Here is a 67,556-nt window from a genome sequence, read left to right as displayed (position 1 = left end):
ACTTTTTGAGCCCCCTAGCAGATAGAATGAAGCCAGGCCAACTAATTTCCAGGAACTTAGCTGACCACAAAGTGGCAGAACCAGTACTACAAGTCAGCTGGGTCATTCCAGGAACTGGCTGACCACAAAATATATAGTTGAACAAGGTTAAATTCTTGGAAAAATATGGAAAGGATGTTTCCCATACCCCCGCCCTGGATAATGGGTTGGGACTTTCCACTTTTTTATGGTATGGGCTGGAACTTTTGGCTATTTTTATGATATTCTTCCTTGGTTTCCCACTCACCCCCCCCCCCACCTACCCCCACCCCTTGTTTGTGTTTTTTTCCCTTTAAATACCCTGTACTCCCCTGCCTCGGGGTCGACACCCCTTGGAGTCTCGGCCTCAGCATGCTGATTCTGATCCCGAAATAAACCTCTTTCAATTGCATCGAGTTTGGTGTCTTGTGAGTTATTGGGTGGCCATGATATCCAAGACTTGAGTGAGGGTCTCCCCTCTTTGGGGTCTTTCAGAAGCAGTAAGAAGCCACCAGAAAACTACCACTTTTTTGGTGCATTTCTTTCTATGAAATCATGACAAACGATGTCCAGTAAGGAATGCAAGGCACACGAATACCATGTTGTGCCTTGTTCAGGAGCTTCAAAATACCACTCAGGAGCTGGCTCCGATGCAATTATACTAGGGTCTGTCTCTTTATTACAAACTCAAGCTTGGGCTTACTCACCACTGGCCTGACACAGCAGGACGGTTTGGTGAAGCAGCCCCAACCATCATCGGGACAAGGTTGTATAGGAAATGGAGGCAAGAGAGGAGCTGTCCAGCCTGGCATGCATCTAATTGAATCACTACTGTAAGCCGACAAGTGGGTGCTCTGAAGCAAAACCAGGAACAATCACAAACAGTCTGAAAGCAGATCTAAAACAATCAGGCTTATCTTGATTGGTTATTTGTAGGAAGCAGCTAGGGAGTAACTCCTGGGGTATGAGCCAAGGACAAGCCATGGGTCCTTCCTGGTACTTGGGTACAGCTTGGGTTCAGCTGTGGGTCACATTCTCAGGCTTTTTTTTTTTTTTTTTCTTTTTCTAAGATGGGGTCTAGTCCTAAGATGGAGTAGGTTTGGCCTCTCACTATCCAGCATCATCTACGGGCTGTTGGGTTATTTTTATATTCCTTCTTGACATCATGCGTCCTTTCACATGTCTGCTTTAGCAAAATATCCTTTCACCTGTGTGCCCCAGTAAAACACCATTTGACACAACTGATTTTCTAAGGAAACCAGAAATTTCCACTTCACCATTACTCCTAGAACAAATCCCCAAGAGACAAAGTAGATGGAAGAAGACAGGGAGGATCTCTTTCCGGGTCTTCCCCCTCATTGTTTCCACTTCCTTCTTTAGGGATAACACTTGCTCTAGCCTATTCTTTCTACTTATCTTCTGTGCATTTATTCAGATGCAAATTTGTTTGGCCAAATTTCAAATTAATACCATCCTGTGGTGGTTTGAATAAGAATGGCCCCATGGACTTATAGTTAAAGTTTTGGTCATCAGAGAGTGATGCTACTTGACAAGAATTAAGACATGTGGCCTTGTTGGAAGATATGTGGCATTTCTGGAGGAAATGTGTCACTTGGAGTGGGCTTTGGGATTTTGAAAGCTCAAGCCAGGCCCACTGGCTTTCTCTCTTCCTTTGTCCTGTGGAGTAGGATATAGAACTCTCAACCACCTTTCTAGCACTGTGTCTTCCTGCACGATGCCATCCTCCCTGCTGTGATGATAGTGGATGAAACATCTGAGACTTTAAGCAAGCCCCAGTTGAATGCTTTCTTGTACAGGAGTTGCCATGGTCATTGTGTCTCTTCACAGCAATAGATCACTGACTAAGACAGAAGTCAGCATCAGGGAGTATGGTATTGCTGTGACAGGCCTGATCAGGCTGCTTGTTGTCAGAATGTTGACTTTGAGATATTAATTAGGATAGCGTTGAAGACTTTAAGTGGGACCTAATGGGCCATACTAGTAGGAACATGGAAGACAGTGGTGCAGAGATCAATGTAGGTTACGATGGCCCTACTCAAGAGGTTTCAGAGGATAATATTACAAATATAAATATTATAAATGGCCTAGAGACTGTTCTTGTGAAATTTTGGTAAAGAGTGTGGCTTTTTTTTTTTTTTTTTTTGGCCAAATCCAAAAAAATCTGCCTGAGGCTAAATTAAAGAGTTTTTGGATTAACAGCATTGGCAAAGACTTTAAGACAGCCTAATATTGACTGTATTGTTTGATTTTTAGTGGCCATGCTTATGCAAATCTGTAATGAAAAGGAGCAGGGTGAGGAACAATAGTGACCAAATATGCAGTCTGAGGAAAAAGGAAGCACCAGAAGTGTGAGGAGGCTAAACCCAGTGTTTAAGGAGATAAAAAGTTTAAAGAAAAACCTGATCCCCAGAGGAAATAAAGGGAGTGATGACCTCAGGGCAAGACACCACCCAGTTAAGTTTCCAATATGCTAAAAGAAATGAAAGCTTAGGTTCGGGTGTGGTGGTACACACCTCTAATCCCAGCATTTGGAAGGCAGAGGCAGGTGAATCTCTGAGTTCAAGGCCAGCCTGGTCTACAGAGTGAGTTCCAGGACAGCCAGGCTTAGGCACTAAAGGAAACCATTGAAAACAGAAAGTTGGTAGAAAATGTATTTGAACAGGGGGAACTTGTTCCAGCCCCAGCAAGCACATGAACTTGGCAACCATGATCTTTAGAGTCAAGGATACAAGAAAGGGATTGTGGAATCTCCCTCTGTGGTTAAGGAATGCTGCTGAGGCCAGGTGTGTGTGTGTCAGAGGTGTCCCTCCATCGAGGCCCAGAGAGGCCATTGCATGAAGCTGTGAATGTGAAGGCTGGATTGTCTTGCAGACCCCAAGATGTTAGAGATGCCAGAGCTTTGGGATACCTGCCAAGGAAAGTTGCTAACAGGGTGTGGCACCAACCCAAGAGAAAGAAACGTGTTGCAATCGACAAAGCTGAAGAGAGTTGGAGGTCTGAAGAGCACTTTGACATCAGACTTGGAGATACAGAGTTTGGAGTTTGCCCGGCTGGTTTGGGTGTTGCTTTTGTCCAGTATTTCCTCACTATGTTCCCATTACTCTCCCTTTGGAATGGTAATGTATATCCTGTGCCGTTGTATGTTGGAAGTACTCACTCTGCCTTTTTAATTTTGGTTTTACATCGAGTTACAATTGAGATATTGCCTTGAGTCTCAGAAAAGACTTTGAACTTTAGACTTTTAAATAGTGTTGAGGCTATTACAGACTATGGGGGACTGGGTACATTGTTGTATTGTGGTATGGCTACAACCCTATGGGAGCCACAGAGTAGAATGGGTGGTTTGACTAGGAATGGCCTCCATAGACTAACATTTGAATGTTTGGTCATTTGGTGCTATTGGCAGAGATTAGGAGGTGTGGCCTGCTGGAGTAGGTATAGTACTGGCTGAGGAAGTGTGTCACTAGGGGTGGGCATTGGGGCTTCAAGTCCAAATCAGGCCCACTAGCTCTCTGTCTTCCTACTGTGGATCCAGAAGGTAGAACTCTCAGCTACCTCTCCAGTACCATTTCTGTCTGTATGCTGTCATGCTTCCCACCATGATGATAACGAACATCCAAAACTGTAAGCAAGCCCTAATTAAATGCTTCTTTTTACTAGAGTTGCTGTGGTTATGGTATCTTTTTATATCAGTAGAACAATCACTAAGGCATATCTTTATATACAGTTGCCCAATCTTTTTTTTTTGTCTCAGTATGTTTTGGAGAGCTCTTTTTCATGAAGAGCTACAACTGAATTTTAGTCTTTTTAAATATTATCCAGCAGGGTGTTCAAAGATAGCAATCGTGCTAACGGGAATTGAGTGTCTGGCATGTGTCAGATGTTCTGGCCCTTAATGGAGAGTGACTTGTGTAACTTTCATAATAGCTCTATAAACAATGGCATTTCACTATCGTTTCACATTTAAGCAAAGCTGAATCACAAGATATGTAGATAATTTGGGCAAGTTTAAATTGTTAGTAAGCAGTGCACTGTAGTTCTGATGGCTTTGTTTCAAACACTCTAGTTTGTTTCTAGAATAAGCATAAGTGTACTACACTCTTGTTCTCGTTTTATTTTATTTTGGTCTGTGTGTCTGTGTGCACATGTGTCAGTGTGTCCAATACACATCAAATTGTGACCATTTAAATAGGAGGATGCTTATTGCATTGGTCGGTTATGTGACTTCCTCCATTCAGAACACTCTATGACTGGCTGAGCTGTGGAACTCAAAAGCTGTTGAAGCCCTCAGCCTGGGTGCTCCTTTCATACCTTGATCTCAGCCTCTGTTTCACATTCTTCCTTGGTCTTTTACAAGGAGCAGTTGGTTAGGCCACAAGTAGTTCTAGCCCTAATTACTATCTATGACATTTGCATGTTACCTATGTTATAGGGATGTGGCCAGCATATGCACAAGGTTCAGTGGATTATGAGTGGGGACAGGAGTGCCATCTCCTGATACACCTAGGTCCTCTGGATCATTCAGACTCTCAGTAGAGCTCCTTGTTCTGCTTGTTCTTGTGATCAGAGGAACCTAGGTTGATCTCTGCCTTGTTATAATACTGTGACGGCATCGTCAGCCTAAGTTCTCTTTTTTGTAAAAATATTAACTCACTTTTACTTTGATAAGTCTTGCTGCCTTTCTCTCCTACACTATACACAGTCAATTTTAAATGATGCTCAATACAAATAGCATTTGTTCAAGGTCATGCATGCCTATGTTAAGCATTTCATTTAGATGGGTGCCATAACTGAACACAGAAATTGAAAGTTTCTGAGCAGTCAAATACTTCTGGCTTGATTTACTGAAAATACAAGCAGGGATTCATCTTTGAGTGCCCGAGGCATGGAGTGAACAGGGACTGTGTTACAAGAATATGAAATCATACTTAATATGAACCCTTCTTTTCCTTTGGAGTTACATGAGAGATCTTCATTTGGATATGCAAATGAAAGCATTTTTTGTGAGGATCTGATTCTATAATAATTTTCAGAAAAGACAGAATTTAAGCTTCTAGCCTGTGATTGTTGGAGAATTAAATTCTGCTTTCCTGGAAAATATTATACTCTAATATAATCTATTCTCCGCTGAGTCATTAATAAATATTTTATACTTTATTTTGTTCTTTGTCCCTTAGGTAAACTGGTAGTAAAAAGTTTAAATTGGGTGTGTTAGGGAGAGGTTGTTAGAAGTCTCCAATCCATATCATATCATATACATATCATATACATATATGTGTCTATACACATAAATACATACATAAACACCATGTAACTTCCTCAGTTAAATACAGTTTTTCTTCATTTTAACTCTCTATTACATGTTTAAGTAATGATCTTTCTCGCCTTATATGAAGAGAGAAATTAATTCAAGTCTTATCACTGGGTTGAAGTCAATTTCTTAAAGGTAATGTTGACCTCCTTGCAGATCTGTCAATTCTCTCCCTCAAACTTCTTCCTGTGTGTGTGAGACAGAGCAACCCTGAGAACAGGCCCTCCCACTTGGAGAGAGGAAGTGAGTTGCAGTGGACTTGAGTGAGAAGGAGCCAATAGAACAGAGGCTTTCCTGAAAACATCCTCTTCTGTCTGTTATCACTAAGTCTGCCATGACACAGAAGCCATGAAGGCCTTTCAAGTGCTGGAGGATTCCATATGTTTGTTTCCTCTTTGGTGGCCTCCTTTTTGGTAGAAGAATGCTCCAAGTTAAGTAAACAAAACACACAAGCAGGCTGCCTGTGGATGGTAAACTAGAGAGTGAGAAGTGAGAGTTTGTGCATGGACAGATTAGACTGAGATGTAATCTGTTCCCTATTAAAATATGTCTTAGAAACAAGAGCATGTTTGGGGAAAACAACTCAAGACAAAATGTGATTGACTAACTTTCCACTTGAACTGCAATATCTATCTCACCCCGTCTTGACCAGGCAGTCATTGCTAGGTCATATTAATAAAAACAAAGTAGAAAGTTGTATACCGTGACATGACACTTATATTTCTATTGCATACATCATCTGGTTCAGTGAATTTAAAACATGGCACACACCTTTAATCCCAGCTCTTGGGAGGCAGAGGCAAGGGGATCTCTGAGTTCAAAGCCAGCCTGGTCTACAAAACAAGTTCCAGGACAACCAGGGCTGTTATCCAGAGAGACCCTGTCTCAAAAACAAACAAACAAACAAACAAACAAGAATCTGAACATTGAAAATTGTCCCAGCCCGAGCTGCCCCATGCTTGGGGGCCAAAATGTCCCGGACTTCTCTGCTGCTCTGGTCCTCAGGTCAGGGTCTAGCAAGAGAGAGAGTGGGGGAAAGAAGGGAAAGAGACTCGAAGAATAGAGGCAAGCCAGAGGGTCTGTAGTCATGTCTCGTTTACAGTCTCCCATTGACTCTCTTGCAAGAAAATCCTGGGTATTTATAAGCACAAGCAGGGAACACAGCTGAAGACACTTTACCACGTGCACCTTGCAGGCATGGATATCACATGTGCCTTGCAGCTGGGGGCATTAAACAACAAAACAAGATATGTGGGATAAACAAGATGTTTGTCAGAGTGTGCTCAGCTGTTGTAGGCTGCTGAAAAACAAGTCTCTTATCAGGGTATATGGCTCGAGATGGCTGCAAAGTTGATGGCTGCTTTCTGCTAAAAGTTGGCTCCCAACAGAAAATTATTCCTTTGATTCCTGAAAGTTCCCATTATCCCTAGAAATAAGCTAATGCTGTGCTAGGAGGTGAGTTCACCACCCACATTCTACATCGTCATTGACAAGAGCATTTTAACATTGTAAGCATGTGTGGATTTTATAGCTCTCCCTTGCAGTTTCCACATGTCCTAAAACATACATGGAAATTTCCACGGGGGAGGCTAATCCCAGCTATCACTTTGATGTACCAGGCAAGCAGACTTTGTGGAAACTGTTTTGTTGCAGATGCCATAGAAGATCAACTCCCACTGCCTTGTGTGATTTGCTTGTATAGAAGGAAGCGGGAACAAGTCTCTTCTCACATCTTGACGATGGGGCCTACTTTCACCACACCACTCCTCACTATTATCATCTGCTCCTTGATTGAGCTGAGTCAAAGAGATGCCTCAACAATTCCAACTGTAGCGATCTCGATAGTTCCTTTGCAGGCATTGCTCTGGATTTATGAATAAACGCACTTTTGCTGACTGGCTTCTGGAAAACATTATTAAATGGGGGAGGGGCTTGTCTGGGAACTCCTTCATGCCTGCAAACACACTCAAATCACAGAATTCTGAATTAGCGTTTTTCGATCTAAGATCTATCTAAACAAAGTTGCAAAGATTTCTTCATGGACGTAAGTATGAGACGTTCAAGAATTATTGGTTTGGTTCTTGTAGTTGAGAGAAGAGAATGGGGAGATTTGAAACACACATGGAATTGGCTATTTAATGATTTTATTTTGAGACTGTGTCTATAATAGGTTGGAACTGACTCCCCAGTCTACCTGGGATAATCACCTTCAGCTTTCTGAAGTGTGTTGTTGAATGCAGGACCATCCCGAAGCTGAGGCAGTTTAGTACTGGCTGATATTCCCCTGCTCTCAAGTTCCCTTGCCTTAGCTGCTGTCTGGGAATCTTCGTAGAGTAGCTAGCTGGCTCCCCTGGGACTATACGCAAAGACTCACTTAACTCGACGTGTTGTTCTACAGGTTCTCTTCTCAGGTGAGCACTCATATTACTTCAAACCTGTGTCTAGGCAGATTTTTCCCACACTCTCTTGAGCCATAAATAATTGAACTTCTGGTGATGAGAGCCAGATCGAGAGCTGGCTACTTCTTTACTAGCCCTGTGGATCTCACTTCCCTTCTGCATCTGCACTGGGGGTGTAGTTGTGAGCGTACTTACCCTCCATTCTCCCTCTGTGCCCTCCAGCTCCTGCCTTTAGCAGACATCTCCAGAATGAGGAGAGGCTTTTGTTTAAAAGAGAGAAACAGACCCATGAACTGGAATCCGAGGTCTCCCACAACCAGGCAGCACGGCTTTGATAATTTCCCAAAGTAAGTCTGATGATTTAATGTTCTGGGTTTCCTATATTATGTTCCTCTCTATTTACATTAACGATTGAGAGGGGATTAGATTTCTATATGTATTGCAGATGTGACTAAGTTATGTCTTGTTGCTGGGGTTGTGGTCAGGGTCAGGTGTTGCAAAGTTTGGGGCTTCTTATTTAAGGAGTTCAAATAAAAAGCCCACACACATTGCAAATGTGTCTAGAAAATTTGATTCAAAGCAAAGCTACAGAATGGTCTGAATATCTTGCAAGAGGGCAATGGGCCATGAGAGTAAAGACACTCAGGGACTCCAGTTATTATTTGGAGCTTCGTTTTCAGGACTTCAGAAATGGAAAGAGGAGCCTGGGTACTAAGGGACATGGAGAAGGTGGTTCTCTGTTTTTATTGACAAGGTAGGTATAAAATCTTTTCCTGACATACACATTTCTACCAGTGGTGCATCTGATTTTAATCATATGTATGCCCAACTCTTCAGAGGCATAAGATGGTAACTAGAAGATTCTGCCTAAAAAATTCACTTTAGGGCAGTTTTGTCTTGTTGTGCATATACCACAAACCAGTTCAGACTGGGTTTTACCCCAGATTCTTGTACTTGGACATAACTGAGAATATGTTTAAGTAGGATCTATCCACATTGGATGATAGTAGGGTAGGGGAAACTTAATTCCATTCCATTAATGTGCAGGTGAGGACCCGAGGTCACTAGGTGCGTGGATGAAGGAACGGTTTGGTGCATAGTATGTGCAGGTGACAATGTTAGACTGTCAGCTGCATTAGTAGAACAAAGCTGGGAAGTGTAAGGGTTTGCCTATAACCCAAATGAAGTAGCCTCTGAGGTTACCAAACTGTTCTCTACGCTGGCTTGCCTCAGCAGACCACCGGATGTCACTCTTAAGCTACGCAAGCATAGCTCTAACTACAAGAAGAGTTTCCAGCAGTACATTTGAAGTTAGGAGACACAGCAAGGGATGGAAATCCCTAAAACGGCTTGACTGGTGCATTTGCAGTATCTATGAACCACAACAAAGTTTACTCTAGGTTCCTGCACATGTCCTCTAACCTTGTTCTCAGTATCCATCAAGAGGGCTAATAACCAGAGAACACCCCACCAGTATCAAAAGACACGTCTGCATGCCTGTAATCCCAGCACTTGGGAGGCAGAGGCAGGCGGATTTTTGAGTTCGAGGCCAGCCTGGTCTACAGAGTGAGTTCCAGGACAGCCAAGGCTATATAGAGAAACCCTGTCTCGAAAAACCAAAAACAAAAAACAACAAACAAACAAACAAACAAACAAAAGACACGTCTGTCATTCATCATTAGCTGTATGCTCCAAGCAGGGCATTAGGAAAACGAGCAATAAAACTGACAGACAAGAAGAGACGAGTTTGCGCCATGCGCACATTTAACTATTTAGAATCTAACTATGGCAGAAGAGTGTGAAGGGAATAATGTAAATCGGGTAGTACTGTGGCTTGAATACACCTTCCAGGCTGGTGTTGGAACTGAGTTGTCTTTGAGTTGTGTTAGTGGTGACTCGGTCACGAGAGCCATGTTGTCCTGGATGCATTAAAGGCATTATTGGTGGGGGTTGTGTTCCTTCTTGCAGATTGGCTTCTTCATAAAGCAAGTTCTTTTCTGTGTGTTCTCTTTCCATTTGATGCTTTCTACCAATGCTACAACTTCACACGTAGACCCTTCAAACATCAAGGCCAACATCTTTGCCTTCTCCGCCTCTAGAACTGTAAGAAGTTTCTTCAGTGCACAAATTGCCTGGTCTGTGACTGTTCAGTAATGAGTCAGAAACTTCATCTGTCCGTTGGACTTGGTGACTTTGTGCCTCAGAATAATCGAGCCCAACTTTTACATTCTGCTTTTGGAGCAGGAGTTTGCAAACTCGGTTCCACAGACTTTGTTGCCAGGGAACTTCTGGCTAGATTATGCCAACTTGAAGCTGTGGCAGAAAATTGGAAGAGGTAAGAGGCAGCAGGTGCTCTCTGTGTGTTCCAGCTCTACTCGGCTTCCTTCCACCGGACTCAGAGTTGACTCAGCACTTCTTCACCTTTCTATAATGCAACCCTTTGTCTTAGAATCCAGTGGCAATCATGCGATGTTCTTCACAGAAGCTCTGAACCATCTTACCATGATACCTTAGTGATCTGAGCACTGTGTGAGAACCCCACCTCTACCCCAAGTGTCTGGCTTTAGGAAATATATCTTTTCCTTCAGTTTCCGCCCTGCCCCCTCGCCCCAGTATCTATAAACACTTCTCAAGTTTCCTATGACAAGGCCACCTTAGCAGTCCTGTTACTGGTGATGGGGTTGGAATCTGGTCTTGCCAAGTTCTTGGAATTGAAACCAAATACGACACAGGTTTGCAAAGTGGCAAGGAGATTATGTAACACTGCAGCAGCAGAGAAGACCTGAATGTCCTGCAAGGCAGCAGCAGGTCACATGAATGAAGACAGTCAAAAGCCCTGATTGTTGTCTGAGGCTTCAAGAGTTTTATGTGGTTCAAGAGTAAGACAATTGAGCCTACTAAGGAGTGGAGTGAGGGTGGTTTTCTGTTCTGTCAGATAAAGTCATATAATTATTTTCTGCTGCACATATCATTTCTCATGGTTTTAATAATAGGCACCTTCAATGATGCATACACAAGAGATGAGGAACAGAGTTTTATCCTTAAAGTTTGAGAACAGTTTTGCCTTGTGCTCCAAACCACTTGAGCCTTTCTACCTCCGAACATTGGGAATGCATCTGAATAGGAATCATCCACATTTGATTCTTGTTAGCGGAGGAGAAACGTATCCCATTGTTCTGAGGGTTATCTACCTGTAGCTCAGTGCAGATGTGAGTCCACTGTTACTGTGGCATATGGACATAGCATGTGCAGGTAAAGAAGATAGGCTGCCCAGCACATTTCTTGAAGATAGGAGGTGTGCATGACCCAAAATAAGTAGAGATCCAGGTTGCTAAACTATTCCCTGGGTTTGCCTGGTCCCTGTCTTTTGTACTCCTTTGGCCTTCCAATAAATGTTTAACTTATTCTCTGTATTAAATCACCTCTCTTTCAAAATTCCTAGCCTGGATTCATTTTCATGTTAGGGCTCTGACTATTGTCACTTAGCCATAAGAGATATACATATTTTTATTCCTTATTCAGAATCAGATTCTCATAGCTGAGAAACACATTGAATGAGAATCTAATGTTTATAATATAGACCTAACCATAGGCCAACTTATGGCCAGCTAAAAATGATAGAATATAAATCTTTATACAAACAAATGATCTACTGATACATCTGTTCTGGCATTAGAGGAAACCCATGTTGACTTAAGTGAGTGATGGTCCCCACATTGTCCCTTTCTTAGAGATTTCCAAAAGTAATTTAACCATAGAAGATTTTAGCCTTCAGTTTTTGGTGGGGTTTTGAGGTAGAGTCTTGTTACCTGACATTCATTCTGTAGACCAGGGTGGCACCAAACTTACAGGGATCCTCCCAAGTGCTGGAATTACAGACACACATCACCACATTCAACTTCCTTTGCATTTTGACTAAATCTTCCGCAACACTGTCTCCATAGTATGACCATGCTACAGAGAGTCAGCAATGCTGGCCTTCAGAAGCTGTCAAGCCAGCAGAAGAAACATGGCATGTGCAAACAGTAAGAGGAGACACCAAGGCTTGCTGGGAGCAGCACACACAAGGACAGGCCATTTGTCACCTGTTGCTGAAATGCTTTGGAAGAGAGAGAGAAAGCAGGGGTGTGGTACCACCTTCTGCTACATCTCCCAACCCCTTGTTTACAGCACGGGGGTGGGGGGGTGGGGGGTGGGTGGTGGTGGTCAGGATTAACACAAGCTGAGTCTACCTCCTCTGAAATCTGTAGGACCAGAAAATCTGAAAATCTGAAGTAGGAAGCGCTCCAACCACACCTTGTTTATACTCAACAAGTTTCACATTTTGGGTGATTTCACACTTTAGCCTCTTTGGTGAGGGACATCTAACCTGTATTTTGATTAATTTTTTAAAGCTATATTTTATGTATTTTATGTGTGCACACCCATGTATATTGTACATTGGGGTTGCTTACATTCCACAGCATGCGCATGAAGGTCAGAGAACAACTTGCAAAAAAAAGTAGCTTCTCTCCTTCTACCACATAGGTATTGAGGATTGAACTCAGGTCTTCAGAATGGAAGCAAAGGCCGTTACCCACTGAGCCATCTAGCCAGCCCTTGTATTTAAATTTTGAAGACCCATTTGAGAAAATAAGGACACTTTCCTAGAGAGAGCTTTTACTTAGTGCAGAATCTCTCCTAACATGTCAATGATATTTTATTTCATTTTTTTCAGTAACCATGGAGAACACATAATTTCTGAAGGTCTCTCAATAATACATGCTTGAAATTTTAAATTATTTACTGTTATTAATTGTACAGAATAAGTTTCTTCTCTATCATTTGCATGAATGTATTTATCTTGCTTTGAGAATCCACATTCTCTCATGCCCTCCCCCTGATTATGTCATCCCTGTTTCTTTTCTATTGATCACTCTTCTATTTTCAGACTTTTTTTTTAAAGATTCTACAAATAAGAGGAGTGTGTGATCCTTGTTTTTGTGTGCTTGCCTTATTTTGATTATCTTTAGTTTCATTGATTTTCCTACAAATGACATGACTTTATTCCCCTTCATGACCAAATTGTACTCCATTGTGTGTTTACAGCATGCTTTGTTTGTCCATTCCTCTGAGGACAAACATCTAGGTTGACTTCATAGCTTGGCTACTATGACTGTAAGTAGTAAATACACTCTTGAGTTTCATTATAGAGCAAGGTTCGTCAATTCTTTTTTTAAAAATACATTTCTTTATTGGATATTTTCTTTATTCACATTTCAATTGTTTCCCCCTTTACAGGTCTCCCCTTCAGAAACCTCCTATTCAGTCTCGTCCCCCCCCTGTCTCTATGAGGGTTCTCCTCCACTCATCCACTGACTACCATCTTCCTACCCTGGCATTCCCCTACAATGGGGCATCGAACACCCTCAGGCCCAAGGGCTGCTCCTCCCACTAATGTCCAACAAGGCCATCCTCTGCCACTTATGCCGGCCAGAGCCGTGGGTCCTTCAATTTGTACTCTTTGGTTGGTGGTCCAGTCCCCAGGGAGTTCCCGGGGAGGTTCCCAGGAGGGTCTGGCCAGTTGACACTGTTGTTCCCCTGTGGGGCTGCAAACCCCCTCAGCTTCTTCAGTCCCTTCTCCAACTCCTCCATTGGGGACCCCACACTTAGTCCAATGGTTGGCTGCGAACATCCTCAGCTTGGCTCCTAACAAGCCTCACACTGAGAAGTCTGTCCTGAACCAGAATCCAAGCCTCTGTACATCTCTTGAATTTACCATTTTGTTCTGTACAGTGAGTTTCTATTTCTGTGTTTGTTTATCTGTTTTATTTTCCCCTAAGAAACATGTGATTATATGTCCTGGCTCCAATTTTTCTCGGTCCTGACTCTTCATTTCTCACCTCTGGAGTCAATGAAATAATCATTGTCCTTTCTGTACAGAGCATCAGAAGTGGAAAGGAAAGAGAAAGATACCTCCTGGCTACAGTGTAGAGCCATCAGTCCACAGGAGTGTTTGAACCTCAGTGTGTTTCATCCTCTTACCAGGTCATTCGTCTTTGAAGGTAGTGACACACCAGGGTGAGAGATGACCTAGTGACGAGGAACGAGGGACATCTTCGCAAGCTATCGTTTGAAGAAGTGGCTTTTGAAGACTAAGAGGGAGGTGTGGGAGGGGGAATTGCAATCTCCTCTCCTCTTCAGCTATTAAACCTTTTGAGTGCTTTTTCAAAATATATTTGCCTAAAATTCTTCAGGGACTCACTTAAAAGAGAGAAGCCAGAGGCAAGAGGAAGAGGGTCTGAAACCAAAGATTTGCTGCCCGCTTCGACCACGCATGCATGACTTGAGCTTATAGGAATAGTTTCTCTCCTGCTCAATGACCTGGCTTAAGGAATTCTGTCCCCTAGTTTTGGACAGCAGTAGAGGTTATGGAAAAAAAATTCCCTGAACGTGCCTTCCCCCATTACTTTGTTCTGTATCAAAGCGTGCTCCATACATAATTCTGGGCATTTAGTGTTTTTTTTCCATGGCAACTCATTCCAGATGGATGTGACAACTTGATACGTACTAATACAATAGGAGTAACACACGCATTTAATACCGGTTTTACTTTCCCCTAAACCAAAATATCTCTGTAACTATGGCTTGCTGGGTAAACTGCAAAGCTTTTTACAAATGGAAGGGCTGATGAGATGCTGATATGTTTTGAATGTGGGTCCAAGAGATGGCTGGAAGAACTTGGCTGTTTGACAGCATTCCATTACAGATCAACTTCAGTGCAGAGTAACACACAGTTCACACACACCTTAATGGGAACCTTGTGGCTCTGACTCACAGCAAGAAGTGAAGCCAAGGACTTGAGTCTGAGGCCTTTTCTTAAGTTCCTTGATTGAAATCTGGCCTTATATTTACTTTGTGTTTACCTTCTGAAGTCAATGAGATCATGGTGACCAGGATTCGAAGTGTAGTTGGGGGCAGTCTCAGAGGGAAGTGTTGTCAGAGAGCTTCCAAAGGTCAGTCTAGAGAGCCTTCATTCTTCAAAAGACAGGATCGGAGCAAGAGCAGAGGGGCATCAGCTGCAACGTCTCTTGGCCCTCACTTCATAACTGGGCAAGCCACTCTGTTAACAGTCTCTTAGAGAACTGCATCGGAGAGAAAGGCGAGACGGGAACTGAGCTTTATGTAGGAGTTATTATCACGCCAGGGTGTGTGAAAAGGGGAAATGCTAGGTTCAACATAAGCAAAGCAAAAGCCCCCTTAAAAAGGAGAAATAACTTATAAGATTAGATTCTTAACCTCTAACTCCACTAGATCATAAGATCAAAAGTATTCCTAAGCTCTCAATCAATTAAATAACCCCCCTAAAACTAGCTGTTGCCATTGGGCCAGACAACTGTCTGATAGACACTGGTCTTAAAGGGTGGGAACACGGGCAAGGTTTAATCTTTGCCATAGCTCGGTAATGCAATTGAGTTATTTGGAGATAATGAAATTACTGTCTTTTTCTTTCCTAACTATTGGTTGTGTGAAAGGTAATTTGATCCACAGTGATAAAACAAAATTCTGTCTTTGAGAAGAGCCTGGTTGGTCCAGCGATGGCTATTTTGGTTGTGAAAACTGAGCCGCAGTCTCCATGATCTTGTGACATGGCTGTTGGGGCTGTTCTCCAAGGAAATACTGACTTTTCTGGAGATTACCTGGGTTGTTTGACGAGTGCTTTGCTTGAAGCAGTTCAGTAACATTTCCAGTGTTCAATCTTGCTGTTGCCAGAGAGGCACAGCCTACAGGAGGATCTAGACACAAAATATACATGACAGATATAAGAAATTTTTTTTTAATGAGGCTTAAGTAGGCTTTGTCTTATCTGGTAGGTTCTGTCTTACCTAAAAGTAGGGAAAATATTGTTGATCTAGGTGTTTGCTATGCTGGAAGTTCCATGGGGGGTAGGGTGGGGGTAAAGAACAGTGGTCCAGGGCATCACTGAGGTGAGAACAGTAATACCACAACATTGGCTTGGCAAGCTGACTTGCTGATTCAGGATCTACCTTCCATTCTAATGTTTTTTTGGGGTTTTTTTTTTTTTTGTTTTGTTTTGTTTTGTTTTGTTTTGCTGATAATTCCATCTAATGTTCAGGATTGCATTAACTTGCAGAAAACTCACTTTTCTAAAGTGGAACATTTATATGACCTCAAAAGAACCTTCAAACTTAAATGCCAGGAAAAGATGGCTGAATTAAATGATTGGATGAGAAAGTAAGGAGCAGGGGTCAGGAGATTATGACAAATTGAGTCTTTCATGACCCATCAAAAGACGACATTCTTTGTTCATCTTTGGCCAGTACCACATGCAGCAGATATTACCACAGGACTGCCAGGTCTTCCGTTTCCCATTACAAGTCAGCAATATAGGTATTTTGAATAAAACGTTCCAATGTTTAGTTGTTGGCAACCTCTTGGAGTTTTCGGGAGCTAATTAATGACACCTCTCTCTTCTCCTACTGCATTCATTACCAGTTGAGAAATGACACAGGAGTGGGACAGATGGGAATGAACATGTCATCATTATTAGTGACAAAGCTGATTGTGGGAGAGGGCTGGAACCTGCAGCCAAGTGTATTTTCTAATTCCCACTTTCAGAAGAAAGCATGGGTGTTCACAACTGCCTCGTAAGAGAAGGAAGGGTGCGAAAGAGAGGCAGCATGATGCTCTGAGACTATTAAGAGAATAACTTACCCAATTATGAAGTGAGGACCAGTGGACATCAGAACTAACCTCCCTTCCCATTAGGGGGCGAGCAGAGCAGCCTCAGAACGGGAATCATCTGCCCCATCAACTCTGCCCCAATAGCAAGAAATTCCCTTTAAAGAACTCAGTGCACACTTAAACTTAAAAGACCACACTTAGACTCAGCCCAGAGTTACTGCTTTGCACCCTCTGCCTTTATGGCACAGGGCACTCTGTTTTAAAGTGTTTTGCTTGTCTTTGAGTCAGTTACCCTTTTTAGTCTTGTACTTTTCAGAATTTAAAAAAAAAAAAAAAAACAAGACCTCACAGTACTATTGTTATAAGCAGAAATGTTGTTAGACGTGATTTTTTTCTTTTTCAGTTTTATAGAAATTCAGCTGATCTCTTTGAGTGTTCCTTGATGGTTTGGTAGGAACTAAATAACTGTATTTTACATTGCAGAACCCTGTCAGCTGTCCTGACAGTGTTGGAAAGTGCATTACAATTGCTACCAGCTCACTACATCTAATTTACCTGTTCAGGTAAGTAAATCCAAGAGGCATTTTGAGCTCCGGTTCTCACACGCTCAGGCTTTTGTTCCTATCTGTTGTCTTCCAATTTCTTTTCTTGTCTTACCTTTCTATTTGAACATCTGCAGTCATTTTCCTGATTCTTCCATGTTTCTGCTCCCTCCTCCCTTGTCCCTCTTCCCTCAGCTCCTTCCCTCCTCCCTCGGCTTCCTCTTCTTTTACTTTCCTCTGGCCATCCTCCCTTGAGATGCACAGAGTAAACACTTGACCAAGTACAATAGCAGAGATGGTCTGACATTGCGATTCTCCCATCTGGCTCACTCCAGACACTTAAACAGGAAATGACATTCATAGTTTTTCTGTTCTCTGTGGTTTTAGAAATGCTTATGATTAAGTACAGTTTGCCATGAAGGTTCCATGGCCTGAAACAATATTTGTTATAACAAAGTAGGTTGTTCTCAAGGCTTGGTAATGTAAATGGGTGTTGCATTTAACACAGACAGTACACAAAGCCACTTTAAGTTTTCATTATTGTGACTGAATCCCAAGAAATATGAAGTCTAGTGTACCTTAAACTAATCCACTCCTACAATCTATTTCTAAAAGGCTTATTTTATTTTATTTGTGTGACCGTTTGTTTGTATATATGAAAGCATGTGTGTACCTCATGCCATGCCTAGTGCCTGCGGAGGCCAGAAAGAGCATCAGAGTCCCTGGAACTGGAGTGACAGGTGAGCCTCCCAATATGGATGCTGGGATCTGAACTCTGGTCCTCTGCAAAATCAACAAGTGCTCTTTACTGTTGAGCTATCTTTCCAGCCCTGACCCCTAGAATCTTTGTTGACTAAAAACATCTTTTGAGTTTCACTGTAGTGATGGTCTGTGTTGTTTCTGATGCACTGCTTAAATTTATTTTTCTTTGGTCTGCTTTTGACTACTCAAAATCAATTATTTTTGTTTGGTTGGTTTTTGTTTTTGTTTGTTTGTTTTTGTAAACAATGCTTAATATCAATTAAGCATTGTAAACAATGCTTAATATCAATATGATAACCCTTTTTTTTCCATACCATCCCTGGTACTTCCTCATCTGGAGTTTCTCCCACCAGTTAACAAGGTGGGAGAACAACAACAGAAAAAAACCAAACCAAAAGAAAACAAAGCCTTGGTGGGTCAGGGGCCATTAAACAGGATGCTGGAATTTATGGCTCTCAATGTCCCTTTTTTGTCCAAAAATGACCCCATGAGTAGATTTTGCAGGATGGGGGAGCAATGGAGTAGACTGTCTCATCACAGACTACCTCAGCTGTGTGCCTTGAACAGCTGCCCGGCCAGCGCAGCCCACTAGGGAAGTTCATATCCAACAGGACAGGTAGAAGGCCAAGCGCTAGGCTGTAGCACTCAGGTGTACGCAGTGATGGAGGCACGGAGCTTTAGGCCAGGACTCCCAGGCATGCACCACCCCTCTAAACTTCCACTTATTGGGTCCTTTCCTCATTTACAGAACTGCTAAATATATCTCATATATTAGCACTTTTAATTTAATGATTGTTATATCCATGACAAAGGGAGCCTCCTAGTGAGGAATCTCATGCAGAATCATTAAAGCCATTCCAGTAGCAGGGCGGTGGTGGCACACGTCTTTAATCCCAGCACTTGGGAGGCAGAGGCAGGTGGATTTCTGAGTTCGAGGCCAGCCTGGTCTACAGAGTGAGTTCCAGGACAGCCAGGGCTACACAGAGAAACCCTGTCTTGAAAAAAAAAAAAAGAAAAAAGAAAAGAAAAGAGAAGAGAAGAGAAGAGAAGAGAAGAGAAGAGAAGAGAAGAGAAAAGAAAAGAAAAGTAAAAGAAGCCATTCCAGTCACACAGTTAATGAGCACCAGAGCCAAATTTACCCTAGGATTTGGACGCCCATGACCATCAACCCTGTCTACTGCCCTGTTCCTGCAACTTCACTTTCACCCAGACATTTAATGTACTATTCTAGGTTCATGTCTGGCTGGGAATGATAGCATCCTGCCCAGATTTTAATAAGATCTACCCAAGAGCATTCATAGCTTTCGTCTCTGAAGCAGGCTGTGTTGTCGTCATCATTGTTGTTTATACCCTTATCTAAGTTCAGGACAGTCTTTATTTGCTAAGGTTATTAAAGCAATAGCAGATGGAATGGCTTTAACAACAAATCTCTCTCTCTCTCTCTCTTGTTTTTTTTTTTGTTTGTTTGTTTTTTTGTTTTTTTTGTTTTTTTACACCCTGAAGTCTGGAAGTCCACGATCAAGGTGTCCATGTATTTGGTGTCTTTAGATGCCTTTCTCCTTGCCTTACAGACTGTCATGTTCCCCACTGGGCCCACATATGTTTTCTTTAGATGCACACATACCTCACATACTTGGCATCTCCCCAAACACTCTAAGCTCCTCTTCTTAAAAATAAACCACCCGCAGGGGACTTCACTCAGTGATAGTGTGCTTGTGGGACAAGTGCAAGGCCCTAGGTTCAGTCTTCAGTGTCGGGGTGGGTGGGAGGTCACACCAGTCAAAATGGGTTAGGATAGACCCCATTTCACCCAGTTTGCCTCTTTGAGATCTTTATATCCAAGCAGATTCACATGATGATATGCTGGGAATGGGGTTTCAACATGCAAATTCAACCTGTAAAAGGGGGCTGAGAACTTGCTCCAAATAAATTGATTAGTCAAGGCTCCAGAAATATGTCTACTTTTGGTTATCACTCTTGATTAGACTGCACTCCTGTCCTAACTGCTATCCAGAAGGGATGCTTTAGGCAGTAATCTTGCTGTAAATCCAACTTTCCCATTGCCCTATACGCTGACTTCTACCTAGGTGCAGTGTGAATACCTTTGTTTGCCCAACATTTGCATTTGGGAATCTAAAGACCAATAAGATAATATTAGGAGGTAGGGTCATTAGACTACAATGAAATCAAGATGGCTTCATCCTCATGAATGGGATTAGCCTCTTACAAAAAGCCTGTTACAAAAGAGGCTTGAGCAAGCTCACCTGTTCCTTCTAGTCTGTGATTATATATAAAACATAGCACCCAGGAGGATGGAGCCTCTCTAAACACCAAATCTCTAGGTGTTTGGATTTCCTAGTCTCCGGTACGGAGAGCAATAAGTCTCTACTGTTGATAAATTAACCACTCTAAGGTATTTTGCTGTAGAAGGTTGAAATCACAAAGACACATCCTTCCCCACTGACATCACACAGGAAAGGGACTTCAAAGTGCAGAGCAGTGCTCATGTCTCATGCTTAAAGGCATGAAAATATTTTTCTGGACAAAGAAAGTATTCTCTAGTTGTATTGCCAATTAAAAGATGCATACTTTTTTTTTATGAGACTCTTCATATTCACACCATATCTTCTGTCTTTTAAAGCATTCATGTGCTCTCTGAGGCGGGCACTGTTAGGCTAGCTTTTGAAAAGTATGCTGGGGTGGAGAGTGACATCCTAGTAGTAGAATTCTGCAGCTAGGCTTAAAGTTCTGGCATCAGATTGCCTGGAGTCGCATCCCCACATCACTTTACTCTGGAATGATCTTGCATAGTCCACTTGACCTTTTAATCGAGGCACACTTTCTTCGTCTGTAAAATATAGAATGATAATGCATGCCGGATGGATTTGTTGCTAAGTGTAAATTAGCTAAGACATATAACTGAGTTAAAATGCTGCCTGCCCCAGTGTTAGTACTCAATAAAGTTTAGCTCTGAATTTTATTACTAGTGCTGGAATTTACAGACTCGTCTTCATTGGTTTGCCCTGCATAGTTATTTTTTTTTAATGAAATTTGTATTTATGCCATTTATTTTTCTACAAAAGGTAAAAATTCAGCTCAAATTGGTTAAGTATGGATTGATGTCTATTGGATTTTATACACCAAACAATCCAAAGACATAACAAATTTAGATAGAGCAAAATACAGAGCCCAAATGGTGTCACTAGAACTGAGTTTTTCTCTATACCTTTTAAAGCTCTCCATTCTTGGCAGCTCCCCCTCATGGTTGAAAGGTAAGTGCTGTCAGTGCACAGACTGGACGAGTCTAGGCTGAAATTCAAAGAAAAGGAGGATGTCTTTATTCTAGAATTTATGGGAAAAAAATGGAATGTCTTCTGATCGGCTAGGTCAGTCCATATACTACTCTCAATTTAATTACACAATAGCATTAGATTGGGACTTTCATAAGCTAGGCCTGTAACAGTGCCTCTCCCCCAACACACATACCCCATGTTAGGCACAGAGATACCTCCACTGGAAGCATGTGGTATTAAAATGGGAAAAACTGAGGTGTAAGGGCTGGGGCAAATGTTAAAGGATTCCAGACAACGAAACAATAGCTGCTCACAGCTTGCATGAATGTAAATAGTTTTGGAGGACTTACCACACATTGCAGCTCAACAGTACTGTGAATACAAACTCATCAGTTGGTTATGAGTTATATCTAACATAAAATAAAACATCAAGAAAGCAAGTCAGTCTCCCATACAAGCCAAAGAAACATACATTAATGCCTACAATGTTTAGGGATGAAAGATTTTCGCACTTTCAGTTCCTAACAATGAAGACGTTCATTGGTTCTTCTGATCTTCCCCCCAAATATTCATTTCTTTTCCATCTAGTTGTTAGACTGGCCTGAACTCTTGTAGTGGAAGAACTACTAACTTCACATTTGAATGTTTCTTCTCCCTTAGATCCTGAGAATGTCCAGTTTGGTGTTTAGACCCTGAAGCCTTTGCAGAGGTGAGTACGCCCAGGAGCGGGACTTTGTAGAGACAGGTTAGCCTTGTCATTTGCTCTCGTCCACTCAAACCTGTCTCACTTGGCTACAGGGTCTGTTTATGGATTCTAGCCGACATTGCGTGGCTTCTACCTTGGTATTTGGGGTCAAATCCCCTTGTATTTTTTTTGTATAAAAATATCCTTAGAGGTGTTATGGAAGTAGCTGTGTAACCAAGGCAAAAATCCAGGGCCGTTGAGACCCTGACTATAACCCCACCACTATCTTACTCTTTTGTATCTGATTATAAATTCCAGCTGCAGCTTTTGAGAACATTACTTGTTATATCGTTGTCTGTAAGTTCCATAGTTGAAGATTTCAAGTGTGACTATGAAGGAAATCAAAGGCACATTCTGTTACTTATGTTCTTGGGGAATATAGGTCAGTAGTCTGAGCAAAGCTGTCAAAATCCTTGTTAAGAATAAAGTCATGCGGCTCAGGGGACTAAACTTGAGTAAAGTATCTTAATGGGATGTTTACTAATATGATTTCCATGGGAGGAAGCTGGCCCTCACTCACAAAATATTTCTAACACATGCTAATAACCTAAGGGAATTTATTTTTTTTAACCCAAAGCCTGTAAAGCATATTTATAAAGGTATGTCTCTCTATAGTGTGTGCTATGCATCCCCCTCATTAAGAGAAAGAGTGAAGAATATCAGATTTTGTCAAATGAAGCAAAGGAAAATAATTTGTCTTTCATTTGTGGAAGAGAAAATGATGCCCCAGGGACTCGGATGTCTGTACTGTATTACAAGGCAATCTCTAATTGAACCTGCTTTGAAAAATTAGACTTCACAAGTTATATTTTAGAAATTACCTCTAATTTAAAACACTCGGTAGTTTAGCATGTGAGATTGTCACCTTCTAAGAGGAGAGGAGACTAATAAAGAGAAACCTGTGAGATATAGAGATATTACTTTCCCTCATGTGAGCTTAGTGGTTTAGGAAAGACTGATATACCAGGTTGTTTGTATGGTTTTTTTTTTTTTTCTCTAAATTTAATGACCTTTCCCACATGCACTCCCCCTAATTCCCATAATAACACTTTGTTTATACAGATAATTTTCTTTCCAGCGGGAGTTCTTACAAGCATTAATAACCTTATCTCATAAATCAACTCAGTGCACTGTTCAGTTTGATGGAGTGCAGTGCTGAGGGCTGGGACTCAGATGACTCCATTTCTCCCTCGTGGGAATTCTGTATGAGATGTTGTTGGCATAAGGAACACGGACTGGACTGGGCAAAGAGGTCACCTGACACAGGGATAGGTACAAACTCTGAGAAACAGATGTCAAAGGAGATTTCTTGTGAAGAAGCTAAATCCTGAATTTGTGTCCATTTTGAAGGATCATAAAGTTCTTGGGGAGGGAGGTCTTTGGTTATCTCCTAGGGATAACATAGTTCTTATTTACCAAAAAAAAAAAAAAAAAAAAAAAAAAAAAAAAAAAAAAAAAAAAAAAATCCATTCACAAATTAAAAATATCATCCCTGGATGATTCAGAAAACCCAGCTCCAATGGACATAAGCAGAAAAAAAAAACTTGATGGATGGTTCTGATAAGTATTTTTGGTTGTCATCTTGACTACGTCTAGAATGACCTAAATCAAACCCCAAACGTTTGGATACACTGGGAGGGATTTTTCTTAGTTACATCATTTGAAATGCAAAGATCTACCTTTAATCTGGATCTTCTGAGGGAAGATCTAGTTTTAATTTGGGCCACACCTTCTGCTGGCAGCCTATATAAAGGACATGGAAGAAGGAAGCTCTTTGAATGCTTGCCCTCACTCTCACTGGCAAATCCATTCCTCCACCAGCTACCTCTTCTGGATCCTGGCCGGTACTGAAGATCAGATGAGACATCCAGCATCATGGATGAACTCTAACTGAACAACTATTGGATTCTTGGACTTTCTGTTGGTAGACAGCCATTGTTGGATGAGCTGGACAACAGCTTGTAAGTCACTCTAATAAATCTAATGTGTGTGTGTGTGTGTGTGTGTGTGTGTGTGTGTGTGTGTGTGTGATATCAAGAAGTCATCTTTTCTCTGTGGGAAAATACAAGTCATATGCTTCTTATCTCAGGGAAGAACCAGAGCTTAAAGGCAACCACACTTAAGCAAAACCAAAGTCCAGCAGTTTAGTTCAACATCCTGTAACTCAATGTCCAGTATCTGGGATTCACTCCTGATCTTTTTGGAGCCAGAAGACTTGGGGAACTCCACTTTTCTGGCTCTGCCATCTGAAGCACACACAGCTTGTCTGGTAGGTATAGGCAGGCTCCAGTCTCCTGTTACCCCTGTCAGACAGTCCATGGTTCTGGTATCACTGATACCCTGGAGTCTGTGCTTCAACTAAACTGCACCATCACCAGCAGCCTCTCCTGACCTCTTGTGAAAAACTCCAACTCTGCCACACTGTGCCAAGCCTTAGTTGCTCTCCACAAACCCTTCAATCCTGCATCTCTCCTGACTTCAAAACCAGCACCAGGCAAGAAACTCTTAGACACTATTTGCCAAATTTTGCTACTAGTTTGGTGTGTAGCTTTGGCCCCTTGAAAAACCCTGTAGGTTGATTCTGAATACTTCCCAATTTCACTAAAATGATTCTGATTTGCTACTAAATCAGAGCTGAATCTTTAGTCCAGCATCACCAGCATCCATTGTCCTAATGAAGGCTTCACTTCAGTGGTGCTGACCTCTGTGCCAATCACAGATCTTATTCAAAGTATCATAAATGGCCCTGATAGAATCTTCTATTCCCCTCAAAACTTCACAAGCCAACCCGCTATGGTTTTCATTTATTTCATCTTTCCCAAATTCCTAAACAACAGACCATTCATTTTTGAACACTCCATGACTTCTAGTTCAAAGCTTAAATACCTCCATGATCCTTTTAAAAACAATATAGTCAACTCCATCACACCAATGATATGTACCACTCTAGGTACCAATTTCTGCCCTAGTTTGATTTCTGTTGCAGTAACAAACACCATGACCATAAACAATTTAGATGCGTAAAGTATCTAAGTAATAGTTCTATACTTCTAAGTAATACTTCTGAGTAATAGTTCATCATTGAGGGAAGATAGGGCAGAAACTGAAGACAGGAACCCAGAGGCAGGAACCATGAAGGAATGCTACTTACTGGCTTTCTTCCTAGCTCATATTCAGCAAACTTCGTTATACAGCCTAGGCCTACCTGCCTAGGAATGGTACCATCCAGAGTGACTAGGCCCTCCATGTCAATCAAAATGTTCTCTCACGTTTGTGGCCACAGACCAATCTGATCAAGGCAGTTCTCCAGTTGAAGTTCTTTCTTCCCAGGTGACTCAGAGTGTGTCAAGTTGACAATAGAAACTAAAAGGTCAGAAGCATCCAGATAGCTGGTAAAAAATCATATCTGAATATGTTTTTAAGAACGTCTCAGGAAGAGAATAATTGACTGAATGAAAGAATAGAAAAGACTTGCTCTTCATCCAACTAAAATTGGTATCCTGGAAATGACCATCTTCTGCTAGCTTAATAAACTTTTAAAGCAATCAGGATGTCTGAGTAAAGATTATCGTCACCATAAATGTAGGCTTCATCTAATCCATAGAGAGCTTGAACAAAATACAATATCATAGAAAGGGTATTGGTTCTCTGTTTGAGCAAGAACATTCCCTAGGACATTAGTGTTTTTTTGTTTTGAGCTTTGGGGCTCAGACTGAAGTATAATAACCACCATTCAAAGATTGCAGATCATGGAATTTCTTGGCCCCCTCCCAAAACTGTATGACCCAGTTCCTATCATCAATCTGTGGGGTGTGTGTGTGTGTGTGTGTGTGTGTGTGTGTGTGTGTACTGTTCTTCTTTGGAAGACCCTGATTAATATTCACATACTGTATTTATTGGTTTGTATATACTATTTAATAATACTTGAGGACTAGAAAAGATTTGCTTTTCATCCAATTAAAATTGGTATCCTAGAAATGACCATCTTCTACTAGCTTAATAAATGTTTAAAGCAATCAAGAAAAAATTCAGAGGCAGGGGAATAAATAAGAAGAGACACAGCATGGAAATAATGTGTGAGGCAGCTCCAACTGGATAGACAGAAGCTATCGATGTTTCTGAAGTCTCAAGTCTTAGATATAACTTACAAATAATGTGGCTTTGGAAAGTGGCTTTGCCTGTCTGGATTCCTTTTGCCCTCTCAGTGCCATGGAACATATGCACTGTTGTGGTCATTCTGAACACTAAGAGAGAAGATACATGTAAAGTTCTTACCCTAGAACTGACACCTTTGTTGTTGGGCCCCATTTCAGCCCTGATTTGGGCCTTGTTGACAAACCCAAGCCTGGCTCAAGTTTTGAGACCTATCTCAATCACTTCCATACCGGGGCGACTCAACAAGACCCATTTGGCCCTGCCTCTGCCCCACTGTTGCTGATGTAGAGCTTTGCCATTGGCCCTGTCAGTCACCCCATACCATCTGTCACCCTTCCCTGCCCCCTATGTCATCTCACCTCATCAAAACTCCTGCTCCCTATGCTCCGAGTTTAAGTGAGAAGCTGATACATTAAAGTTGAGTTTCTGCTTCAACAAGACTCCTGGCCTGGTGTGTTTCTTTTGTGCCATTGACACTCACTACCTGCTCAGACCCAGAAAGACCTGGCGGGACTGGGACTGGACCACTCTCCTCTCACTTAGACTTGCCAGCAAGGAGCCGACACTTTTTTTGCAAGGAGAACCTTGCTGAGACCTGAAGACTTTAAAGGATGACTATCTGGAGTTCAAGCACTTTTAGGAAGGAAGATCTTTGACCCTTCTCAACATATCCCAGGAGTCAAAAATCCATCTAAAGTGGACTGATGTTGATCCTTTCCAAGTTTTCAGGGTCAGCAATACATCCCTGAAATTAAATTATTTTGTGGGTAGAATGCTCTGAGTCCAATGGACTGGTTGCCAAGAGTGTTTGAAAGTCGATAGATACACTAGAACTTGTCCAGAGACATTCATAAAGTCTTTATCAAAGATGGTGGACAAGAATCTAAACAGATCAGAATGAGACCATTACTCTAACCCTCTGGTGATGATTTGGATAAGCTGAAGAGAGTACTGTGAGTGGGAAACAATGCCTGCTACATTTCTCCCCACTCCTCTATTTCTTTGCATTTTGATTTGGCCAGGAATAAGCGGTTATTATGAGCTCTTATGAACTTGTCAGCTCACTTTTGAGGGAATCGTTCAAGCCATAGCTGAACTCCCCCCACCTGACCCCTACCCCAGAATGGATGGGTCTCCAGTGGTTAAAGTTGTAGCCTCAACTGATGTAACTATGGCAAATAACATTTTTTTTTCCAAGTGGCTAAGAGATCCTATCCCCAGTTTGAAAGTTGTCAGATAACAAGAAGCAGGTCTAGGCCTCAAGGAAGATGAGCAACTCCACCTACTTCGCACTTTTTATCTTAAAAGAGGGAAGTTCAGTTTAGTGACAGACAGGGCTTTCCCAGCAAGCACGGCCATGGGAAGGCTGCGTGACAGTTCACATCTTGACAAGATTGGTTGCAGAGGACAGCTAGTGTACAGCTTGTCCTGTAAAACTAGACAAAGTCTCCAGTCAAAATATCCGCCCATTGATTAAGTAACTTGGCATGTCTTTGGAGACTTCACCATTCAGCTGCCATGATTTGTAAGCAAGTTCTCAACTGCGCTGTGCTATCAGGATATGTATTTGTGTTCTCATTCACTTAGACCCCACTCGCTGTTTACTAATGTTTATACAGAGGCGGTGACCGTCTTGTCAATGAGGCCTGCAGTTCCTCCTACACTCCTGCTTGCGTGGTCACCACTAAGCCACCGCCCTTCCCCTACACCCTTTGTTTTTTCCTTTCTTTTTATTGGATATTTTATGAATTTACATTTCAAATGTTAACCCCTTTCCCGATTTCCCCTCTGGAACCCCCCCCATCCCATCCCCCACCCCTCTGCTTCTATGAGGGTGCTAAAAATATGGAATGCTTCATGAATCTGTGTGTCATCCTTGTGTAGGGGCCATGCACGCTAGTCTTCTCTGTATCGTTCCAATTTTAGTATATTTGCTACAAAAGTGAGCACCACCTTTTGTTTCTTAAACCAGCATCAATTACATCATCTGAACATATTTTCTTCTGGCACTTCCATTTCCAAAATTTTATTTTTGACATCTATCCTCTTGGATGTCTATAGAACTAGATAATGAATTATATTTTGCATTATAATGTAGCATAATATATGTTCCATAATAAAAAATATCCCACAATTTAAATATACAGAATTTAATATATTTTAACAGTGGGTACTTATATATATTTTAAAATAAGTTGTCTGTTATAAACAAAGCTGAAGTGAACATCCTTTTCAAAGACCTGCCTGGATCATAAGACATCCACAGAGCATCTAGCATCCATTAATAAAGGTCAACAGATGCTTCTGTGATCACTGTGTACTGTTTTGGAGCCATCTTACTTTTGCTTGTAAGACATAAGTATTGTAAGTTCAGGAATTTTTGAGGTAGTTATTAAGAATTGTAATCATAAAAACTAAAACTATGTAAACTTATAATAGAACAAATTAAGCTATAATAGCTATTAACTACCCTAAGCCCCTCAATCCCTAATTATTTCACCGTGTTTTTCCACTATATGTGCTGCTGAGATTAATGATTGCTGTGTTTTTTGAGGTAGAAACATGATCCTGAAGTTCTGGACTACATTCTTCCCAACTTCACATAATTATAGTTTTAGTTTCAAAATAGCCATAGAGGAAGTGTTTATACCACAGAAATCAACAGTGCTTCAGAAATCAAGGCTAATTATCATTTTGTTCATTGTATAGAATAAGTGTCAACAAACATTTACTATAAATGTCTAACTAGTAAATAATTTATGTTTTACTTGGCATGGACTTTGTCAATTCTTCTCTCTCTCTCTTCTCTCTCTCTCTCTCTCTCTCTCTCTCTCTCTCTCTCTGTCTCTCTCTCTCTCTCTCTCTCTGTGTGTGTGTGTGTGTATTTAAATAGGAAAGGAAAAGCCAGTCAGATATGGGCTATACTTTGCTAACACTGGGTCTAGACATAGAAAAGCAAAGCACATTTAACTTGAAATGGGTTTTGCGTGTAGTGTCTTTACACTACCGCTACCTAGTGCAAAGCTTGAGGGAATTGTTGGGAAGCTTGAAGAAGCATTACTCCAGTGTTTGGAAACTATCACCCAGTGTAGCAAAGAGGTTTACCCTTCACAAACAAATCAGCTCGTGACATATGTGTTCGTTATTTATGTCACCTTCGTTTACTCGTTAATGCTAGAGAAAGCATAAGCCCACAGTCATCAGAAACCACACCTGGAAATGTAGTTGTTAAACATTCATCAACACTACTGAATCAAGCTCATGAAATTTATGCAAAAGAGGAGCCCTTGTTCATCTGATTAAGATCCCCTAGTGCACTTAAATTGCATCTTTTCTCTCTCTTAAACATGCACACATAACTCCCACTGATGGAGGTGGCACACCTTCGTTAGTCTTGCTATGGTCTTCTTAAAGCTGTTTTTAAATTGTTATAACTATCTAGCATCATCACCGTCATTTTATGTTGTGACATGCCTTCATGGTGTGACCCTCTTAAAGTCAGAACCCACAGTGCAGCTATTCTTTTCTTTAGTGTTTCATTTGAAAGATGGGCTTACAAGGCAGAGAGAGTGCTCGGTGGTGAAGAACACATTCTGCTCTTTCGGAGGACCAGAGTTCAGTTCCCAGCACTCACTTTGGATAGCTCCCAACCACCTGTAACTCCAGTTCCAAGTGCTGTGATGCCTTCTCCTGGCCTTTGTGGGAACAAGCACACATGTAGGCACAAACCCATACACATATGCATACTCATACACATACATAGACATATACAAATGAATAATGTTTTATGCTCATGGGCCACTATAGAAGAGGATGCAACATGATTTAGAAGAGCCAGAGGTAAGGGAAGAACAAGACAAAACCATGCCTTCTGGACATGACCAGACCACTGCACTTATGAACCCAGAGCAACTGTGGCTGCCTACACAAGACCTGTACAAGATCAATATTCTAGCATGGGATGGGGAGGGGGTCACAAGGCCTACCCTTAACAAAGGAGCTATTGAAAGTAAATGGCTTCTGGGGAAGGGAGAGTAAGTTATAGATCCCAGAGAACACATTCCAGGACAAGGCCCCACACCCATACTGTATGAGCAGCAGAAGTTGAACTTGGTAGATTTTTTTTTTTTCACAGAAAAGGTGGGAAGAGGTAAAAGTGGATCCAGGAGGAGTTAAGGGGAGGAATTGGAAATGATACATTCAAATTACATTGTATAAAATCCTCAAAAATGAATAAAATATTTTATATTTTAAATGTTTATATTTTTAATAATAAAAATTTAATAATAATGATGGGTGCAAATCATAATACTTCATCAGGGTTACTATCAGGAAAATCAAGATTAGATGCATCCAATATGCAGATGACACTCTGCATAGAATAAGCACTCGGTGCACGTCAGCTGTCATAACTGTTAGCAATTTGCATGGTATTAGTACCATTTCCACCATCCTTAGTGCTATAAGATCCCCAAATATTCCCTGGCCCACAGCAGCACACTACAGTTTCAGGTTCCCAAATATGCAATCTTTTTACCATATGGAATGTACCAATTACTAAAGAGCTAAAACGAAATTGCTTCTAACGTCTCTAGCACAAGATGTTGGGTGATGTAGTGATACACAGACGAGTAAGACATAAACGGGACTCCCCGCTGACAATCTAACTGAGGGGTCGCCCTAAATAGTAGATGGAAACAAAAGAGGCTGTAAGTGCCAGGGTGTTCAAGATGAGAGAAGATACTGTTTTCTCTGATGACAGGGAGGGACTGAGGAGGAGCTAGGTTCCTCTGCCCATCACCCTTTACAGATCATTTTCTCTCTATGAAATACCCTCAATCTCTCTCATGTATGTATCAGGAAAGGCTCTCACATCTGGAATGACTAATGCAAATGTTGCCATATGAACAGCTCTGAGAATCTCAGGAGACACGGGCAGCTTCCATTCTGAGAAGCCTTTCCAAATTCCTAACAATTACAAATGCCATTCTCACATCCCATAAAGTGCTGTAGCAAGCCACGCTGGGAACATTTCACATCCTTAGTAATGTTCTCCGTGTCTGACGGGGACATCTGCTTGGAGTGTACTTGATGTGCATTGTAACAAGAAGCCTCCTGAAAGTGATGCTTGCTGAACCAGGTCCATGCAAAATGACCTCACCCATGGACCTGTGGGCCTCTTCTCTCTGCACCTCCTGTGATAGTTCTGATCTATGAGGTGTGCTGGAGGTCCACATGGTCTGTGAGTGGAGTTTTGGGGCTGGGAAGTAGGGCTCATATCAGGTGGTATCTTTTCTTCCCTTCAGCTGGTAGGTTTCTGGAAGAGCCAGTAACTAGCTGGGTCATGACTGGCCATGCTGTAATAGAGTATGCTCTGATGGAGGCCCACTAAGCATCCTCATTATGCCTCATCTAGAGCATGAGAAGAAGATGAACATGGAGAAATGGGTTAGGCCAATAAATCGCCTCCTAACAAACCATGGGTAGCACCTCATTGTGCTGAGCTCAAAGGCCTGTGAGAAAAACACAGAGATTAGTTCCCTGGCTTTGATCTCTACACAGCACAGAATGGCTTGTCAGCGGATGCTAGCACATGATCACCAAAATGAAGTCGCTGATTTTACTCCTCGGAGAACCAGTTGGAGTAAGAGAAGAGAAGAAATTCTTTTGGGAAAAAATTCTTATTGGGGGGAGGGGGCAAGGTCTTGAGCAGAGGCAAAGATGTCTCCATATTCTCATATCCACACCTCAGGTAAAATTCTGACTGATCACTGGGCCTCCAGTACCATGGTCTCCTCCTACCCCGCCTTTGTCTCTTCTGCCCCTACTGTTCTCTCCACCTCCTCTCTTTCCTTTACATCACTCTTCCAATCAATGTATTATTATTTAATTCCTGTGCTGACTAGTTTTATGTCAACTTGACACAAGATAGAGTCATCTGAGAGGAGGGTACCTCAATTGAGAAAATGCCTTCATAAGATCAGACTGTAGGTAAGCCTGTAGGGCATTTTTAAAATTAGTGATTGATGGGGAGGTCCCAGTCCATTGTGGAAGGTGTCATCCCTGAATAGGTGGTTCTGGATTCTAAAAGAGAGAAGGCTGAGCAAGCCATGGCATGTAAGCCAGGAAGCAGCACCCAACATGGCCTCTGCATCAGTTCCTGCCTCCAGGTTCCTACCCTCTTTGAGTTCCTGTTCTGATTTTCTTCAGTAATGAAAGGTGATGCAGAAGTGTAAGCCTAATAAACCCTTTCTTCTCCGAGTTGCTTTGGTCATGGTGTTTCATCACAGCCGTAGGAACCCTTACTAAGACAATTCCTTTGATTTTCTTTTCCACAATTATTTTTGAGTGCTGAGTGTGTGTTGGTGGATGGTAAACCAGATGGTTATAGTTTGTACTTTTAAAAGGTAAACACTGCAATGAACTAATCTGCCATCCAAGTAACTACTCAAGCAAATCAGTGCTTATAAGACACAATAAAGAGCTGGAGAGATGGCTCAGTGGTTAAGAGCACTGCATGCTCTTCCAGAGGACCCAGGTTCAATTCCCAGCAACCACATGGCAGTTCACAACTGTCTGTTACTCCAGTTCCAGGGGATCTGGCACACAGACATATATGCAGGCAAAGCACTAATGTACATAAAGTAAAAATCAATAAATAAGTAAAACAACAATGCCCTGCCTCTTTTCTGCTATGCAGTGGCCTCGGTGAGGGAGAGATCCCCTTCCCTCCCTTTTGCCCTTACCACCTACACTAAGCTGGAGAGTTGGTCCCGACAGGGTCATGAGACAGGATAGCTGTACCTGTCCCTCACTTGCTGCAGCACTAGGAAGAGCTGGCCTTGAACTTCACCTTGGCAGCACAGTACAGCTGGCCCTGATTGGCAAGGGTGCAGGTGAGCTGACTTAAGGTGTGAGCATGGGAGAGTTGGCCCTGCAATTTGTCTGCCATACAGTGACATAGGTGAAGAAGACATGTCCACCTTGTACCCCTTGCCACCAAAGACAGGCAGAAGAGCTGGTCCCAAGATCTTCAGAGTAAGAGATCTGGCCCAGCCCATTAGCTGTTGCATCCCTTGGGAGAGCAGGCCCTGCACCTCCCTTGGGCAGCACAGTAAAGCTACCCCTTCCTAGTAGGGGCTGCCGGTGAGCCAGCCCCAAGGCCATGAGACCTGGAGAGCCTACTGGCTGACCATATCAGATACCTATCAGGTCTAGATTCAGGGCTTTGAATTGGCCTACCGCACCATCTACCCCATCAATAAACTGCTGGAGCTCATGAAAAGGCCAGTCCTACAGTGTGAGGAGCCTAATTCGCCATTAAAAGATGGCGCAGGCTTCTGCTTCCTGGTTCTTCACGGAAGCTTTACTTGAGAATGCGCCTGCGTGTGGCGCAAAAACAGAGTATGACAATTGGATGAAAGATTTGAGCCAATGAGGGATCTGCACGTCTCACAAAGCTCTATTTAAGCAGCGGGCTTTCTGAGCTAAGGGTCCTTCCTCCACCTCACTATTAAGAGAGCTGTTTAATAAATGCTGTCAGAAGAATCCTGAAGTGTGGCATGCTCCTTATCGGCGAGGCTGCGCGCTACACTACAGATCCACAGCTATAGGATCTCCATGACACATGGCAACAACAAGATATATGAGAGGTGCACCAGTGAGATTCCAGTTTTGATAGAGTAGCAGAAGCCAGAAACCTCAGTACCAGACCAAAAAGTCATCACAATGAACATTTGCAAGCAAAGGAGTATGGACAAACGAGTATAGGACAGGACACACTGACATACTGAAGCTTCCACAATGAGATTTTTTTTTTTTTTGATGTGGGGGAGGTTGCAAGGGTGGAGAGCAGATACAATCAGAGGGGCAGATGAGTGGGATTGGGGTGCATGATGTGAAATTCACAAAGAACCCATAAAAAGTTTAAAAAAGAAAATAGTCCATTAAAAAAATAAGATGTGGTAAATGATATGAATTCATCATACCAAAAAGAAAGGGAAGAACTGTACAAGTTATCTAGGCATTTATTTAGGTACCTAATGTCTCTAAAGAAAGGTGTCTTTGGAGGGTGGCATTGCAGCTGAGCCCCTTAGAGGCCTGAGGTGAGAAGTGGGTGGAGAAGGGGAAGGGAGAAAAGAACGTGAAAGTTCACCCAAAACTACTTCATGAATTGGCCCTTTGTAATGGCAAGAGAGGGCAACCCAAACCACTGTCTAGTGACTCAACTGACCTATTGGTTTAATTTATGCACACACATGCACCAGCAGGCAGGCACGCATGCATGCACACATGCTTGCATATGAAGTGGTGATTTCCTAGACTGTTCTGTTCAGAATTTCAATGTCTTCCAGAGTTCAACAGTACATCATCAGTCCATGGAATGTTGGTTATAGAGGTGAGGAGAGCACCAGGGCACAGTTACTCTTCCTGATATATTTGTTCAGCAGCCTAATTAATGTACAAGTCATAGCTGGGAAAGCAGTGGGGTCAGTGGACAAACCCCTTGTACCCACCCCAAGGCTTTTCATTCCTTAACATTCATATAAGCGATAAACTTTCCAGTTAAATGCATCATATCCCATCTTAATTTATTTGTCCAAAGTTCTTCCATAGCTCCCCATGCTTCTTAAAGCACATGAACAAATTCCAAGATAACAGAGAAATGAGGGATTGATATAATTTTAATAATCATTATAGTGGATACTTTGAAGACATTAGCTTTCTATTAATATTATAAATGAAGTTATCCTTTAAGTAAATCTATTTTGTTAAAGCAACTTCCTTAATAAATATTAAAGGAGTAATCATGTAGGTCAATACAGGGATGATGGGAGGCTATAAAAGTGGCATAAACTATAAAAAAAAGTGGCACTATAAAGTGCCAGCTTAGAGTTTGAACAGCTTAAATTACGCTCTTCTCAAAAATTAATGTGTGGAAGCTCTAATCCCAAGTACTTCCCAATGTGAGTGCAGTTTGAGATAAGTGTTGTTACTGAGGCATTCCGATTAAAATGAGACCCTTAGGACAGTCTCTGATCTAACTAGTAGCCTTATGAAATGGGGAAATTTGAACACAGAGATAGCTATGCATAATGAAAATACAATGTGACGATGCCCAGGGAGAAGACAGCCGTGTATAACTAAGAAGAAAAGAAGAAGCAGAATGTCCCCTTACAATTCCCAGAAGAAACCAATCCCACAAACACTATTGATCTCTAGAGATATCAGATAGTCCACTCCTGTGGCTCAAGCCACCCAGTTGATACCAGGAAAACAACCCTAGAGATTTCAGACAAAATTTACCTTCATATACTTGAAGCCAGTTGGAACATAGGAAGTTACTCTTCATTCTTCAAGCCAGATAATTGAGATACCATTGGCTTTGGGATCCGATTTCTTTGTGCGAGACTCCACTGGGGTAACAACAGTTACTAACTTGTGAAATCTCCCTAGGAGTAAAGTCCCCCAGTAGGTTGGACACGTCTCTCACTTTAAGACTCTGTTTGGAAAGCACTGTGTCCCCGAGGATTCCAAAAATGTCAATCATCTCCACAGCTGGATGGAAGGAGAATAAAGGCGGGTCCCATGGGGAAGCAAGGGGGTTGGAAGAGCTGTCTAGACAGACAGCCTCAATATTTAACTCATCTGTACACATGTGAATGATCCCAGGAGCTCCCAATGCTACACTGGCCTCCAGACAGTCTCTTTGGGGAGGAGGGGGCTGGCCACCAAAGACGTTGCCTGATGGTGGCAGCTGAGAGGCACAAGATGGTTGATGGAAAAGGTTGTGAACCTAGATCCTAGGACGAGAGTTCTTGCCGTGTCTACTCACTGTGGCCTGTCGTGACTGGAACTCGAATTTCCTACTCACTGGCAAACTCCCAGAACTCAAAAGTCCTCAGTACCTTCTGTTTAGTCTGGATATAATAGAAAGAGAAAGTTCTTCTTTCAAAAGCAAGTTCTTTTAACGGGGAAATAAAAAGGTATGTCTTCCTTTTGTTCTTATTAAAACAAAGTCAGGAACCTTCCTCAGAGGCGGCTTGGACACAGGAGCTGATCTTCTGGCGCTGTGTTATTCTCTTGAAGGGCAGCATCTGAGAGGAGACTAAGAAAAGAATGTGAAGAGTCAGCCAAGTGAAACCAAATCAAACTCTGTCCCTCCTATGAGAGATGGGATAGTATGCTGTCTTCCAGTCCTGTTTCAGGAGAGACGATGGCAAGATCTTGTTTAACTTGGTTAGTTTTGGTTAGCCCATATTTACCTGCATAGTGGTGATTCCTGATGTGGCATGGACAAAAAAAAATCTTTAGTGTTCTGAAGAGAATGAAGATTGTTCAAGTATTATTTTTCTCAAGTCCCCTCTCCAAGATGTTAATAACAATGTCAAAACCAACAACAAATATCTTCTGACACACTAGGTTAGGTACTGGGGATCCACTAATTAGCAACTCAACAGTGACCCCGGCCTTTGCCAAATTTACGACCTTGGGGTATCAACCTTGTGGTGGTGGATACATGCTTGCCCTTTACATGAGTTATCCATTAACTATTTCCAACCACGCTGAGAAGGGCCTATGATGTCCCTCCTTTGTAATCAGCAAAACTGCTGGGGTTTAGCTTTGCCTTTGTCCCTGTGCAACAGAGGCAGCGTGGTGTCCCTGAACTTCTGTCTACCTGCTAAGCCCCCACCCCACCCCCCACTTCCCAAGAAACCCTGCAGATGCTTTTGACCATTTCCATATGTGATGGTTCCCAGAACGAAGGGCTACATCCCTGGACACCCTTAAGCTTCCTCTCTGCTTTCCCCTTGGAGCCTGGGATTAAGGATTAGCACTGTTATTTTAACTTCTCTCTTCAAAAGCTCAATGGCAGAAATGCTGTTTCAATCCTGCCACCCACTCTATCCCTCCTCTCCCCTGGTGCCACCACTATCCTAGTAACAACTTGGTCCTTGGCGGCATTTCTAAACTTAACATTGAGCTTGCTAATTATCCATTCATTTCCCGCCCCCTCTGGGGTTCTTAACCAGCAATAGTAGCAAAGAGAGCTTATGGAATTGCAATTTCCAGGATGGGCTTTATTAACCCTCCAATGTGAGCTACTGGTCATCTGTATTTTTATATATGGATTGACTTTGAAGTCATAAGGGGGGCCTCCCACTGCTTCCTCTCTGCTATGGCCCACAGTTAAACTTTTGCTGCCCTTTCTGGAGCCCGCACAGCTGGCATTAGTCAACCAGCTGTCTGGAAGGTTGCAGCCTGCTCTGCCCTGGTGTGTCAGAAAGCTGAGGAGGATGCTGACCCTTTAGATATTCCCTTGCAGGCAGATTCAGAGCTGCTCTGGCATGCCTTCTGCATGAGAGCAGGGGAAGAGCGAAGCCAGGGCCACTTGCTGACCAGATGGGATGAGGTGAGAGTAGTCAGAGCTCATTAGCCACCATTAGGCCAGAGTATCTCCACTCACTAAGCCCAGAATACAATCTTTCTGAAAAGTGGCTGTGAGGGAGGTAGTGATTGCTTTACTGGGTGGAAAGATCACAGAGGTCTTGGTAGAGGGCACCCTTTTCTGAAGGGTGAAGTCAAAAGAAACAAGGATCGCCTTTAATAGTCAGAACTCACACAAAACCTCCAGAAACTGGACTGGATCACTTTCTTTTGTGAATAGCAAAAGAAAGAGGCGAAATAAACATAAACCCAGAAGAGGAAGATTTTATCCTGTTGAAGCATAATATCACAGGCACATTCGCTTAAAGCCAGAAACTATACCAAAGGACCCAGAAGTCCTGGTACCTACTACAACTGTCCTCTGCTCATTGATTCTGACTGGAATGCGGAAGGCTGTCCCTGAGAGCATCCATTGCACCTACACCAGCTCAGGGTTCCGGCAGGCACTCGGTAGCATCACAAAACAGCTGAGAAGTCTTTGTGAAAGAGCTTTGATCAAGTGGCCTTAGGCAGTACATGGCTTACCCTATTCCCAATTCAATAGGCTCCGTCTGTTGCCTGTCACCTTCTAACCAGCAGCCTTCTCTTCTGAACCAGGAACCCTAAGGGCCAGGCTGCAAAATCAAAGCCTCATCTTAGTGAATGTCCTGTCGCTCTGGACCAGAAGGGAACACCGGGAAAAGTCTTGTGAACTTTCTTTTCCCCTCCCTCTTTTGGAACGTTTTAATTTAAATGTCTGTTTATTACACAAATCTTATGAGAACTCTAAAGGACAGACGGTTTTCTCTTTCTCTTAGAGGAGTATATGGGTGAGACTCAGGAGTCAAAGAAGCCTAGATGTAAACTCTAGCTGACTTACAACACAAAATGGTTTTCAGTAATTCCCCTCTATCCAAGAGGAATCTATCTCAAGACCTCAGTGGATACCTGAAATCATAATTGGTATTGACACACATGCTCATGAACACATACACACACAAGAGAGACACATTTTCCTGTACATACACATCTGTGATATAGTTTATAGACTAGTCGTAGTAACAATTTAACGAGGTCATCAACATTATTTCCAAAAGAGCTGTTTGCTCAGCCGTCCCTCTCAGTGTTCACACATCACAGCTGAACACAGTACTATAACTGTGGAATGCTGAACCCTGGATTCACTGTGACCTTGGAAGCACAGCAGCTTCCTGGTTGGTGTGTGAGGGGAAACTGCAGACACAGCATTAGATCCGAAGTCTCTGCTTCTGCTGTTGCAAATTCATTGTTCTTCTTTTTCATTTTTGCCCAGAGATGCAAAGATATTTTCATGTATCATAGATGTAATTTTGCTTTCTAGGTTTTCCCTCTAACACCGGGGATGCAGAGACAGGTGGATTTCTATACATGTGAGACTACTCTCATCTCCATAATGAGTTCCAGGTCAGCCATGGGTACATAGTGAGACTTTGTCTCAAATTCTCTCTCTCTCTCTCTCTCTCTCTCTCTCTCTCTCTCTCTCTCTCTCTCTCCCTAACACCCTACCACTATTTGTTCCTCCACTACTTGTAAAGTGACATACAGTGGTTAAAACTCAACTTATTTGAACTGAAAGATCAAGGCCATGAGATTGCATCTTAGTAACCTCACTTCCAGAGTCACCACAGGAAGGAATGAGCAGTATTCTCTTGAGTCCATCTGCCATGATTTATGTAAGGACTCCTTTTCTGTTTCTCACTTTTTCTCCTTAAAAAAAAAAAATCCCCATGTACATAGATCATTTTCTCCCTTTAGGTTGTTTCCTTGGGGCAGATTTCTAGAAAGAACTTGAGTTTTAGTTCGAGGCCCAGTGAACTCTGCTCACACCCACATTTGTCACTTCTCTGTTGGGCTCCTCTGTAGGTCTGGCTAAGAATTAGGTCTGTTGACAGAACTGACTCAGAAACAATAGGAATTGTAGAGAGCCTGGTGCTTGTCACAGTCTAGGTGGGAGGGGCAAAGAACAAAGAGCTGGAATTCTTCTCTGAAGGTCTGGTCAGTCTCAGCAAGAAATTTAAAACACAAAAAGGACTTTTCACTCAAGTTGAGCTGTCAAGGAAGTCGGGAAGGGCAAGAATTCACAAAAAGGTGCAATGTGAAAGTCACTTAAATGCCTACCAATGGGGGGGGGGATAAATAAAACACCCTGGGGCTCCTTGACAGGCTTCCATAAAGAGTTGAAAATGAAGTAAATCAATAAATTGCAATGAAAAGAATCCTCAAAAGACTTGGTGAGAAAGATTACATTATAGTGTGATGCTATTTACATAATTTTAAAATCACATATAAAAGGATCTTCTATTTTTCATGAATACTAACAAACACATTTGTTTAATTATTTCTTCCTAAAATAAAATGTTTTCAATTAACATGGGAAAACACAAATGTTGAATTAACACACGAAAACAACTTTCTTCTGAAGCCTGGAAAAAATATTCAAAATCCTTTCTTTAGTTTTTCTTTTTTTTATATATATGTTATAATTGCTACCTATAGTCTTGACCTATGCATATAAAATAGCTAAAATAAACAAGGAAATGTACATCTACACTATGATTACCATTGTCTCTAGAAGGTAAAAACAGAAACTATTGAATTTTTCTATAATACCTTTCATTTTAAAAGGACAGGTATGTAAGAATGATAAAAAATTCAAGAAAGGGATTATCTCTATTGTTTCCTGTATTTGTTAAGTTCCTCAAATTATTATCAACAGCAATGAGAGAACTTCTAAAGAGGAAAGGTATCTAAGTGATGGCTTGGATGGAAGAGTAGAGGTACATGGGTGATGGTTGGAAGAGGAGTGTTCTGCAACTGAGGAGCTGGGAGGGGAGGGGTACGTAGGCAATGGGTTGGAAGGAAGAAGAGAGGTCCATGAGTAAGGCTTGGGAAAGAAGGGGAACATAGGTGATGGGTTGGAAGACAGGCATATGTAGGTAAGGGGTTGGGGTGGGAGGCGTATATATAATATGGCCTGAAATGAAAAGAAGATACACACACACACACACACACACACACACATATATATATATGATCATATATATATATATATATATATATATATATATATATATATATACATATATACATATACATATACATATACATATACGTATATATATATATATATATATATATATATGATGGGTTAGAAGGAAGAGCCCTCAAAGAACAGCAGCAGCTCTTCCAGGTGTTTATAAACAAGCAAACTAGTGTAGATGATGTTCTTGCTACCCTTTGCTAAGTCAGGTTTTCCTTCTATATTGTTACCTCTAAGCTGCTATTGACTTATGATATTTCTAGTTATAAGTCAGCGGCAGCAGCAACAACAACAGCAGCAACAGTAGCGTGGTGGTTTGAATATGCTTGGTCCATAGGGAATGGCACTCTTAGGAGATGTGGTCTTGTTGAAGGAAGTGTGTCATTGTGATGTTGGGCTTTGGGGATCTATTCCTATGCTCAGGCTCTACCCATCTCAGAAGAGACCTTCCTTCTAGCTGCCCAAGTATGCCGGTCTCTCCTGTGTGCCTTGGAATCAAGATGCAGAAGTCTTAGCTCCTTCCCCAGCATGCTTCCCCTGCTTGCACGCTGCCATGCTTCCTATGATGATAATGGACTAAACTTCTAAACTTCTGAAACTGTAAGCCAGTCCCAGTTAAATGTTTGCCTTTATAAGAGTTACCTTGGTCATGGTGTTTCTTCACAGCAATGGAAACCCTAACTAAGACAAGCAGCAACAGCAGCAGCAGCAACAGCAACAGCAAGAAACTCAGAGTAATAGCAACCGTTTTCCATGGAGCTTGACCCACAACGTTTACCAACATTGAAATACAGAGTTTTCTTATGTCTCCCCCATTTGGATGGCTTAAGCAAGTCTCGTATATTTACATTTCTGTTTTCCCTCATGCCTGGTAGTTAATCAGCTATCATTGCATTTGCAAGAAAAATCACATTCAGGTTCTGATCTTGAGGAACTAATAGTACAGACTGAAAAGCAAGACTCAGAAAGGAAACAACACAGAAATACCCATATCCAAATGAGATTAAAATACAAAATTCTACCTGAAGGAAGAATATGAAAACCTCTTGAGGGGCATACATATGTTATGAGCTCAGATGTATTAAGTTATGGAAATGAACTAAGACGCTGGAAAGTTACCAGAATTTTTAAAAAGAATCAGAAAATTGGTTAAAAAAAAAAAAAAAAAAAAAAAAAAAAAAAAAAAAAAAAAAAACCCAGACAGTTCACCAATAAGTAGTTCACAGACACAGTGAATAAGAAGGGTGAGTGGAGAATGATGGGGCTAATGTCTTATTGGAGGTTAGAATGGCAGATGTAGGGTTTAGCTGAGAACTATGGGAAGCCAGAAGGAAAGATGTACTGCATGATATAACCAGAGGCGTTGAGTTTTACATTCGCTAAAGTGTTACATATCGGGTTAAGAATAATGATTCACAGTGAGGGTTTGGAACCTCTAAAGTCTAAAGCAACAAGATAAAGATGAGGCAGTAGCAGGTGTAAAACCAGGCTGATTTGATGATGAATGTGTAGGATTTCCTGGAGGAGATGGACCCACACACAGCCTTCATTCTGCAGAGGCCTACCATAAAACTAAGGCAGACTGAGGGTGTGGCAAGCCAGCTTCCTGGACTGACCATTGAAAATGAGCTCACGTGTTCAATATAACCTAAGTTACAATAGTTCCCCACTCCCCGTCCTAAGGCAGAATTCCCACACTCCCAGTAGTAACCTGTCCCTCCATCCACTTACCTACAAGATTAACAGGGCTCTCAGGGTAAATCATGCCTCCTCCATGAAATCTTGTTTATTTCCTTCAGGCCACAGCAGTCTCTTCTTGGAAACCCTAGTCCTTCTAGTCAAACTATTATGTTCTATGTTTAAACTAACTCAGCACTGGATTACAAATTATTGCTGAACTCCATGATAACTATGCAGAGTTGTAGGGGCGGTGCTAAGGTCCCATTCCCCAATTGGCTCTTGATCTATCAGTAAAGAAGCCATGGGCCAATTGTTGGGCGGAAGGAATAGGCGGGACTTCCGGGTCCCTGCAGTCAAGAGACAGATGCTGGAGAGAGACTGGGAGAGTTCACCATGTTTCGGAGATAAAAGCCAAGCAGCCATGTGAGATCTTGGGCAGAGTGGCTATAGGCCACTTTTACACTGCTACGGACAGGCGGTTGGGTATGTTTAGCTAGGACTAGATGTAACTGAGCAACTAAAGTTGAGGGCAGGTAGAGAAGTGCGGAGATAAGAGCATTGATAAAGGCACCTTCTCCAGGCGGGAGATAGGCTATGCCCAACAATTGAGCCAAAAGGCAAGTTGAAATTGAACAACTGTGTGTGTGTGTGTGTGTGTGTGTGTGTGTGTGTGTGTGTGTCTTTGTTCTTCATCCATGGATCCAATATTCTGTGGGCAAGAGCTGGTAGTGTGATCCGTTCCCAGAACACGGGTAGCAAAGTTACTTACAACACATAGTCAAAGAGTTCTTTGCATCATTTCTCCTCTGGTGGATGAGTAGAGTTTAGTACAGTGTTTGGCACATAAGACTGTCTTTGCATCTATAACTCTTTACCCCTCGCAGCAATCCTAGCAGGTAACTCTTGTCATTATTCCCATTGTACAGATAGTCACAGTGCCCAACTAGGCAACTATCCTTCTGGACCCACCCCCTTCACCCTCATCTTGCTCAGTTAAAGACTGGAAGAAGGGTGCTATAAGGAGTCCCTGAGTGGAGGAAAAAGGCACTGGGTATTGAATGACATGTGCTTGGACACATGAGATTTCAGGTCCTCTGGTAGTCTTGGGACCCTTACATGGTAGAAACTTTGCCGTGCTAGTAGAGAAGCCAGTGTGCTGACCTCTGAGGTCCTGCCTATGTCTCAAAAATAAATAAATAAATAATAATCAGGAGACCGTAAAACCCCTTTTCAGAAAAATTTCTGAGGCTGTTGCAATTTCTACAATGTGATTTTGATGGGCAGAGAGCTGTGTTTAAAACCAAGGCACTAAAGAACAGAGCCCTCTTTATCAAATGTTGTTCTTCTAACCCTAAAGCTTCAAGCATCCATCAACTTCTCCCAGACCCTGTAGAGTTCAGGATTCCTCTAGAGCTCAGTTAACTTAAAATACTGGCGACGGTGCAGTCAGCCTGTTTATCTCCGACGCTCATCCTTGTTTCCCACTTTTCCCTTTCCTATCGCAAGTCAAAAGCATCATGTAAGTAAGATGTGTGGCTAAAGGAGTTATCACTTGTTGCCGAGTAAGGAATCATTGCTGAGCTGGGTTAGCTTGATGGCCCCTCTGTTGAAATTCAGAACCTCTTATCTTTGCTCCCACTTCTCCTGTCTAGACACTTGACAATGATTTGCAGGAAATTAAGGCACTTACCCTGCTGAGAAGCCAAAGTTAAAACATTCCTAAACATAATTTTACCCTGTGTGTGTTTAATGCAAGTCAATGTTAATTCAGAAGGAAAAGAGAAACGATTTTCCTCTCCCCGCCTTTCTCTGTCTCTCTTTCTCTCTGTGTCTCTCTTTCTTTCTTTCTGTCTCCCTCCCTCTCTGTCTTTGTCTGTCTCTCTGTCTGTCTCTATCTCTTTTTCTCTCTGTCTCTTTCCCTCTTTCTCTGTCTCCATCTGTTTTTCTTTATCTGTCTCTGTCTCTCTTTCTCTGCTTCTATCTCTCTCTTTCTCTGCCTCTGTCTCACTCACTCACTCACTCACTCACACATTCACTCACTCACTTACTCTGTGATTGTGACTAGCCAGCTTTCCTTCAAACAAAGCTGCGTGACTTTTTCAGTCTGGTCTTTCAGGGCTAGTGAACTTGTCAGATTATTTAAAACACAAAATATAGGCCCCTCTTCTTTGACAAAAGGGAGTGGGCAGAGCTGAGCTCTTGCCTTCAACCCTTTTTGATTTCGATTTTGCTCTTTCGCACAAAAGCAAAAAATGTTTTTCTTCTCTCAACATGTGATGGAAAAATTGTCTAAAGTGAAACCCTGGCTCTTGTTAAGCAAATGCTCTGATATACTCAGCTTAGGGTTCCAGGGCTTAGTGTTATCATCTGGCCTCCAGGCTGTGAAAGAGTGAAAGAAATGCTTTCCAGAGAGAGAGAGAGAGAGAGAGAGAGAGAGAGAGAGAGAGAGAGTTAGAGTGAGGTTTACCTTTCTTGGAGACAGCCAGAAGACATGAGGGAATGTTGTTGGGGAAAGGACAAAAAGCTACAACCACCTAAGTTGCCAGCTCTAAGAAAACAATTTAGGAGAGAATGCAAAAGGATTATCAACAGCAATTTGTCTGCCTTCCCTTTGCTCCTTCCCCTGTGAAGTGTTTTAAATGCTGGAGGGAAGATGGAGGTAAGTCACACACCCACACTGAGGACAAAACTGCTTTCACAGAGGCACAGAGTACAGGAAGAAAGCCCTGTATGGGTTATACTGCAGGACTGGCTTAGCTTGTTAATTTTATTATGTCTATTGTTGCACAACGGGTCCCATTGTCCTCAGAATGGATCACAGTGAGATAGGATGGTGAACCCTGGGTCTGGGGAGATGGCTCTGTTGGCATAGTACTACTTCACAAGCATGAGGACCTGAGGTTGGATCCCAGCACCCGTGTAAAAGCCAGATGAACCACAGTGCTGGGAGGCAGAGATGTTCACTGGAGTCCACTAACCTGCCAGTGAGATAGATGCAGGCTCAGTGAGAGACCCTGCCTTAAAAAATAAGGTAGAGAGAGCAATATAACAAGACACTCAATACCATCCTCTGGTTGTTGCTTCAGCTTGGACCTTACCTTTCCCTGGTGCTTCTATCAGTGCTGAGTGACACTTATTCTAATCCCTACCACTGAAATTAGCAAGCCCTTCATATCTCCAGCCCAAGCCTTGACTTTGCCCAGGAATATTCCATTTATGGTCTTGAAATAAGTCTGATACAATTTGATAGATTCTCTATTGGAGATTAGATTTTGTTCGAATCCAAGCATGTACTGGAGGAACATGTATAAATAAATAATAGTGATAATTTCTATTCTGCTCTAGTGATTAGTTTGAACATGAAATTCTGGTGACTTCCTGCTCTGTGGCTTCTGGAAAGGAGAAGGGCAAAGGGCATAATACATTCTTTTATAGCTGGTTGTCCTTTGGTCCACATTTAATAGCTGGCAGAGTTATAGTTATAACAATGAGGCATCTTATCATACCTCAGATATCTATGCCACATGAATGCTGAAAGAATAGATTAAAGAATTCTTATAAAACAGAATAATTTGCAACATAGGCATTTAATAATACCTATTATTATATGAAGGGTAGCATAGTGGTGAATATGGTGGGCTGAGGTAAAAGGCATCTGCCATTATGATATTTTTGAGACCCTGAATGACAACAACCTTCATGCTAAAGCTTTTATCACTGAACATCTTGTTTTATGAGATAATGTACACAGTTGGCACTTGTGGTGCTCATACCCAAAGTCATCACTATTGATATACAGCTGTGCACTCCTCTGACATGGACCCTCAACACGTTTCCCCAGTCTCTTGTGCTATTAGCTGCTTCAGAAAAATTAATTTATTAGAGAATGGCAACCATTAAGAAAATAAATACCAAATCTGGATAAAAGAAACCCCTATACACTGTTGGTGGGAGTTTAAACTTTTTCAGCCACTGTGGGAGTCAGTATAAGAGTTTCTCAAAAAACTAAAATAGACCTACCATATACCATACCAAGAAATGTACACAAATCACATGTTCCAAGGTAACCTTAGATACTTGCATATTACTGTTTACTGCAGCATTGTTCACAACAGCTAAGGTATGGAACTGACAACCTGAGTGAAACAAAAGAACGAATAAAGCATGCACATATTGGTATGCATACACAACAGAATTGTTTTCAGCCATTAAAAAGAACAAACTTGGTCATTTGCAAAAAGAAAGAAAGAAAGAAAGGAAGAAAGAAAGAAAGAAAGGAAAAAAGAAAGAAAGAGAGAGAGAGAGAAAGAAAGAGATAAAAGTAGAATATTTGAAGTTCCAAGATTGTGTATGGATTCCTGAAACCTTGTAAGTATATACAACATGAAAGCAGACATGAAAGGGTTTGAGGGAAGCACATGATCTAACAAGAGGGGGAGGGGCAGCAAACGTGAATGAAGGGAGCAATGGGAGGAATATGCTCAGCATACAATAGACACATGGATGAAATTTTAAAAAAATAGTGAAGAAGTAAGTTGTATTGAAAAGAAGGCATTCATTTATCAGAGAGAGAGGTCAGTTCTCTTAGCTTCTAACAGTGTGGTCGGTCTTCCAAGTTATTCATATTTGGTCATCTGAGATTTGGAAATCAGCAGACTTTGTATTTCTGGGAGTCTATAATATTGTAGTAAAAGTCAATAGAATCTGAGATCTGAAATAGTTGACTAAGAATCAATCATGTAAGGAATGGTATACTGAAGGAGGTGCTAAGGTGGGGGGAGTAAGGAGAGGAAAAGGAAGAGGAGGAGCTAGAGAGAACAGAGAGGTAGGAGCAATGGAGAGCCATACAGGTATGGAGAGCAGTCATGGGTAACAACTTTTATTTAGGTTAGCTAATTTGGAAACAACTCTCTTTGTATGGGCATATTGTTATTGAGCATTACCAAATATATAAAGCCTTTGATTAATATTTAAGCATTAGAGTCTCATTTTCTTACTGGGCCAAAAGGATGTCGGGATGGTCTGGGTAATGTCCAGCCTTGCAGAGATAGCGTGGAAGATTGGCAGAGCCATCTCCCACGCTGGCATCTCATGGGTGGCAGGGCTGGTGTTTCTGGCTGGCCGTTTCTAGCTGCGACACACACGTGGCCTCTGGCCACAGAACATGCCGTCTAAGCCTAGGCAGAGCCTCTGCAGCATAGATAGTCAGCTTGAGCAGAGGCTGTTTTTAATGATTATTTCAATAGTGTAGTAGTGCACATGTTAAATAAAAGCACTCAGGAGGCAGAGGCAGGTGAATCCCTGAGTTGGAGACCAACCTTGTCTGCACAATGAGTTCCAGGATGGCCAGGGCTACACAGAGAGATCTTGTTTTAAAAAACAAACAAACAAACAAACAAACAGAATCAATCCTGTATCTGTTCAATTTTTTTTTATATTCTATTTCTTTATCTGTGAGGCAAAAATAAACTTCCTGCCCCTAAGTTTTCTTGAGAAATAAGTAAAATTACAAATGTAATGCTAAATGAAAAGCTCAAGAAGTAAATAAAAATATTCAAGAAGATCCTCATCAATGACCTAGGTCAACCAAAATAGAGACTATCAGGTCTTGAAGACAAAGTAGAGGAATTGGGTCACTCAGTCAAAGAAAATGTTAAATAATATTAACAACAATAATAATAAACCATGAAAGAAATAGGCAGGAATTATAGTATACAATAAAGAGACTAACCTTAGACTAGAGAGATGATTCAGTGGTTAAAAGAATTGACTATTTTTTCCAGAGGACCCAGATTTGATTCCCAGTACCAACATGACTCTCACAAATATCTGTAACACCAGTTCCAGGGAATCCAGTACTCTTTCCTTGCTTCTGTGGGCACAAGGCACACATGTGGTAAACAGAAGTATATGCAGACAAACAAAACACACACACAAAAATAATATTTTGATTAAAATAGAACAAACCTGAAAACTGTAAGTATAGAACAAAGAGAAGAGATCCAGGTCAATGGCAAAAATACTTTCTGCAAAAGTATTGTTACAAAAGAAGACTTCCATAATCTAAGGAAAAAGTTGCCTATCAAAATGTAAGAAGCATACACAACACCAAATACACAGGACCAGAAAAGTAACTTCCCCATTTCATATAATATTTAAAATGCTAAATGCACAGACAAAAAGGTCTTTAAGAAAGCTTCAAGAGAGAAAGATCATGTCACATATAAAGGCATGGTCATCAGAATAACACCTGATTTTTCAATGGAGACTATGAAAACCAGAAGGACTTGTTATAAAAGAACAGGTTATAAAAGTCCCAGACTACTATACCCAGCAAAACTATCATCTGTTTATCAAAGGAAAAAGGAAAGCGTTTCTTTTTTTGTTTGTGTGTTTGTTTTTGTTTTTCGAGACAGGGTTTCTCTGTGTAGCCCTGGCTGTCCTGGAACTCACTCTGTAGACTAGGCTGGCCCTGAACTCAGAAATCCACCTGTCTCTGCCTCCCAAGTGCTGGGATTAAAGACGTGCACCACCACTGCCCGGTTTGGAAAGCATTTCATAATCAAAAGAGATTTAAGAAATTTATGACTACTAAGATTTACAGAAAACACTGGAAGGAGTACTTATGTGTAAAAAGAGGTTAACTACACTCAAGAGGGAACAATCCCATATTTTAATCAAAAGGGGTCTAAGAAAACAACAAAGGCATTAATAAACACCATTGGGCTACTAATTTTTAATATTAGTTGTCTCAATTCACAAGAAACAGACACAGACCAAGACATTAATGAGGAAACGGGATTCATCTTTCTACTGCTTCCCAGAAACACACTTCACAGTCAATGATATATGACACCATTGGGTGATGGGATGGAAAAAGGTATTCCAAACAAATGGAACGGAGAAACTAGCAGATTTGATCATTCTAATATCCAACCAAATAGACCAATAAGGAGGGATAACTCCTACCCATGAAAATAAAGTGCACACTGCAGTCCTAAATATGTATACACCAAACACAAGAGCACCCAATTTCAAGGAAGAAACACTATTAGATCTAAAACCACAGATTAACCACAACACAGTGGTAATGGATGGCTTCATTACCTGAGTCTCGCCTCTGGTCATATGGGGAAAAAAAAAACCTAAACAAAGAAACTCTGCAGTTAAATGGAATCGTAAATTCAATGCACTTAACAAATATATACAGAACATTCCCTCAAACTCTGAAAACTGTATCTTGTTCTCAGCAGCCCATGGAACTGTCTTCAAAACAGATCACACATTAAAGAACAAGTCTCAACAAATATAGAAGAATTGAAATAACTGCCTGCATTCTCTCTGACTATAATAGAATAAAGATGGCTATCAGCAACAATAGAAACTACATAAAACACTCAAATTCACAGAAAAGAAACAACACATCACTGACTGAGAGCTAGGTTAAGAGAGACATCAAGAAGGAAATTAAAGATCTGAAACTGAATAAAAATGAAAACATAATATACCAGAGTTTAATTTTGTTTAATGGTAGCTTTGGGCTACCATTGTTGAAGTAGCTTTGGGGTACTTCAAAAGTCCAGAATATTCTCTGTCACATGACATTGTTCTTGAACAAAGATACCTCTTAAAATGGTTAGCATACACCACAACTTCTCTTTTGAAAGTCATTATCATTGTTTACTGATTCATTTACCCAGTTACACAACAAAACTTAAATGCACACTGCACACTGTGTTATTTGTATAAAAAGTTGGGGTAAGTAAAATCCTCTTCTTCCATTTTTATGATCTCTGGCCATGATATATATTAGATAATTCTACAAGTTTTTAAAGTAGCAAAAAGGAGAAGCAGAGTTATAATAAGAATGTGGAAATAAACAAACAAAACCCTCCATAAACCTATTTAGGGAGCTGGAGACGTAGCTCAATGATGTACCATTCTTGTAGAGGACCTGAATTCAGTTCTGAGCACCCACGTCAGGCAGCTCACAACTGCCTGTAACTCCAGATCAAGGGGATCCAACACTCTTTCTGACCTCTGTGGTCATCAGGGTTCATGTGCACATGCCCACACAGAGGCACAATATTTAAATTTTTGAAAACCCACTTATCTCTCACTTGTACTTTTTTTTTTTTTTTTTTGGTAAAGCTTCTAATGCTCCATGAATCTGAGTTGAAGATAAAACAACAAGCTCGTGGATTGCTAAGTGTAGACACAGATTCCAGCAGATGCTTCACACATAGAAAATTAAGTCTTCACTCTTATATGGCTTCTGAAAATTCATCCATATTTAATTCATGATCATCATCAATAATTATAATCTTTAGAACCCCAAATCTACAATACACATGCTTAAAATTTTTTACTTGGCATATATTTTCTTAACATCTGGGTTCTGTTATTCTTATCGAGTTTCTCCCTTTATCTGATGATAACAGATAATAAATGATAAGTCCCCGGGGGAGACTTTTACAGCTCACTCCATCACTCTGCAGCATGCTGTACACCTGGCTTGTATGCCTGGTTCACGTAGAGACACGTTGAACACTTTATTTTGAGATATGTTTTTTTTCTTGATTTATGGAATCCTTGGAATATCTAAAAAAGCAGAATTCAAAGCCAGTAGTCTATGTTGACAGAGGCATGTGGGCCATTGTCCAAGCATTTGGAAATGTAAAGTCTCTAAGCTGGAAGGGTTAAACAGATTATCAAGACTACCTACCCCTCACCCACAGCTGTGGAAAGTGATTGGCTAGGAGAAATGATACCATCAGGAACACATGCTCTCAGAGTACTGCTTACATTACACATCTTATTCCTGTAGTCTTCAGACCTGCCATCCCTTCTGGTCATTTTTTAACTCAATTGCTGACCTGACTAAAGAGAAGCTGTGGGTGGTGAAATAGGCTGAGGGGCAAGGTATTCAAATACTACTGGGCCAAGATGAAAGTTGCATTTGCTCGCAATAATAAGTTCTTTTCTGGGCAGCTTCTTGCTCCTTTTCTGTAACAGTATGTAATAGATGGAGCACAAGAGATGGAAATTGAAGGTGTGTAATGGGAAATGCATTTCCAGGAAAAGCTCAAGGAATCACTTTATTCATGTTTTGGTTTCATCTGGATACACACGGCTAGAGCACAATTTATGGGGCAAGAGTAAAATCTGACATTGTTAGTTCTGAGGATGGATGTGCCCTCTAAATCCAGGACAGTGAACTGATTATTACTTTTCAAACAAAACCTATTTAGTCTGACCGAGGAACCTGCTGTTTCTTCCTACCCTTTGCAAAATTGCTGCTTAAATGGAACCTAATGGAAAATTTCATTGTTTTGCATCAAGAATTTTGGTGGCCTTTTGTGTAGTAAGAAATCAAGGTCACAAAATGCTTGCATCTTTCAGAGCTTGCCCTGAAATAATTTAAGGTTCATGGGTGCAAAGCTTCTGATAATGTCCTTATAAATAAGTGTCTCTCTTTCTTTCTTTTTCAGTTAGAAGGAGAAAGACGGACATTGTGATATGAAATTTGCACCAAGAAGTTTGTTTGTAGAGAAACCTAAACACAGTGATTCCCACTAGTGGCTGGACACCAATGTACTTACTTTAAGGAGCCTTTCAAATGATGCGCATTTTCAGACATTCTGATTTAATTTTTCAGGAAGGAAGGGAGGCCAGACTTATAATGAGCACAGCTTTGTGAATCTTCTTGTTCTCCCTTGACCTCCTTCATCTTGTTGCATGCTTTGCGTGGCTGTCTGACCATAATCTTGTCTTTGCTAGGCCCTTGCTGACTTCCCTATCTCCCATCCCTTCAACCTTATACTTCCACAAACTAGCTAGAGCTGAAGACCAAAATGGAAGGTGCATGGTTCTCGTGACCCACATTTTTGATGAAATACCACATCTTCAGGAATTGGGTCCTTTTCTGAGAGCCACAGTGGGTGGTGCAGGGAGGCAACTCACTTTGAGAATAACCTTGACCGAGAAATAGATAACAGGAGAAAACTGGCGGGAAAGGTTCCCCATCCTTCTCTTTTTTGTGGACTACTCCAAAGTGTGGCTTCTCAAACAACTACAGAAACTCTGTCAAGCAATTGCCTTGTTCCTTCCATATTTTCGTAATGTTTTGGCTAGTGTCTTAATTACGTTTACTATTGTTGTGACGAAGTACCATGGGCCAAAAGCAAGTCAGGGAGGAAAGGGTTTATATTTGGTTTGTAATTATTCCACATCATAGTTCATCACTGAAAGAAGTCAAGGTGGGAACCTGGAGGCAGGAGCTCATGCAGAAGTCATGGAAGAGTGCTGCTTACTGGCTTGCTCTCCATGGCTTACTCAAACTGCTTTCTTATAGAACTTAGGACCACCAGCCCAGGGTTGTCCCCACCCACAATGGGCTGGGCCCTCCCCCATCAATCACTAATTAAGAAAGTACCCTACAAGCTTGTCTGCAGCCTGATCTTATGGAGGGAGGCATTTTCTCAATTGAGGTTTCCATCTCTCAAATGACTCTAACCTGTGTCAAGCTGGACATTCAATTAGCAAGCATAGCCATTAAGGTCTATTACATCTTCATATCACTTCTTTCCTTGCCCACTTCCTTTATTTCCTTATCTTTGTTATCCTGGGTTCATATCACCCGAATAAAGTTCTAGCTTTTTAATTCTTGCCTCAGGCTTTGCTTCTTATAGAAGCTGAGTTAAGCTAAGTGTATTTTTTTTAATCTCTCAAGTGATTTTGTGATAAAGGTAGAATTGAGAAGCATTGATTTTCCAAAGACTCAAACTCCCGTACCGTCTCTTCTAGAGCATCAGCCGGGGGTCGGGGTTAGTTTTCCTGTTGTCATTTCCTTGCACATTTTTTTTTCAAAACAAACACAGAAATTTGAAATTCCCTTTTTCTTCCCTGGGCACTCATGTCTCAGCACTAGGTGAGACAGTGTGATGTGCCGCCCAACAGAAACTCATGGCATACAGAGCCTAGTGGTTTATTTATTTAATTAATTTATTTTTTATAGCTTCACAGCAATGTCTTCCTAGCATTCTTATGATACAAAGAATTCATTCTTTTGCATTTTGACTTAATATTTCATAAGGATAGGGGCTTGAGTTATTTTTTTTTCTATCACCCTAATAGGGATTTAGATTGTTTGCAATATTTTGAGATTAAAAAACACAGCTGAACAGAGCCTCTTTGAGTGTGTAGCTTTGAGTATGGAAGTCTTGAGAACAGGTAGCCAGAACTGGAGTTGTTAGAATGAAAGGCATAATCACATTAGGTTTTGACAGACACTCTTAAAATTACTGAAGAGTGTGGTCCTTTTCTACATTCCTAGCAAACACATACAAGCATTGTTACCGCTTCACACATTTGGTATCTAGTATTTAGGCAATTGGTAGAGTCCTTCACACCTGCCTGGCCTGCTCTCCAGTTCCCCTATGGACCCAAGTTCCATCCAGCTCCCTTGAACAGAAGCAGAGCATGCTGAAAACTCTCCCCAAACACAGACACACATGCTCTGCCAGGGAATTTGCATCCAGAGGAGCTGGGCCAAGATTTCCCATGGGAAACAGCTTTAGGGATGCTGAAGTAGGCTTGCCAACATGAAACAGCACAGTTCCTCTGTGTAATGGAAGCAGGGTTGGTGTGTGAATAGTAAAGTGTGGTACACATGTGTCTCAGAATCAGATGAGACTGAGATCCCAACGTCTGTCCCGCATCTCTGCTTTTTTCATGTACAATATTTTTGTACGCTGCCCCTAGGGAAGTTTTACAATCACTGTCTTGGTGACACACTTGCCCACAAAGAAATAGAGTTCTTGCTCCTGGTCTCCTAAACCATGGGTAACACAGGAATGTTAAGCCTAGTTAGAATTTATAATATGATTGATGAGAAGGATAGCTCTGTATAAAATGACTCCAAGACACTTCAAAAAGCAGTGCATTTGGTATGAGTACACATTCAACACAGAAGGGAGCCATGGAAGTGCTTCATTGAAGCACCGTCCTAAGAGGCAAGTGTTAAGTATTGATGAGCCTAGAAAGCTGGCTTCCTTTCCACGATTTCTGCTCAATTTGCCCTCCTTGCTTATTCCAAGGTATGTTCTTCACAGTCACCAGAAAGAAAACCAACTCTCATCCTTGTCTGTCTGCACTTCCCGATTTACCCTTTTAGAGACCCAGCAAGTCCAGTGCAACGAGACTAATTTTTAGCTTAGCCTGCTTCCCTCCCCCTCTCTCAGATTACCCCCCTTGTATCTGGCACCAATATAATTCCCTGTATTAACTCAGTCCCTCCTTGTGTCACAGGCTGTTCTATGTGGTAGTTAACAATGACAAAAACCACAATCTCTGCAAACATCCTGAAAAGGAAAGGGAGCACATAGAGCCACCCATGTTTTGTGTGATGAATAGAGATGTCAGGTGGACCAGGAATGCATAGGGGGTGCAATTCCATTTCTGCATGTTGAGTTCAAGCACCTTGTGGGACTATCTAGAAAAATGGGATGGTAAGTCACTGGGTGAATATTCTGGGAATTCGGACGATAGACTGGGATGAGGATGGGAATTTGAGACTCGGCATATGGGTTTGCTTGAAGTTTTGGAATGAGACCCTGCAGAGGGGTGGGGAAAGAGTGAGGAATGGCCTCATGGCAAACTGTCTAAAAGTGAAGAGAAAGAGCATCTGTGATCTGGCTGGGTAGATCTGTGGCATTGCACTTGGCTAGCATGAGTGAGAACTTGGATTCCTGTTCAGAAAACAGGAAAAGACAAAAGGTAGGGAGGAAAGACAAGAAAGAAGGGGAGAAGGAAGAAGAGAAAGAGGAAGAGGAAGAATATGGGAGAGAGAGGGAAGGGAGGGAACAGAGCCAAGGCAGTGAAGAAACAAATGTGGTAAGTTCTTAAGTTGTTTTCTGCTCCTGCCTTGAGAAAGTTGCTAGAATTCACCCCTGAGGAGAGAACCCTAGCAGTGAGGGAGAAGGAAGTCCAGAGGATGCTGGCCATGGTTCATAGAGGACCAGAGAGGAAGAACAGCACCGAGGGCCATAGAGAGTTCAAGAGAGCTTCATTCAAAGTCTCCAGATGTGTGTCCCTATGCTCCTGTAAGGAACATACCCTAACCAAGGAATCATCTGAAGTCAATAGAGGAAAAGCTCCCTCAGGGTTGGTGTCTTCAGAGCTGGGGCTGGTCTGAGCCAGAGTGGAAAACTTTTGATTTTCCTGAGAATCTTCCTGGTAACCGTTTGGGTATCAGGAAGGATACTCACCAAGGTTGGCCTTACCGTGGCAAATGAACCTGAGAATGAATGCTGATCTGGTTTTACTGCAATAATGAACATGTAAAAATCAGTAGCATTTGATATCCCAATAATACGATTGCTGTGAAAGAAAAAAGGAAAGCAATCTCATTCACAGCACCTACTACAATCCTGAGAATAAATTCAATGAAGGAAGTAAAAGACCTTTACATTAAAAGCTGCAAAACATTAATGGAAAAAAATGAAGAAGTTCCACTATGAAGATTTTACATAAAACAAACCATGTATCTACCTAAAAGCTTAAGCATGAATATTCACATCAGCTTCTTTTGCAGAATCTCCAAGCCAGAAATAATTGAGTCTAACAATAAGTAGGTAAATTATCTGTTATAAGCATACAATGGAGCATTACTTAGTAATTAATAGGAACAATCTATTGATACAGGGAATGGTATCTGTGGTGTTTAGTATAATTACATTTAGGAAAAACAACAGAAGCCACTTTACCCCCACCTGAGCATACATACTATCTGAGACCCTGGGTTTAATCTCTGGGTCTACAAAAGAGAAAAGGCACGAGGAAGATGCAGGAGGAATAAAGAGGAGATATTTAGTGAAATGAAGAAGAATAGAAGATAAATAATAGTAGAGTATGGAAAGGATTTGGCTTTATGAATAAGCTCTGCTACATTAATTATGAAGATAATTTTGTAATTGCATATATACTTCAAAACATACATTATAAATTTGCATCTAGGAACATCACTAATAGTTGGTTATACATCAAACCCTAAACATCCCATCGATGCATCTCTGGGTTCCCACAGTCGAAGCCAACCCCACACGTGGGAGGTTGAGCGAAGAGATCTTTATGTTGCATTGTGATTCTGCATGGCCCACCGTTCACTTAGGTAAGTCTCCAGAAACGATTTGTATTTCCCCACAGATCTGCCACAGGGGGCAAACTTTCTTTTTGTATGCATTGAACGTAGCTTGAGGTGGCATAAAATAATGAACAAGGAACTGGAAAGAGATTATTACATTTGCTATTAATAACCTCTGTGACTTCAGGCAAGTCATTTCTCCTGAGGCAGGCAAGCAGAGAGAGAAACTCAGGACTCTGCTTGCTTTGGGTTATACACATACATCATCATTTTTCTCATAAAGTGATTGGCAATCTTTTCCTTTACCAGTTCATATTGTGCACTCGTATGTCTCTCCAAACAATGTACCTAACAGTCTTGGACCTTGACAGGCATCAAGCTGTATGCACTACCCTCTCTGGACAATGGGATAAGTTTCTCTCATCTTTTACTACCATCAAACTTGTAATGTACATCTGAGCACATCATCAATACATCAGGTATCAGGAGCTGATGTGGCCGGGACTGGTTTGGGAGAATGCACAATAAGGCAAAAGTTAGAGAGAGATTCCCCTATTTATCCTATGATGCCTATGCACAATTGGTTGTACAAATGTTTAAAATTAGATATATTATGGGAAGGCATGTGTACAGCAGAAAAAATAATTATATCATCTCATCTGTCAATCAAAACATAGAACCAGTCTTGTCACATCCCTTAGTAACAACAAACCTCTTCTTTTGAGTCTCATAAGAACAATAACTGTGACCCTTGAGTATCTTCATTCCGAAGCCCGTTGCTCTCATGTACCATATTGTGCCTTTCATGTAGATTTGCTCTGAATAACATTTCTATGCAGTTTTTGCAATTGTACTTTTTTTTTTTGCAAGAGGCCAAGCACCTGAAAGCACCCAACTCAGACCATAACCAGTGAAAACACCCATCTCAGATTAAAAGAGCTGAACAGGATGGCCAAGTTACTAAAGCTCCTTTGGGCTCAAAGGCTTAATTAAGCTCTTAATTTTTCCATCACATTCTCTCTCTCTCTCTCTCTCTCTCTCTCTCTCTCTCTCTCTCTCTCTCTCTCTCTGTGTGTGTGTGTGTGTGTGATATTTAATACTAGTCATTCCCTCAGAAACCCTTTAATATTGTGGTCCCACAATTAGATGGATATACTGCTTTCCATAGCCATTGCCTGCAGTATTATGGTACACACGAGTATGCCAATGGTCCTGGGTGTCTTGTGGGGAGAAACAATGGATTTAATTTTGTTAGTTTGGCCTTCCCAGGTTTTGACCACAGAACCCTATATTTTCAGCAAACACCTAATAAACATCTCATAATTTGAAATATATTGGCAATCCATACTGTTTTCTAGAGGCCAAGAATTAATGGGAAGAGGATGCTAGCATGATGATGCATATGAGGGACAGAGAGATGGAGAAGTTGAGGGGGTTATGGGAGGGACAGCCGGGGGGCTATGGAATAAGAGTAGTCTGCAGGAAGCAGCAGGGAGAAAGTCTGGGCTTCCTTTGGGAAGCGCCATCTTGGATCTTCACTGTGGCTTTCATTCCTTACTTCCCTCAGCTCCTCAGAGAGCCACTGGAAGGCAGGTTGTACATCCGTCAGCCCAAGTGTTCTTGGCTTTGACTCTCTCTAATTGGATTATTAGCAGATGGGAGTTTTTCTAGTGCCTTGGCTCCGTGTCTTCCATTGTGTATGGAATGATTCTTGGGGTCTGCGGGGAGGGAGTCCAGTTACACGGTTTCTCTGAGGCTGCCACTCCCATTCACATTTTTTTTTTTTAAATGAGTCTTAAGATCTTTAGGAACCAGGACTTTAGATACCAGAGATTGTTCCCTTCACATATTCCACTAATGCTGATCATGTTGATTAATGAATCCAGTTCTGCTGGTCACTTCTGATACAGATCAACCAATATTTGCAAAGATAACACATTACCTCAGAATTTGAGGAAAAACTGACTTCTACGGCCCGGGATGACTGCTAGCATTTTGTTTTGTTTTGTTTTGTTTTATTTTTTGAGACAGAGTTTCTCTGTATAGCCTTGGCTGTCCTGGAACTCACTCTGAAGACCAGGCTGGCCTCGAACTCAGAAATCTGCCTGCCTCTGCCTCCCAAGTGCTGGGATTAAAGGCGTGCGCCGCCACTGCCCGGCGACTGCTAGCATTCTAATCACATGCTTTACATTTTGAGTTGTTATTTTGTGCAACTGTGAAGTCACATTTGTACCAGTGGCCTCATAATGTATGGAGGATAGGATCAGGGCCTCTTGGAAATGTCTGCTTTCTAATGTTCAGAACCTGGAATGTGCTTCCGTGTGTGGCTAAGCGTGCAGATAGATTTACAGTTGCCAACCAGTGGATGTGGAAGCAGGGAGATTATGCTGGGCTCTCCAGGTGGACCCAGTGCAACCTCAAGTGTCCTTAAACACAGAAGATGAGGGCAAGAGTCAGGTCAGTGTGGTATAATGAGAAGAAGAGTCAGCTGGCCATTGCTGGCTTGGAAGATGGACAAGGACCATGAGCCTAGGAATTCAAGCTGCCTCTAAAATCTGGAGAAGCCTTAAAATAGTAAATACATAGAAATATTAAGAATGCCCCTAGTCTTTTATTCTCACCATTACTGAAGCAGTTTCAGAAATGTGTTACATATTCCATCATGGCTTTTCAGCTATACACAATGATGTATAGGAATACACGCTTTAGACACACACATACATGTACAGACAGTTGATTTTGAAAATACCACAGGGAAACGGAAGCATGATTCTCATTTTTGTCATAGTTATGCTTTTAGACAGCTTTACCAGTGGAGTAAGCCTGCAGGTGGCACAATTGCGACTGGAGTCTGCTTGCCTGATGATGACTTTTCCTATTGTGTAAGTGGAGCACAACAGCAAGGCACCATTAGAGGCAGGAAGGGGCAATGTACAAGGCCAGACTGTTGGTGACAGTATTTGAGAGTTCCGATGTCTGTACATTAGTGACACTTAGGGACTTCCCAGCTGCACTGGTCAATACATGCGGTTACTATTTTGATCATTTTCACTTGTATTCTTTTGCCACCTAATGCATTTTCCACTTGAGATGTAAATTCTAAAAACAATCGTTCCTACTTCCGAACTATCCCAAGGTTTGCCGTGCTAGATGGTTTAATACTTTCTTTCTCTGCACCACATTTCAAATGCTTTCCATTGTTTTAGTCAAAAGACAGAAAACAAGTTCAAGAAAGAGAAAAAATTATTAGCTCATGGAGAGAGGAAGTTAGAATCAGGAAACAGCAGAAGTCACTTTTTTAGTTTATCTTCTTTACGAGCTCCTGTCAGTGGGCTCCAACTGCGGCTGGAGACAGTGTCTGCTCCTGTGACAGTCGTAAGAAGCTCCTGTGAATTCCAAATTTGGTTTCAGAAATCCAACAAAGGATTCTGACTGCCCAGCTTGGGTCCTGTGATCACTCTTGGATTAACCTCTGTGGCTCTTGATGACAGGTCTATCCTGGGTCTTCCAATCTCCTCCCATGGCCATGTGTGGGTTCTGATGTGTTCTCAGATAAAGAAGACAGCATACACCTTTCCACCAAAGATTGTCATGATATTATGGGGAACTGAGAAAAGACCAAATCAAAGAAAGGGAAATTTGGAGAACTCTGAGATTATTGATTGCTATCCCTTTGGTATTCTGAAGTTTTCATTTAGGGCAGAATCGGACACAGTCATTTCACAGGTGCATTCATGCATTCAACCCATTTAGATTTAAGATGTTAAAATACAAACTCTCTTTACTGAACACGAGCACATTTTCCTTCTCTCCACTTTTCTCTAAACATTGCAGACAACTATTTGCAGCACAACTATTTGCATACCCTCTACACTGTGTTAAGTATCATCAGTTGTCTAGAGGTGGTGTTAAATGTATGGGAGGATGTACATAGGTTCTGTACAAATACTGTGGTACCTCATATAAGGCACTTACGGGCCCACGGATTTGGTAATGTGTACAAGTACATTCTGAAACCAGTCCTCTAGGGGAGACAGGCCACTGTGTTTCTAAACTCCACACAGGTAACTTAAAGGCATGGTTTGTTTCACGTACTTAACCCCCAGAAAGGTAAATTAGGCTGCAGAATGATACTGAAAACCCCTTTGTAACCATGAAATGCTCCCCCAACAAGCTGGTGATTTTCGCTCGCCACACCCACCTCTCCACAAAATCAGCTTCCAGACATCCACGTTCACAGAGCTTTCCTGGCATGGTGGCTCTGGCTGTTGTTTTCTGTCCCTCCCACTGGACAAATCCCTGTACTCCCCCCTCTGGCAATGGGACTGGATGGCATTTTGAGGCAAGCTGTCTCTTGGAAACTGAAGCCATTTTGAGAGGCTGGGTTGGGATGCCGGGACAACTGGCATTCAGCTGAGTGGGAGGAGAAGGAGAAACAGCTTACCAGCTGCTGAGGAAAGTGTAATGAGAGAGCAGGGAGAGGGAGACATGGAGAGAGAAAGAGAGGGCAGGTATGTGTGTGTATCAATGCTCTTGCCTGTGAGTGCAAGCGTGGAGGCCAGAGGTCAGTTCTGGGTATCTTCTTCTGTTGATCTCCATCTTGTTTTTGCTTGTTTGGTTGTTTGGTTGTGGTTTTTTTTTTGTCATTGTTATATTTGTTTTGTTTTTGAGATAGGTTTTTCCAAGCTTGTGGTTTGGTTAGACTGGCTGGCCAGCAAGGCCCACAGATCTGCCTGTATCTCCCAAACCTACATCCACCATAAAGTGGTCATAGCAGACACCCACCACCACACCTAGCTTTGTACATGAGTTCTGGAGATCTAAGCTGACTTTTTACATTTGCTTCCACAGTGAATATTTTATACACTGAGACATCTTTTCTAGCCCTCTGGAATCTTACAAAGGAGATCAATTGTATGCATTTGAAGACAAGAAAGTACACCTCAGAAGCCAAAGTAGTAACTGATTGGGACTATACAAAACCAAAGGACCAGAACATATCCCCTTCTTTGGTGTGACAGAATCACAGTATGTTAAAGAGGGCTCCTTACAAAGCTCAGGGGAGTGTGGAAGGCACACTTGCAGCTATGAGGCTTTGCCAGATGTGTGCAGCACTGTGAACCCTGTACCTTTATGTATGTAGAGTGGATATAATGCTGTCCTTAGCTAAGAGTAGACATGATGCACACAGAAGATGATGCAGTAGTAAAAATTCATTTCTTTACACAATCCTCTTTCTTTTTATTCAAAACATAGAAGAATATGATGGAAGAGGCTGATTCCTCACCTGAAAAAAATATTCACAAATGAAGAATAAATCATTGGTTTTCTCGCTATCCTGCATCATCAGCATCCCCCCTCTCTCCTCGAGTATGGAGAGTCAGCAGCTGACAGTGCAGCGTTGTCTGCCCTAAACTTCCCCTCTGGAAGGACAGCTAACATATGTACAGCAGCAGGTGGTATAGGCCAGCAATGAGTGCTGGATGCAGAATCAGCTCACCTAGCCCCAGGCTGTCCCCGCCATCAGCCAAGGCCTGGGTGGCCTTGTCCATTCCTGACAGTCATGTGATCCCATTCACTCAGTATAAAATGCAGTAGTGATGTGTTGCCTTCTGTTCTCCTATGGGTCGCTGTGACAGGCACTTAAATAGGAAACTGAAAATCAAATAAAGTGAGAAATGTGTTATACAAACTCAGAGATTTTGATTAGTGTCAGACTAAGTTTATCTGTCTTCTTGGGAACCCCAATAAAATCCTCACTCTTTATCTAGTGTCTTATGGTCAAATCCGGCACCTAGTAGATCAGGGCCCTTTAGGCCAGACAACTTGGAAATCTATTTTAGCTTAGGTCACTGCCACTTGGCAGCCCTTATCTATCCCATAGGAAAGTACATAGAGGGAGTTTGAGGTGTGGGTATAATATGAAAACAGCCTAGACCTCTACAGCCTGGGAATGGAGTTCATAACCACCAGCAAGAAGACACAGGTAAGTACAGAACATTGAACTTATTAACAAGCACCTGATAGCTTCCAGGCATTTCGAGGGGCTAAAGGTGGCACCTGGAGTCCATGACTCAAATCACAGACCTAGGATCCAAACAGTTACATCTTTTATGTTGTGCTACATTTCCTACAGTATCAGTGATGCTTCTTTGTGGCTAGGGTGACTGAAAACACAGAAAATTCCTCAGGTGGGAAGTTAGGCCCTGTGGCTGCAGCTACAGCAGCTCATTAAAGGCCTTCTCCATGGTTCCTCACTGCATGGTCCCAAAGACACGAGAAAGTCCATGAGTTTTACAGATTTTATTTTCATGGCAGATGGTAGCTGGATCTGGATGCCCCCCCTCCCCCCCACGTGAAACTCAGGGCAGACCTGAGTTAAATAGAGAGGGAGAAAGGGGGGAGGGTCTTGGGAAGAATGTTTAATTGGCTCCACCCTCTGGCCTTCAGGTATCTCATTAGTATGTAAATCTCTTGAGGCTGAGGCCTGTAGTCATGCCCTCTACCTGTGGAGGGGCTGGTAGGAGCCTTGCCCTATGTGACTGAACAGTGCTAGTTAATGGAGTTCCATGCCATGTGTTAGAAGCATGGATTCTGGGAGAGCTGTGGAATAGATGCCCGTCCCTTGCCGGGTCTCTGGGCTACTTCCAGCCAGCGCTTCTACCAAAAACCAAGACCCCTTTCACGGCTTTATACTTCTTTGGTTGTAACATGGTGGGGAGGGCTTACTCATAGGAGAGGCACTTAGTGTGATGATGGTGAGGCACTGTGAACTGTCAGTAACACAGAGTATTCAACAATTTTGCAAGCTTCGTGGTACTCTCAGTTTGTGCAGATTTCAGACTTTAGAGAGGAATATCAGACTAGTTTGTTCCACAAGCCTAGAAAACATTACTGTCATCTTCAAAGAGTCAGCCATTGTACCTGGAGCTGCCTGCTCCTTTTCTCTCAGCTTCTTCTTCAATATCCCCCTCCCCCTCCTTTTCATACTACTTACTGAAAGTGTATTTAAAAAATAGAGGGCTGGGGACATCACTCAGTGGACACAATGCTTGCTTTAAAAGCATGAGCAACAGTGCTTGGATCCCCCGAATCCATAAAAAAAAGCCTGTTGGTTGCCTCTAATCCCAGCATTTAGGAGACAGAGATGGGGAAAATCCCAGGGCTAGCTAGACTGGTGAGAACTGGTGAGTTCCAGGTTCAGGAAGAGATACTACTCCTCAAGAGACAAAGTGGGTAGGTATCATGGAAGAAACACAACATTAACCCCTGACCTCAGTATGAACATTCACATACATACTACATGTACTGACAAACATCACACACACACCCACACACACACACACCAAACAAACAAACAAACAAACAAACAAAAAAACTAAGCAACAAAGAAAGGGAGGTTTTCATGCACACACAGAGACTTGACCCTCTTCCTTCTAAGTCACAATATAGAACTAGCTTAATTCACTTCTTAGCCTTAAAAACAAAACAAAGAAAGCCTGATAATAATTCAGCCACTGGGTTAAATAAACAATGGGCTTCAACAGGAATAGGGCCCCTCCTTTTCTCCCTCGCCTTCCTCCTAGGGCAAAGCTTGAAGGATTTTTTTTTTTTTTTTTTTTTTTTTCTGGGAAAGGATTTGTTGCTGACACAGAGAACAAAAGAAGACCCAAAGAGATGATTAATTAGGTCCTGTGTCCAGGCCAGGATTCAATAATGAACATTCATGAAAGAGACTCACATCTATTTACATGAAGAAAAGTTGAGTGCAAAATGATTTTTGTAACATAAGCAGTTGTGTGTGTGTGTGTGTGTGTGTGTGTGTGTGTATCTCTGGGTGTATGTGTCTGTGTCTGTCTGCCTCTCTTGTCACTTTTTCTCTGTCTCCCCACCCTTGTGTATATTTGTGTGTCTGTCTGTCTCTGTGTGTGTGTGTGTCTCTGTCTCTGTGTGTGGGCATGTACCTGTGTTTGTTTGTGTGTGCAATGAAGCTGATCTGAGGTCTAACTGGCTATAAGCAGAAATTTCAGGGAGTGTGATGCTGGAGCCAGCTAATTGGAATCTTTTGCTTTAGTTCTTTCAGACTCTGTGAACTTGGGTGCATAAATGAATATTCTTATTCCTCAGTTTTCCCATCTGTAAAGTGTGGTGGAGGAAAACAATCTCTACTCTGCATTGGAGTGAGGACCAAAGGCACTCTCAGGACAGAGCTCTTGGAACACAGATTGATGTGCAGTGATTGCTTGAAGCAAGTTCTGTATTTGTGTGTTTAACCCCTCCCTTTAGTGGGAAACAGCACTGTAAAATCCATCTCAACCATGTTTCCTTTTCATCTGGGGCACACTGCAAGACTTGAACATCCAACCATCCTTAGAATTTAATCCAAACATAGGACTGAGTTTGGCCAATAAACTATTAACCCAAGTAACATGATTTCTGTGGGTCAAGGTGAGTTACTGGTGCTACTTGTCCATGCCACATGCAGTGTCCCAAACCTTAGTCCACTATGTGGAAGAGGAGCTGGGTCTTTGAACGGCTGCCATCACTAATCTTATCTTTGGTCTTTGGGTCCTTTATTTATTATGTAGCTACAGAAAACATAATCTTTCCCAGAAAGAATCCTTTTAAGCCCTGCCCTTGGAAACAAGGCATTGTTTCCCAATTGTTTTCTGCCTTCCACTTTGTTTTCTGCCTTCCACTGGAAGCTTGTTCTAGAACCTGATGATGTACCCTGATGGATACAAAAGGGGTCTAACTTAAAACATACATGAAGTGACTTGGGACTTTGGTTTTTGCTCCATGCTTCCTAAGAGTTGGGCACAGCAATAAGAGAATATATGGACTCATCTAATAAGCACTGGCTGTAATTCAGCCCTGGCTCTCCCTAGGCAACATGCCATATTAGCAAACATATGGGATTTGGAGTCAGATGACTTGACATTGAATCTTGGCTCTGCCATTCTCCAATTGTGTAATCTTGGACTAATTCCTTAAGTCCTCAATATACTTTGTCATCTTAAAAATTAGGACAATATTCACATGTTCTGAGGCTTGAATAAGAATGGCCCCCATAGGTTCATGTTTGAATACTTGGTCATCAGTTGATGGAAGAGTTTGGGAAGGATTAGAAGGTGTAGCTTTGTTGAATGTGGCATGTGACTGGAGGCAGGCTTTGAGGTTTCAAAGGGCTTACACCATTCCCTGTGTTTCTCAGCCTACACCTTGAGAATCAAGATGTTATTCCTACTGCCATGCCTTTGCCCTGCCATCATGGAATCTAACCCTCTGAAACCATAGGCCCCAAATAAACTTTTATAAGTTGTTTTGGTCATAGAATTTCATCCTTGGGGTAGAAAAGTAACAGTTACATGCTCATAAAATCATACTTTTAAATTCTTTCTACAAAAAAGTACTTCCACACGCATCTGGCCAATATATAAAAAAAGATACCTACTGAAGCATTGTGCTAATAGCTTAAACTTGGGTCCCTTAAAGAGGTGAAAGCTAGAGGGCTGGAGAGATGGCTCAGAGCTTAAGAACAGTGGATGTTCTTCCAGTGATCCTGAGTTCAATTCCCAGCAACCACATGGTGATTCACAACCATCTGTAGTGCCCTCTTTTGGCCTGCAGGCATATATGCAGACAGAATGTTGCATACATAATAAATAAAAAAATTTTTTTTTTTAAAAAAAAAGAGGAGAAAGTTAACCAATTAATGATGTATCCATACTTTGATATATATCAAACTGCTTTTTAATGGGATTAAAAGCATCAGACATGCTGATATCACTGTCCTCATTGTATTGTTAAACACAGTAGTAAAACACATGGACAAAATAGAATAATTTTCCTTAGGTTATTTAAGCAAATATGTACCTATAAATACGTAAGAAACATACATAGGAAGTCGCATGGCACATTTCCAGACACACTTTAGATGTTTCAGAAAGGACTTTTGAGGAGAGGAGAGTAATTGACAGAAGATCCTTAGTTTTCATTCCAACTCTTCTATTTCACAACGATGCTGTCACTCCTTTGTAACAAAATAGAAATGGTGACACATGGTGACACTTCACAGACCTACAGTAAAGCTAATTTGAGATAATATGAAAGAAATTTTGATATATTTGATAGTTCCTATGAAAAACAGCTCATTTTTTAGTTATTTTATTCTTGAGTATGAATTTACCATGGCTAGAATTTTGAACAATCTATCCAGGGCCTGTGGAGCTTTCTCAGGTGGCTATCTAGTTCTCTCTGTTTTGTTCTCTTGTTCCACTGGTATTTTTTTTTTCAGGTTTATCCTGTGGCAGCAACCCTGCCACTGCAGTCTGACTATCTTAACTCATTTTTCTTACTACTCCTTTGTAAGAGGCAGAGTCTTATTCCCCAAAACCTTTGAAATCTGAGTTTCCTTTGTATCTGAGCCAACTCCTCTGGTGACGGTCCAGGCACTGCAGAGGCCAACACAGTTGTGGTAGGAACTTAACACATTGCTATCAGAGTCCTAGAGCCCAGGCTCTTGATGCTCATGAGATTTGGAGGTTGACTTTCTACACCAAATCTGCTGTCTTGTCCATTCAGTGGGTGGAACTTTGGACACAGCGTATAAAGGGAAAGCATGCTCTGCTCCATGATGTCTGTCTAGAGATTTACTCCCAAGCTTAATGGTTCATGCTAGCTCTTGGCTCATCAGCTGGTCTTTCACATAGGCATGGCTGGACTTCCTTATAAGATGGTGGCTGAGCGTACTGAGAGAACATTTTCTAAATTAACCTCAGATGTCATGCAGTTTTGCATAGTTTCAAGAGGAAGACACAGATTCTACTTCTTGATGTGAAATGGCAATGTTCTGCATGGAGCAGAAATATTGTAATATGCAATTTTGGAAGATATAGCCAAAACAATGGTTCACAAACCTCCTTAATGCTCAACCTTTTAATACAGTTTCTCATGTTGTGGTGAACCCTAACAATAAAATTATTTCGTTGCTATCTCATAACTGTAATTTTGCTACTGGTTATGGATTGCAATGGAAATATCTGATATGCAGGATATCTGATATGTGACTTCCAAAGGGAGTCTCCGCCCACAGATTGTAGACCACTGCTTTAGAAGTTCCGGTGCTCCTGGATGGGTAGATCATCACATACCGACAACTTGCTGGCTAAGTGAGATCACAGGGTCTCTTGCCATTTATGAGCCATACTGAAGACTGAATGTAGCCCTCATTTTTAGCAGTTCTGATTGTCTTTGTCTGGCAGGAAAGTGAAGACCCATAGCAGAGAATCATTGC

General features: G+C 41.7%; 2 long non-coding RNA genes and 1 other non-coding gene across 5 annotated transcripts; 1 reads left to right on the top strand and 2 right to left on the bottom strand.

Moving 5' to 3' along the window:
* Nucleotides 1-7,838: 7,838 nt before the first annotated feature.
* Nucleotides 7,839-21,814, top strand: LOC143442838 (uncharacterized). 3 transcript variants are annotated; one of them, XR_013111367.1, is made up of 4 exons: nucleotides 7,839-8,096; nucleotides 8,430-8,503; nucleotides 16,918-16,997; nucleotides 21,692-21,814. It is a non-coding gene; the product is annotated as an uncharacterized LOC143442838 (long non-coding RNA). The 3 variants fall into 3 exon arrangements; XR_013111368.1 differs by lacking the exons at nucleotides 16,918-16,997; nucleotides 21,692-21,814 and adding an exon at nucleotides 13,777-14,735; XR_013111369.1 differs by lacking the exons at nucleotides 16,918-16,997; nucleotides 21,692-21,814 and adding an exon at nucleotides 9,803-11,859.
* Nucleotides 14,743-35,984, bottom strand: LOC117711288 (uncharacterized). The gene is made up of 3 exons (XR_004607120.2): nucleotides 35,238-35,984; nucleotides 15,429-15,524; nucleotides 14,743-14,873 (listed from the first exon to the last, which is right to left on the bottom strand). It is a non-coding gene; the product is annotated as an uncharacterized LOC117711288 (long non-coding RNA).
* On the bottom strand, nucleotides 27,771-27,881 carry LOC117712257 (U6 spliceosomal RNA). The gene has a single exon (XR_004607305.1). It is a non-coding gene; the product is annotated as a U6 spliceosomal RNA (small nuclear RNA).
* Nucleotides 35,985-67,556: the final 31,572 nt, after the last annotated feature.

The sequence above is a fragment of the Arvicanthis niloticus genome, chromosome 6, assembly GCF_011762505.2.
Source record: "Arvicanthis niloticus isolate mArvNil1 chromosome 6, mArvNil1.pat.X, whole genome shotgun sequence".
NCBI lineage: Eukaryota > Metazoa > Chordata > Mammalia > Rodentia > Muridae > Arvicanthis > Arvicanthis niloticus.
Note: the sequence above shows the minus strand (reverse complement) of the source record. Positions and strands in the feature narration are given on the sequence as shown.